General features: G+C 34.4%; 5 protein-coding genes and 2 long non-coding RNA genes across 8 annotated transcripts; 2 read left to right on the top strand and 5 right to left on the bottom strand.

The window, feature by feature from the left end:
• Positions 1–3909: 3909 nt before the first annotated feature.
• Positions 3910–8905, bottom strand: LOC128891714 (protein obstructor-E). Its single transcript, XM_054151445.1, has 5 exons — positions 8733–8905; positions 6771–6965; positions 5718–5902; positions 4382–4614; positions 3910–4073 (listed from the first exon to the last, which is right to left on the bottom strand). Exons 1-5 carry the CDS (start codon positions 8779–8781, stop codon positions 4037–4039), a joined length of 699 nt encoding a protein of 232 aa, XP_054007420.1. The 5' UTR covers positions 8782–8905; the 3' UTR covers positions 3910–4036.
• A 1680-nt stretch (positions 8906–10585) lies between these two features.
• Positions 10586–17064, bottom strand: LOC128891706 (protein obstructor-E). The gene is made up of 4 exons (XM_054151432.1): positions 16861–17064; positions 12785–13105; positions 11690–12086; positions 10586–10957 (listed from the first exon to the last, which is right to left on the bottom strand). Exons 1-4 carry the CDS (start codon positions 16895–16897, stop codon positions 10840–10842), a joined length of 873 nt encoding a protein of 290 aa, XP_054007407.1. The 5' UTR covers positions 16898–17064; the 3' UTR covers positions 10586–10839.
• Positions 17065–18203: 1139 nt separating this feature from the next.
• On the bottom strand, positions 18204–34849 carry LOC128892479 (sodium/potassium-transporting ATPase subunit alpha-like). The gene is made up of 11 exons (XM_054152922.1): positions 34789–34849; positions 34654–34681; positions 26644–26869; positions 25675–25987; positions 24397–24525; positions 23868–24274; positions 22755–23024; positions 21881–22195; positions 20261–20675; positions 19245–19533; positions 18204–18774 (listed from the first exon to the last, which is right to left on the bottom strand). The coding sequence occupies exons 1-11, from the start codon at positions 34847–34849 to the stop codon at positions 18204–18206; spliced, it is 3024 nt and encodes a 1007-aa protein (XP_054008897.1).
• On the top strand, positions 27737–34682 carry LOC128891676 (uncharacterized). Of its 2 annotated transcripts, XM_054151360.1 has the most exons (3): positions 27737–28174; positions 29145–31947; positions 32011–34682. In XM_054151360.1, the coding sequence occupies exons 1-3, from the start codon at positions 28022–28024 to the stop codon at positions 32652–32654; spliced, it is 3600 nt and encodes a 1199-aa protein (XP_054007335.1). In that variant the 5' UTR covers positions 27737–28021; the 3' UTR covers positions 32655–34682. The 2 variants fall into 2 exon arrangements, with proteins under 2 accessions (XP_054007335.1, XP_054007334.1); XM_054151359.1 differs by having other exon boundaries at positions 29145–34682.
• Positions 34850–36395: 1546 nt separating the features above from the next.
• LOC128892481 (aquaporin AQPAn.G-like) lies at positions 36396–39107 on the bottom strand. The gene is made up of 4 exons (XM_054152923.1): positions 38850–39107; positions 37423–37707; positions 36601–36801; positions 36396–36503 (listed from the first exon to the last, which is right to left on the bottom strand). Exons 1-4 carry the CDS (start codon positions 39105–39107, stop codon positions 36396–36398), a joined length of 852 nt encoding a protein of 283 aa, XP_054008898.1.
• A 14007-nt stretch (positions 39108–53114) lies between these two features.
• Positions 53115–57957, bottom strand: LOC128891729 (uncharacterized). The gene is made up of 5 exons (XR_008460903.1): positions 57233–57957; positions 55246–56860; positions 54291–54560; positions 54164–54198; positions 53115–53854 (listed from the first exon to the last, which is right to left on the bottom strand). It is a non-coding gene; the product is annotated as an uncharacterized LOC128891729 (long non-coding RNA).
• Positions 57958–60637: 2680 nt separating this feature from the next.
• On the top strand, positions 60638–71437 carry LOC128891732 (uncharacterized). Its single transcript, XR_008460908.1, has 3 exons — positions 60638–61594; positions 63836–63956; positions 70067–71437. It is a non-coding gene; the product is annotated as an uncharacterized LOC128891732 (long non-coding RNA).
• Positions 71438–72089: the final 652 nt, after the last annotated feature.

Here is a 72089-nt window from a genome sequence, read left to right on the forward strand (position 1 = left end):
AGGATTCAACCGATCCTCGTTAGAAGCAAGAAATTTCAGCTTAGTTTGAATTGCGTATAAATGAATGCTGCAATTACACGACCACACCGTAATCAGGAAACTGTTTCGAAAGTTTAGATTGATCACACTCATCTCTCTGTTCTACTTGCAATTATTACAAGTACTACATGTCTTCCCAGTTCGCCAACCATAGAAAAACTGGATAATCGCTAACGTATACCGATGCCATAATGGCGAAACTGGTTAATATTTAGACGCACATAGTCGACCAAAAAAATGTGGTACAGTAAATCCTCCCTTAACGCCGTACTCTCAGAACACGGTTCCAATACGTGGAATAGAGATTGCGAGAATCCTTCTGTAACACAGTACCCTTGAAATGCGGTTAGTATATTTATAATACAGTTGGTTAATAATGCTACTTCTTCTGCTAGTCAGAAAGAAAGATACAAACGATTTTGATGTTAGGTAAAGGCATTGAATTTGACTCATCAAGAGGACAGGGTCAAGTAAACAACCGCTTTTTCGCGAATTATTTTTGAAGAGTGCGTAATATATATTTATTTACAACTAATTACTTGTTATTTTGTAGCATCTAGATAATCTATATAATTTTTTTTAAGTAAAAATATTCATAAATGAATGAACAGCAGCTGTTTGAAGTTGGCTTCTCGAAAATGTGCCGTCAACGCACAGATCACTCTAATTATTTGAAATCAAAAATCCACCAATTTTTCGTTAAAATATAGTAACACGCTTTGCATCAACCAAGATTAAAAAAGACATTTTAAATTTAAAATTTCACGCCATGTTAAAAAAATTTTGTTATAAAAAAAATGATTAAAAACATTGTTTATTTCAATTTTTATAAAAACCTTTAGGTTGATGCGAAGGAGAATAGTTTAAGGATAATTTTGTGCCAAGTTTCATAGCAATCGGCTGAGAAATCTCTAAGCTACGTTGCACAGCACGCAAAATTTTCTGTTTTGAGAAAAATGCGTTTAAAGTTTCCGGATCTAAAAATAGTCCTTCGTGTACCGTTCGGAGCGCATCACTTTGATGACACTGTAGGTACACTTAGACTTCGAAGTTTTAGCTGAAATGGTCGGAGCACATTCTCCAGATGGTAAACTAATTTTCTAAACAAAAAAAAGGAGGTCAAAATTTTGAATTTTACTTTACCCTCCCCTTTTAAGAGGAAAACAATTACATAAAAAAGAAACTAGGTAAAATTCGGCAACCAAAGAACAAAACACATTTCTAAATTATTCTCCAACGAATCAAATGAGACTACATAAAGATCTCTACGATAAATAGGGCAGGAGGTATAACGTTGCAAAGTTTAACTAAAAGTCGGGTGAAAGTACACCGATCTTATCCTTCGCAGAGTCGAGACGCAAATGCATCTAATTCAAAAAATGAATTAGATGTTTCTTATTTCAGTATGTAAAAAGATTGTTGAAACCTCCAGGAACATAGTCAGATTAATAGACTACAGAATATATACAAGGAAATGTAGAAATGAAATAATCAACTTTTACATCTAAATTCGCTATCAATTAAACGCGCCAACGGGGTAACGATTTGGGTTGCCATCTAGCGTTAAAAGTCCGAAACTATTTTTTCGACATTTGGTCAGTCTCTTTCGGGAAAACGCCCAAGTTTGTCGTAAAATAGTTTCAATAGGTAGAATACAATTTATCATGAACTTCTGGAATTTTGTTTTTTAATTAAAACATCTGCAAATCTGATTTTTTTTTATAATAATGAAAGCAGTTTTCTACATTTTACGTGGCCCCATCTACGAAGAAAGGTCTCAAGTTTGTCGTAAAATAGTTCTAAACTGTCAACGCTAGATGGCGCCACTTCTTTGGTACAACCTGCAATTATTCAAATACCCATTCTTTGTTATATTTTATATCATAACACGTACAATAAGATCTAACGTGAACATCAAAAATTTCATTTACCAATTAAAACAGTTGCAAAACCGATTTATTTCATAATAAAGTATACACATGATTATGTCGCGTCATCTAGCGGTGAGACTTCAGGTGAGAGTTCACTATTTTACGACAAACTTGAGCCTTTTCTTCATAGATGGAGCCACATAATATGTAGAACACTGTTTTCATTTTTATGGAAAAATGAGGTTTACAGCTGTTTTAATAAATAAACTAAATTCTAAAAGTTCATGTTAGATCGTATTCTACTTGTTAAGATATTGAATATAAAGAAAAATGAGTATTTGAGTAATTGCAAGTTGCACCAAGGTAGTTGTACCATCTAGCGGTGAGAGTTCAAAACTATTTTACAATAAACTTGGGGCCTTCTCTCGTAGATGGCGCCACATAATACTTGCAAAACTGTATTTTTTATTACCCTCAAAATGAGTTTTAAAACAGTTTTAATTGGTAAATGAAATTCTAGAAGTTCATGTTAGATCGTATTGTAGTTGATATGATATAAAATGTAGAGAAAAATAGATAATTAATTAATTCCTGTTGGCGTATGTTCGCGACACGATTTACCTGTAAGAATGGGAACAACTTTACGACAAACTTGACCGTTTTCCCGATAGAGGCGCTGAGGCGGCGGGATTTTTAAATGTTAAATATTCTTTTTAAATAAACTACTAATTTAAGATTATTCTGTATACTATAGCAATGTTACTGTGTAAGTGTATCTCTGTTAAGTAGTATAATAGAATAAATATAAGTAAATGGTCCAGAATAGAGTTCCTAATATAGTAAAAAGAGTACAACAGAGACTCGTACAATGAGCGTACATTTAATATATAACTGGCTACAGAAGTACTCAGTAGGAACCAGGAAGAATCTTTCACTTTCGTTTCGACCTGAATAGCTCCCTGAAGAATCATAATCTCTAAATTCCCGAAGCTGACACTGAAACGACCACTCAAGCCTTGGTCCCATCTGGAGGAAGACTGCTTGCTGGGCCTTCAATCTTTTCATATCCCCTAATCCGAATCCTCCCGTTTCTCAAACACTATATCGAGGATCTTCTGACTTCTTCGAGAGTGTACGTTTCGAAATACAATAATATTTTGTATAACATTCGAGACAGAATAATTGTGCTGATCGATCAGTACTTCAACAGTTAAGTCAAGGCTAGAAATCTTTCATACGTAAATATAACTTCAACATCACGGAAGTAAACGTGGTCTACGATAACAATCTGGTCACGATAATCTTGAGTCACCTGGATAGGTGTAAGTTATTACTTTCGTCTCCTTTGAACCCCTCATGCTACGTGATTTCAATTTAAAAAATAACTATCTTCAAATGTTTCAAGTGTCTCTCACCTTTCGTTTGTTTTAAATTATTTCTTTTATTTTCTTTAAATGCCCGATACTACGTGACTCGAATTTAATGAATAAAACTGTCTTCAAATGTTTCAAATGTCTCCTAAGTCAAAGTTTAACCAACTGTTGGCTTCGATAATTTCGACAATATTCCCGTGAGTTGATTAAAATGAGACACCCGATATGAACTAAAACCGACTATTACGAGTAGAAAATCACCTGTCATCGGACGTGGATGCAAAAAGAAGCACATTAACATGAAAGTTCTCTGCTGGATGAATTGCAGAACGAAATAATAAAAGTAATAGAACATAGAAGTGAAAGTGTTTAACGATTTGCTTGGTTGATTACAAAAAAACGCTCCAAGAATTTCTACGTGTTCCTGATTACGTCTTTACTTGGAAATACAATTATCAAAGTAGATGGGAATAGCGATTCTCGAATGAAAATTTTAATAACAATACGAAGATTTGAACTTATATAGTTTGTTCTCTAGTGTTTTGATGAGGAGAGGATTAGGATTTTAATTAGGGATAGGACGGAAGTCGAAACAAGGATTCGGTAAACACCACGATTAAGGTAAAATAGAATTTATTATTTACGAACATTCAAATATCTAAACACACACATGGTTACATACTAAACGAGGATGATGTGATTTCGAGATGATGTCAGGATCCCGATGCGGGACATATAAGTTTCAAGGACCTTTCATGGCTTTTTGTCATCATCCTTGTACCAATCCTCACTAAACAAACAGAAATCATGATGAATCACACTTACACATATATACGCTTAACAAAGTTACAAAAATTATGTACCATTTTAATTAAAGAAAGTATTATATAAATTTTATTTCCATCCACAATTATTATCAGCTTTGGTTGACTCGAATGGAGAAAGTTTCTTCGTTTAAAACAAGCTGATTAGACTCTAATCGTACATTTCTTAAACAAAGGAACTTTCTTTTCTCGAGTTAAGTATGACTCGACAATAATAGTTAAAGATTAACGTTTTACCAGTTTATTTACAACCGTTTCATCGACATGTACATACCATCCGGGAACATTTTCGGGCGCATCACATCGTTGTTGCTCCTCGTTATAAACAGTGCCATCGCTGCAGCCTTGTTCACGCGGGGTTACGCCATTGAGGCAGACATAGAATTTCTGACAGTCGTCTGGATGAGAGAATTTAGGATGATCGACAACCATTCCTCTAGTATCGACCTGGCTCTCCTTTGGACACTCGAAACCGTCTTTCAACTTCTTGTCTACTGCGCCGCAACCCTGATTGAAACAAAAATGTGCCATTAAACTATTCGAAGCATTATCGAATCTCACGGTTGTGATGCACTTCCAAGGCGAAGAAAATTTAAAATGAAACAGACAAAATATGAACAACAAATTTCCTAAAAATTAATTTTTTTTTTTTTTTTTTTAATAAATAGTGTCGTTCCTTTTGGTATTGTGTAATATCGCATACCATGAATGAAATTGATTTCAGAAAGCTGACCTCCATTCCCTTTTAAACTGGATACACATATGACAGTTTCTCAGTCACATTCCTAATTAGAAAGATTTCTCAATAGGCAATTGATGTGAAAACTCGTTAACTGTCGCAGGCAATAGGAATCGAGAAGCGACAGTTAACGAAGAAGTATTTCTTGTGAACTGATAGTTGTTGCATTCGATTGAATACGACGAATATATTAACTTCTCGATAAGAATCACAAATTCGAGTTCAATTAGAAACTTAACTTCGAAGTGATGATTTACGTGTAGCTCTTAACTACTAATGCAAAATACGAGTTTTATATGTTTCGTTATATCTTTTAGATAAGTTCTAGGAAGCGGCGGGGATAGCTACGCGACACTTAAAGGCGTATTACAATCAATATATCGTACTATGACACTTCAACTTTCCACAGCTGTCCCCAGATACCGTTAATTACTCGATAGACATACTAATAGTCACCTGTCCGATCCATTAATTATTGGAGAGAACAAAATTGTTGGAATTACAAACTATTAATGCAGGAAACACCTAAATTGAGTGACACTGATCAGAAATTAGCATTAAATTGCGATTGTATCACTAAACCAACTACTAATGCAGGAGACATCTAAATCGTGTAACACTGATCAATAGACTGTGCATGTTTATGCATGGGGATATGAAGAGATCTATAACAATGTGCACACGTGTAAAAATATATAAAATATCAACAACGATATACGTGTCATAGTTTAGAAGATAAGATATACTTTAATTGAAATTTCAATTCTTTTCCCGTATCTGTGAAAACATAAACACCCGCAGTCTACTGATCAGAAATTAGCATAAAATCGCGTAACTGGCGAAAGAAAAAGAATGCGGAATAATTATTTACTTCGCGTCCAGCGCTGTCAGGCCAAACGCATGTTCCACTGTACTCGTCGAAATGCAATCCAGTGGTGCACGTTATCTCGATGGCGTCACCATCGATGCAATTGTAGAAGATGTTACAGACGGATGAATCCGGATGAGCGAAGAACCCATTTCGTCGTGGACACCTCTTCGTCGGTTGTGGTGGTTCTGCGAAGGTCGGGGAGATATAACAGGAATTAAAAGCACTTTCGCTACCTGTCGTCATTAGATCCTATATGTCAAGGACATTAACCGCAAAATACGAATGACACGTGTAAAGTGTCTGTCTGGCAGATCTCGATTATTATTATTATATTTCCAACATTCGATACAAGGGTTTCTCGCAAAAATAGGAAGAGTATTCGTACCTCTCGCCGAGTACGCTTAATACTTTTGCGGGAACACCTGCAGGATACGCGATTGATAACAGCGATGGTAACGATTGGAGCATGCTTTGATGATTTTGTTAAACATTTCGATGCCAATTTAGAAGTCATTTTCGTAACGACAGGCTATTATGTAATTTATTTTTAAGCTCCTTTAGAGGTATTTTCAAAACATAATTTATTGAATTTGTTGTATTTATTGAAGTAACTTATTTAAAAAAAAAAAACTGATTACTATTAATAGCTATATTAATATTTGGAGTTCAATGTTAGTTCGAACATTAGAAAGTGATAATTGTGTGAAACATGTTTTCATATACTAATTTTAATAATATTTCTTTTGTATGTTGAAAAGGTCAAAACGTAAGGAAATAATATTTCGTTTGAGACTACAAAACTATATAATTAAGTAAACAAAAAGAATTGTTCTACGTAATCGTGCAAGTTCATTGAATCACTTATATATCGAGGAAAATAAAGCGAAATAGGTCAGAACATTTAACAAAAAAATATTAAACCTTGCTTGTATCGCTATGATCTATATGACCTAGGATTAATCTTCTATTACAACGGGTATTATAGGTATACTGGTTACAATAGCTTGACACGATTCTTAATGTCCTGAAAAGTGAAAACTATAATAAACTCACGTAGTTCGAGACGATCTCCACAGTCCACGTTGAATACATGATCGCATTTGTTGATTTTCCGATTCAGAGGATCGAAAACGAGTCCATCTGGACAAAGTTTCTCCGTTGCAACGCCGTCCGAACACTCATAGAATTTGTCACATTGTTTCGGATCCTCGTATTGGCCATCTTTGCTTGGACAATTGAATGCAGCATCTATAATATCACACAATTCTTATGAACATAACAATTCACCATTCTTACGTGACAACAAAATTTGTTGTATAAAATATTGATCGCATATTTTCCACTTTACATTAAAATATTCACAATTTGTTTGAAACAATAGGATTCATTGTACCGAAATTGCTTTTAGATCTAATTTATACAGAATTTAATGATAGAAAATAAATCCATTTTGCATTACAATGTTTGCCAAATTTTTGTAGTATCAAAACTCGTTCTGCGAGAACACGCATGTGAACTTTTTATTATAAAATGTTGCAATAGATAAAAATTATGTAAAATATATTAGGAACTGATGTACATACTATTTTACCATTTAAAATATATATTTTTGTATGAACGTTTTTATCAGTAAATTTCATATTGTATTTTTATATGTAAATGTGTATATAAATACTACACATAAAACTTGATACTGAAATACTTACGTGTAACATCGAAATTCCTTATATTAAAACACGTATTTAAGTAATTTATATAAAATATCGGATTATGCATAATTTTACATTACATTTGTCCAAAAATCTCTGTATAAAATCAATCCTATCACACTTCAGAAGTTTCTTTCTAAAAATAATCTGTGTCGCTTAATATGTGTATAATCAACCAATTTTCTATAAAAATTTAAAATAAAAGGAAAGAAGATGAAGCCAATACCAAATATAAATAAAAAATTTCGTCGAAACAAAGTTGGCAACGTTTGCTTTTCCAAATAAAAATCCGAAAGTATAAATAATGAAACAGCCTGGAAGAAATTTCAGAAATTTCTCCACGACTGTTTGCTCCACGGGCGTTTGCTTTGTAAGATATACCGGAAATCAATGCCACGCTTTAAAGAGCATATAAAGTAGCGTCGAAGTGCGATAGCAAACGCGAGGTGGTCGAACCCACGCTCGACTTCACGTCCTGTGTATCGAATCCTTGGTAGATCGATCATTGTTTTGTTTCTTTATGCAACTTATCAGTTCCTACATACGTGTGGAGACGATTACCACCGCAGATATACTTATGTAACCATCCGAGCAGTGTATCTGACATTTACGCTTTAGAAAGTTTACGTTCGGCTGTCTCTTACGCACTCCCCGTGCAAAATTAATGCCTACGGGTCCCGATAGCGATAGAATGAACAATTTTTTACCGTGGGATGGACGACGTGTTTCAGATATTTAAATCGTTATGAAATTTTACCGGTTTTACGCGATGATTACGATACCGGAAATTCTCTTGCGTTTTAGAAGCTGCGGCAGACCGTGCCAACAACTCGAGAGAAAGTTCAACGTCTGTTTCAGTGAAATCGTTCTTTTTCTTTTTTCTTCTCACCAATTACCATGCACTATTTTTCTTTTCGAACGAAAACGTTGAATAAAAACGATAGAAACCTCGCACTCGCGGATACCTTTGTCTTGTGTATCGTCGAAGGAAATTGCAAACATACACGAGGAGTGAAAATTACCGAAGACGGTTTGGAACTTTCCTAATTTACGTGCAACCCAAACATATTCTTAAATCTATTTCGCTAGACTTCGTACTACTAAAATTCTTACAAATGAAATGGCCCTTAATTATCGTTCAGCGATCGTGATGAACTTTCACTCAAATTTATATCGTTCAAAATGTAATCTTATGTGAATTCATAGAATATTGAAGAATCGCAACTGGAGTGTGTCGCAGTTTCTGATATTCCTTTTCTGGCAAGTTTCTCCCCATTTTATAAGTAAAATTATACGAAGTACTTACGCGTTGCTGTCGCTGCAACCAGAAGAATTAGAATAGATGTTCTGATCATTTTTATCTTTTGTTCTCTGGTCTGATAGAAGTAGATCACGCAATCCAGCGAGGATTAGTTCGATCACTAGTCACTAAGAGACGATTGGGCAGGAGTTCGTATTTGTGGCGTCCCTTTGAAATGGTGTCTCCGTCGCGGAACACTGCAGCTCTTCAGCAACTCAGCACAGGGTATACCCCATTGGTCCCCACTACGTCGAACGATTCTTTCCCACTTTCGCCGCGTTTTCATCGATGGATAACTGTCTAGAATCGAGATTAATCAGGAGGACCACGCGCTTTTACCCGTCTTTCTCTCTTCCAAATACACCAATCGTTGTTTATCTTCCTCTTCTTCGCGGAGTACTCTCACTTCGGCGTCCTTCGCTATTCTTCGCGGAAAAATTGAAATTACCATGATCTTTACGAACGATCTCTGCGGTTTTCCAATCTTTCGTAATGAAGTTTAAATGGTAAGAATTGTAGAAATTTGTTTCTTTCATTTTGTTTTTTTAATTGTTGGTAGTCGGGTCAACCATTCCAATGGATTATTGATGATTCGAGTAGGAGTTCTCGTTGTATGTAGGAGTTTTTGGAATTGATTTGTTTGACAGATTTTTTAAATTTTGATACTTCAGAATTGTATACTTGTGTTCGGTTTTGCGTTATCGATGATATTGTGTTACAAACGAATTTATAATACATAAGGAATATATGTAATATAATATATATATATATACATATATTCATATAATACTGTGTAATATTGTTTTGTGTTGAGCATAGAAATTGTGTAACCAACATTTTGGTTACCAAGTGGCTTAATGAACGTCTATTATATGACATACTATTATTAATTAGACAACTATTAATTATAAGAACAAAATTAATAATTTTAATTATTAGAACAAAATATTAAAAACAAATTATACTAGAATTTCCTTTTAATTCTTTAAATTAATTCGTATATAATATATGTGTGAAGATTAAGTTCCTTTATTCGAAAAACTGTGTATAAACAAATATTGACATCACAGAAGTATTAATATATGTAGTATGTACTCATTCAGACAAAATAATGTCAATATTATTAATGAAATTATTCCTCTTACATATTCCTCTTATGCAAACAATAATGATTTTAATTCAGCTTCATCGATGTAATTAAGAAGGAATTGAAGGAGCAATATCCACATTTTTTAATACGGAAGTATTAGTTTTATCTAATATTAGTTTTGCATTAGACGATCTTTGAGGTAATAACGAAATACGTGATTCGTGATCAAACTTTCGTTGCATTACACAAAATTGCTTCGAGTCAATAATTATGAAAGCGAAGCTAAAGTGAATTTATTATCTAGAAGGCATCGCGTTGCTAACTCCCACTGTGTTTAAGTAGATTTCGGAAGCGTTTCCCGTGAAATGTGAAGAACTTTCAGGCTACCAGTACTTTCACTGCTCACGGGAAAATTCCCGTGACAACACGCGATTTGAATTCGTTATTGGAGCGAAAAAAAGTAGAATACTTACAACAATGTCACAAATAATATGTCGGTTAATCTAATAAAAAAAAAAATGATGCGTCCTGTAATTTTGCTTTATGGTATAATAAAATGAAAAAGAAATTTGATAGGATTATGGTAAAAGTCTTAGATAATAGATTGTAAGTCTAGAATAGGAAACATGTGGAAATTCAAAGAACAATTTTGTTTAGTGTAAACCTTGAATATCATTTAGAAAATAAAGTAGACAATTGCAAGAAACATTTCGTTCGCGTAATAACTCACAAATATAATCTAAAAGAACTAGGAGACATTAAATAGTGCTTTGTTTACATTTAGTTTAATCATATTTGTGTCATAGACGAATACCAATATATACACTTGAAAACTTTTAACCGTGTTTATGTGTTTAATTAGATTTTGAAGTCTACTATTAAAAATAAATTGCTTCATGCACGAAGCAATTTCATCGTTCCATTATAAGAAAAAGGCGGTTGTATTAAGAAGTGTTTTATTCTCCAGGTGGTATTTAATAAGTCAAAGAATATTAAAATCTACAGGTGAATTTAGCCTTAAATCTACACCGGTTTGGGGCTTTTTCTTCTACTGTGTCCACCAGTGGGTTTTGGTTTCGGCGGTGGGTTTTCTAACGCGTCCAACTCCTCGTCGGTTAGCTGACCTTTATACCAATCTTTGCTGAAATTTTATAGCATTTATTTCATAGAGTGTATAATAATTTTCCTATTAAAGTAAAAAAAAAGCAATACAATAAACCACTTGATCATAATTTGTCAATGAACTATGCAACAGTATAACCTCCACAATTATAATATAAAATTCTATAATGTAATCTAGAATATCATATTTATTAAACACAATGGGCATAACTAGACATAATTAGACTTGCTAGACAATTCGTTGCATCTGCATAGTAATTGTTGCATAGGCCCTGTTACAGGTTGGATCAGCCAAATTATTTGGCCAGGGCCTCAAACGATCAAGATAATTAGGAAATCTGTATTATATCCTTGTAGTCAATTCATAATTTGCTAACAATACGAAATACTTTTAGTATAAAGAGTCACATCACTGCGTTTTATCTCAGTCAGATATGTTAGCTCAACCACTACGATTTATCCAAGAAATCCTACCTTAAATCAGCCCTCATTAACCACTTGAACAGTCTCCAACTAACCTGAAGTTTATTATTAAATAATTGCCAAAATTATTCTTGAATAGTATCACATGAAATTTACTACACAGTCCTACTGCCACATGAGACACATAACAAAGCTACTTTTTGTACTGAAAGTACTTGATGCTCCATAAGCTTTACTCCAAAGCTAATAATAAAGGATTGTTTTAAAATACCAAGGACCTCTCGACCTTTAATACGATTTTCTAGGCACTATCGATACCTGAACTTACCATTCGGGTATTTTTCGAGCCCAGTCGCACTTTCCTGTGCGTTCGTCGAAAGCTTGTCCCAGCTTGCAACCGCTCCTCCTCGGGATTTCGCCGTTCACGCAGACGTAAAAATATTGGCAATCCTCGGTGTCAGGATAGCGAGGATGCGTAGCGGCGACGGACTCGTCAACCTTTGGACAAGTAAAATTGAAAAGTTCTCTGGAGCCGCATCCCTTCTTCTGGGCCTCGTCGGGCCAATTGCAGATACCAGTCTTCTCGGAGAAGACCAGACCGTCGGGGCAAGTGATCATGTTGAACTTCCCTTCGACGCAGTAATAAAACGTGTTGCATATCCGAGGATCCTCGTGGGCGAAGTAGCCGTGCATTCTTGGACAGTGCGGGGTCGGCTGTGGTTTCTCTGCAATCGAGTTTATTTACAACAAATTGTCGCAATTGAACATCACCCAGACAAGTACGATTTTTTTTTATTAACAGAACTATCGACATCCTACGTCTGTTATACATACTGCTGTATTTTTTTTTTAAATAGAACAAAAAGAAACGAATCAATTTAACAGAATAATTGGGCTTAATACTGTTTAAATAATACTCATTATAAATTGGAGTACAAGTATTACGTAATAAGTGAGTAATGCTAAGAAGTTAAAAGCGATTGGCCTGGATAGTTCTAGTGTTAATATATACATTTAATAGTTAATGTCTAAAAATATAGAACGTTTCGATAAACACGTGGAACCTTTTCCAATTCTTTTTCCAATTCTACAATGAATGAAAAAGTCCCTTAGCACTTTGCAATTTGGAGTTTCTTTATCGAGATATAAGCAGTTAAAGAGGGACATTTGATTCTCATGTGTGAAGAATGGAATATAAAATGGCGCTCGCTTGGTGAAGCACCAGTAAACTTTAAGTACTAGTGACCGAGTAACGAAACTTAATTTTGTTGAATGGCAAAGAACTTTCCGATTCCTTTTCACGCAAGGAATTAATTTTGAGAGAATTTATACCATTAAACTACAAAAGTGTATAACTACGAATTTATTTATGATCAATAAGAAGAATAAAATTTTAAATGGACGTGGATGTTGCATTACTCACGCAGTTTTGGTCTTTTGGAGCAGTCTATTCCGAACGGTAGATCGCACTTCTCGTGCTGTGGGCTGAAATCGTTAAACACCAAACCGTCGGGACACAATTTTTCAGTGAATTTCCCGTCCCGACAGTCGTAATATTTGTCACACTGTTCAGCTGCAGCGAAATAACCGTTGGGTTCGGGACACTGGTCCGAAGATTCCTCCTCGTCCTCGTACTCTTCTTGCTCAGTAGCAGGCTGCTGTTTCTTCTGCAACGATGGCAATGACACCTTTCGACGACTCTGCTCGGCTGCCTCTTGCTTCCTCGTCAAAGCAACGGCAGTGCCTTAAGAAAAAAAAAAAAAACAAAAGAAAAAGAAATTCACGACATTGGTACTTTCAGTTAGGCCCCACCACAAATTTACACAGAAAAATGATTGAGAAATTCGTGTGTCATCGTGAGAAATTCATTACTTCGTGATACAGTAGAGTACAGTACAGTAGAATCTCGAGAAAGAGCAACCTATCTACATACCTAAATCTTATTTTTTAATTGTTTTAACAGGTCACGTCTACTTCTAATTTAACGTTCTCTATTTTAATTAATTTTTAGTTACCGATTGCTTCTTTCAAATTTAACTATTTCTTTTTTGTTCCTACTTGTTTACTTATTTCTTTGTTTATCGTATTATAAATTGCGCTCTGCTGTAGAAACTCATAGTCGAAACCGTCGTTTATAATAAATGCTCCGTGGGCAGCAAACATAAATTACGCTTTTAACTTTGAAACGAGTATCCCTTGGCCTTCTATGTAGTTTGAACAGTCTGTACGAACTAATTATCTCCTAATAAACTATGGAGTAATTGGAGCCTGTCCAAACAATTAATGGCGTCACGTCTAAGGCATGGCATGCTAGGTAAACTTTACTGATGAGTTCAACTAGTCGATCCCAGAGGAATCGTAACAATGTTATTCAAAAGTATCAATTGTTGCACAAAAAGAAAAGGACTTTTTTTAATGTACCTCTAAACTGGCGTGGAAGCCTCTAAAAGGCGATTTGAATCTTTCTGGATCTCTGAAAGACTTTAAACATTCTAATAGCAGAATCGTTGAAGTAACACCATGTCCGAGGCAAGGTGTACCAGGTCAGCATTACTGACGACTCCTACATAACCCGAATAAAATACGTTTTTCTAACCTTCACCGATCCAGAAGAACTAATTTCGCTGCTCGTTTCATGACGGGACCTTGCACGTTCGTATAAAATTCAGAAAAGGATTTTCTAGATTAGTATGTATTGATATAAGAAGACATTAATTTCTACGTGTCATTGGTAAGTGTATCAAAAGCTTCGTCTATTTTCTTAAATTGAACATTATAAGTTTATAGGTTCTCCTGGATTGATGCTTTGAATTAAAAATCTCAATGGATAAAGTTCTTTTAATTCTAATTTCTATCTACACTTTATTTCTGTCTGGTTTTTCACATTTTCATAATCAAAACGCTTCGTACACGTTCGATCTCTGTAGGAACTTGATGCTTTGAATTAAAACTCTTAGTAAATAAATTTCTTTTCATTCTAATTTCTATCTACACTTTATTTCTGCCTTGTTTCTCACATTTTCCTAACCAAAACAATTCATACACGTTCGACCTCCGTAGGTACTTGATGCTTTGAATTTAAAAATCTTAGTAAATAAATTTCTTCTAATCCTAACTTCTGCCTTGTTTCTCACATTTTCTTAACCAAAACAATTCATACACGTTGGTACTCCATAGGAACTTGGTGCTTTGAATTAAAAATCTTAGTAGATAAATTTCTTCAAATCCTAATTTCTATCTAAACTTAATTTCTGCCTTGTTCTTCACATTTTCGCAAGCGAAACGATTCATGTACGACCCTACGTTGAACGTAAATTGTTTTCATATTCCTTTCATGGGAGAAGGTGTGGTAGTACAATGCGGATGTGTACGCGTCGGCGAACAAGAATGACAAACGAACAGGGGGAAAAAAAATTAGCAAGATCGGAAAATAAAAACGGTGAAGGGCAGGAGAGGGTCAACTGGTCGGAGTATGCTCAAGGCGGCGCGACGTTTTGCGTCCCTGAATAAACGCCGGTCGCACGTAAACGCCGGTCGACCTCGCGAACGGAAGAAAGCGAGAAAGTGGCCGGGTCTCCCGTGTATCCGATCGGCCAGAATTTAAATGTCGTTTAATCGCTCGGACCTGTTAACTTTCCAACAGTCCATATAGATTTCGACTGATTTTTGAGGATCTTAGACTGGTTTTAGCCACGGTATAAATAACCGCGACGCTGATTTAACCTCTTCATGTCTCCTACACGGTATACATGGGCTTCGAACTATCCTTTGGAATAATTAATATCTTCAAACGATTAACATCACAGACCAACAAATGATTGTGTCAACAGTGGATGTATGTAGATACGCATGGACTGTGTTATTAACCGACTTCGAGGAGGAGGTTACTCAATTCGACATGTATATAATATATATATATATATATATATATATATATATATATATATATATATATATTTTTAAGAGTATTCTCTAGTAGAAAATAATTTTGTTTCTTTGAGGCACAAGTGTCACATATACAGAATGGGTCTATGTCAGCGATGGGTTACTCCGCAATTCTGTTAACATATTCGCGATCGGTAGATATTTTACGTTTTTAATACCGAGTACTGACGAATGTACTAAAATTCTGATGCTGGACATCGCAAACGTGTATCGTTAAGGGGAAGATAAAAGTTACAAAATATATTTTGAAGTACGAATGATGTAAATATGTAGTGTATAAAATAAAAAGATTTTCATAATTTCTTCATAGCCAGGAATAGAATTTGAAGTGACGCGAATTCACGGTCAGCGGTCGCGAATGTGTTATCATCGTCGGACCTACCCTAAATAACGATGCGCATGGACTGTATTATTTATAAAATTATTACTGAATACAAAATAATACATTTCTTTAGTCAACAAACGTTACGTATTCACGATTAATCTATGTCAATAATGGACTACTGTGATCCCCACGTTTTCATTTGCTGGAAAGCGAGCCTCGTTAAACGAGCAATCGTAACAGACTCTTTCTTTTTAAATCTGTTTATTTTTAAGTTGAGAGTTCACACGTGGCTTGGAGAAATGAAACTTTCTATAGGAGCGTAAGGCGAACTGATTTCTCAATAATAAACGATGGCGCAAGTCCTGTCGCGGTTAGATAGCGATCGCGTGTCTATGTAGAATGCATCAATCAAATTATGTATGAGTCATGCGAGCTGTATGAGATAGTTCGAATGATATGCACGTAAACTGTCTCTGAATAATTTCCATATTGCGTGCACCCATCCGTTTTGATTATAAGTTAAGAAGTCCATAAACCCAAACCCAAAGTCAAGCGCAAGACGATGTCAACATATCAAAGACGTTATAAACGCACGCAGCTGAGTATGTGTCGTTATTAAACGAAGTAAAACAATACCTTAGCTAAAGGTCATTATGTTTACTCATCGCCGTTCGTCTATCCGAAATTCCTTCTTCCAAAACACTTTATATAATCATCTGTATCATTCTACAGTTTTCTTTTCCCTTAATAACACTCCGCTTCGTTTCTTCTCTTTGTTTTAATCCATCGATAAGAAGATTCAGATTCGAAATTATAGAACACCGAATGTGGTGTTAACGAACAAAGAGGGACAGGAAAGAGATGAAAGAAAAAAAGTGGGAGCTATCGAACGATAAACATAAGCAAGGGATTATTCTTCTGAACGATAAGAAGTTTCAGAATCGACATTCACCGAATGTGGTGTTAACGGACATGGAGGGACAGAAAAGAGACAAAAGACGAAAGAGAGAGTTATCGAATGATAAACAACATGTAAGCAAGGACTTATTCATTTCGGAGCTCGCGTATCAACCCGATATCGCATGTAATCACGTTACTTTCACTAATTTTCACGTGTGGAATGTCATTATAAAGAGAAGAAAAGTTTGAACGAGTACCAGCGATCACAAAATCGTACCAGTTTACGAGTTCGGTAAACGGCCAAGTGTTTATAACTGGGAATTACTCACCGAGACAGATCAGAAGACAGAACACCTCCGTCTTCATCCTGACGGAGGAGAGGAGTAACTAGGAGAAAATAAGGTCTTTTCGTCGTATCAGAATCGAGTCACGGTTCTCCGAACGTGAAGGAATTGATGACTAGAGACTACTGGGCCCCATAGAGAGGGTCCCAGAGCCTTATATGCGGCCCCCACTTTTCCATTCGGCGAGGTTACAACACTCGACAACCGCGTCGAACTAAAAGAGAACCATTGCTCTTCGTGCATACTCGCATCGAACGTGTGCTCCGTTAAAAGATGCATCGAGTTAACTGTACACCAAGCGAGAACCTCGATGTTCCCAGCATTTTTCAGCGCGAGCTGACAGAGCGCAGTGAACATTTTGTCAGCGGGCTGAGTGGATGCTCCGATCGACCGCCATTTGCATTCCTGGCCTGTTTTTCGTATTCTGACCTGAGGATTCGTAAAAGTTGAAAATGACTTTTGGGAGGGAGAGTGCTCAGGTTGTTTGATATTAAAGAGCAGTCCCACCGATTAAACTGCAGCAGTATTTTGTTTCTACTGATATACAATCAGTTTCATAAATATTCGTACCCTCTTTGTCTATCGAAGAAATTTGTTTAAATTAAATGGTAGGTTTCATGTTTCCAAGCGTATGTTTGTATAAGTATGTTGATGTATATAAAAATATAATTTATACATGTACAAGCTTGTTTATATACATAATTGTAATGAAAAATTCATTTGGTAATATCAAAACTATTATTTAATTTAGTCAAATTTCTTCGATAGACATAGAGGATACGAATATTTATGAAATTGACTGTACTCGGTATTTGTGAATTTTGATGGTAATATTATAATTAATTGTAACGTATTAATAATTTTAATCTTTTCAGGAACGATTTTTTTTTGTTATTATTGTAATTATAATTGTAAGAGACTATACGTCCACATATATAGCCAAGGGCGTGAAGAGGTCAATAAATGATTTTAACAAATCTTAGAGAAATGAGTTGTATAGAGAAGAGTGAAGTCAAAATTTTCTGTATCTTCTTTAGTTACAAAGAAATTCAATGAAATCTTACTTTTTCATCTTCTGTTATTTCGAACTCATCATCGAGCCTTTTCTCCTATTTACTTTTTTTATATTTTGCTTATCATATGTTCACTCAAATATTTAACGTTTCTCGGTCCTACGATTCTCCAGGATGCTTCGAAATCCAAAGCTTTCTGAGTTCGTTGTACATCAGAATGATCACAGCGCATGGTACGTCCGATATCCACCGTTCGTGCTTCAGTGGATAAGTTCTGAGAATTTCGTCAACGTACGGGTGTGTCGTTCTGTGAATTTAATAACATGTTTCTCGGTCCCACCATCCTCCAGGGTTCCTTCTGATCCAAAGCTTTCTGAGCTCGTCGTAGATCAGAATGATCACAGCGTACGGTACGCCTGGCAACCACCAAACGAACTTCAATGGATACGTTCTGAGAATTTCGTCCATGTAAGGCGCGTAGCAAACAACGCAGGCCACCGCTATCTCGATTAGTATGCCAAAATTTAGAACCCAATTATTCATGCCCTGATGAAAAAGTGAGTTCCTGCGAGTTTTGCAAATCATGACGTCGGCCGCTTGGACGATCACTATACTGACGAAGAAAGCGGTGTGGCAAGTGTATTCGAGAATCTTGCGTTGTTCGTACGTCCATTCTTGGCCAAAACTGTCTTGCAAGTCGTTCACTATGCTGCTGTCCCACAACGAGCGCAGGTCTAGCAGTTTCCCAGGTAGAAAACCGTGCTCCGCCATTACCACAAAATATGTGAAGAAGCCAGCGCAGACTTCGATCACACCGATCTGACCGTAAGCCATGAAGATTAATCGACGGCTGACCAGATGATCCACGGCAGGTATTCTAGGTTTCCTGAAATGTTATTTTCACGTAAGAAACTCCGTGAAATTTTTATCGAAACGAAGTTTAATTTAAATTCAATTTATGTCCCCTATGAGGGGACATCGTAAATCTAGCAAATTTTGGTAAGTCTGACAATCACGGTGTTAAAAATAGCAGATCTTAAAATTCATCAATTTAAAAATAATATGCTATAACTGCAAATAACTGCTACGTTGATCAAATTACTGAAGACACTGAGAAGGAAACAAGTTTTTTGAGACTTGTTAAACGGTATAAAACATCTGAGTAACATATATTATTGAATAACTCTTCGGTATATACCGCTTTTAATATTAAAATGTTAGTCAGCGATGTTAATATTATTATTTTTAAATAAGAACATTTTCTTCCTTTTTCAGGGTGTCGATGTATACATTCAACAACTGTTTACTAAACAGTGTTTAGTGGTTTAGAAACTTGCCAGCCACGTTCGTCGGTACCTGAACATAATATCCGATTCAGACTTCTCGTAAGCTAGCGAAACAGCAGGCCACATGTCGGTGCCTAGGTCTATGCACAATATGCAAATCACGCCTACGGGTAAAGGAATCCCGAGAACAATGAACGCCAAGAAAGGTGTTATCTCGGGTACATTGCTCGCCAAAATGTACGCAATACTCGACTTCAAGTTATCGAAGAGTCTTCGACCTTCTTCGATTCCCGTAATTATCGAGGCGAAATCGTCGTTCAATAAGATCAAGTCTGCAACTTCTCTAGTCACGTCCGATCCTGTTCACAATGGAATAAACGTGAAAATATTCGCGACAATTATTTAACAAAGACAATTTTCATCGAATCCATTTTGTAATAATATTTGATATTTCATTATTTTGTTTCTAAACATAGATTTAATTGTTCTTGAATATTATAATTGTAGCAACGAAGGCTACACAAAAAGTATAATCGTTGGAAGCAGATACTTCATTCATTGTCAGATGTGAATTTAAATCTTAAATTAAATTTCGTTAAATCAATTTTTAAAAAATATCAGTTTATACGGGATGATAAAACGAAACTTTTTCATGTATACAGTTTATTCATAGAATGCTTAGTTTCGAAAATAAAATTTGAAAAATTAAAAGTTCATTGCAAAAATTGAATTTCAGGAAAAAGGTCTTCAAAGGTCTGAATTTTTATCTCTTAAATTAAACGTCGTATGAATAAACTGTAAATATAAAAAAAGTTTCATTTTATTATTCTCTATAAGCTGATATTTTTTTTACAATTCGATTGCTCGACTGTTGTTTTATTTTCTTTAAGACAACTGCAACAGGATTGCAATTTTTAATTTTTAATTTTTGAAACTAAACATCTTATGAATAAACTGTAAATAAAAAAAAGTTCCGTTTTACCGTTCCGTATAAGGTGATATTTTTTTAAAATTCACACCTCTACGCCTCTTAGAATTTCCAGGAAAAATCGTTCCGCGTTCAAAGGGGTAAGAAAGAGTATACACCTGCAATGCCCATGGCGATACCGATATCGGCCTTCTTCAATGCCGGCGAATCGTTAACTCCGTCACCAGTGACCGCGGTAATCAGATGCAATCGCTGACAACTCTCCACGATCTGAAGCTTCTGCACAGGCGATGTTCTTGCGAAAACAACTTCTGGATAGGTTCTTATGATGCCGTCGAGCTCTGCCGACTGAAGATCTCGCAACTCCATCCCTGTCACCACAATCGAACGTTTCGTTTCGTTGTTATTGTGCGATAGATCCTCGGTGATGATGCCAACGTATTTTGCGATCGCTCTCGCTGTGTCAGGGTGATCACCCGTCACCATGATCACCTTGATTCCGGCGCAACGACACTTGTAAACTGCATCTGGCACTGTTGGCCTCGGGGGATCCATCATCGAGATCAATCCGATCTAATAATGCAGAATATCGAGTCGTTTGTGCATATTGGTAGCATACAGACGTGGCCAAATTATTGGGATCGCGGAAGACACTTTGAAAGAATAGTTTACAGACGTTTATGTCTCGTACAACGTGTTTTGGAATAATTTATCAAATTCAAGTGAAAATGTCTGATTATGTATTAGGTCATCCCATAAGTTCGTGCTGCAGACTGTGTCAATATTTAATAAAGAAACTACAGAAATTTAATAATGACTATGTCAGAAAGGTGGGAAAATATTGCAAAACGAAAGATATTACCTCATTTTATAACGCTTAAGGGTATGTTTCACATACTAATTTGAGCAGGAGAAGAATAAGTGGCATGAACTTGTGGGACGACCTAATTTATTATTATAATATTATTCTATGTTATTATATTAGTCGTTCTATGTTATTACATTATTCGTATAACAAACTAAACATCGTTACTATTACTTCTGTTTTTACTGTTGCGAGGTTCAACTACATTCGTCATATACTGAGTTGCGTTTTAATTCTAGTAAACGCTCTTTTTTATTAGTGAAAATTGAGTGAAAAATGGGTGCCATTTAACTTCGTTCAATTTTTATTTATATACCATAATTATATTAATTCCTTTTCATATTAATTCACCTCTTCTTTAATGACAAGAACTAGAGCCAAGTGTCTAATTTTAAATTTCACACTATCCTCGTATACTTATTTTCATTGTGACAGATTTCTCATAACAGCACACAATATCCATTTCCAGAAAAGATTTGAATCGCCTTCGTGACACAATAAATAATAAAAATGATCGAGTTACGCAGTTCGCCCTGCACGTCTTTTAACGCGTTGATCGCCACGTTGTCCATATATGGGTGACGGGATTTTTCACTAAGGAATTAAATAAATTACTTCTGAATGTGAGCCGTTAAAGAAAATAAATCTGCACAGGATTCATGAATTTGGCGAAATTGCAAAAGTAAGTACTAGTTTAAATTCAACAAAAATAATTTTCAGTTATATAAAAACAAAGTTTTAGGGTCGTATAAATTAACACGAGTTGTGTTGGGAGTGAACGTGTTAAATTTCAGTAATGAATATTTCACGCTTAATGAACTTCTGTCGCGTGAAATGCTGTTAAACGTTTCGAGAGTTTCGTGCGAGTACAAGATAACATCATAGCGCTCGTACACGGTGCAAATAAACTTACTAGTCTCAAATTCTGGAGCGGAAAGTTCAGAGGATCCTCCTTAAAGGCGAAACCTGGCGGGAAAGTAGAAGTAGGTAGATCGAAATCAGCAAATCCGAGGACCCGTTCGCCATTGTTCGCAAGAATATAACAGGATTCTGTGTAAGCGTTCTTGATTTCGTCACTGAGCTCCCTTGTCTCGTTACCGAACGCCACGGTTGAACATCGCTCCAGAACACTTTCCGGTGCACCCTTGAAGGAAACGAAATGCTTCTTGCCACATAAGTGAACGTTGGCCTGGAACTTCTCCGTCGAATTGAATGGTACTTCGAACACCTAGATTTAATATCAAACATCACTTTCACGATTTTCATTGGAGTATCATCTTCTGGGCTTCGCGGAGATCGAGAGATGGTCCGTCTACTTAGCTTCTAAAGGCATTCTTACCTTTCTGGAGGCACTAATTGTATTTAGGGAACCAGAAAGTAATCTCGTTTCTTTTACGTTAAATTCAAAAAAGTGAATTTATAACATGTCTTTATTTTTAATCAATTATGTGATCGTCCTCGTTATCAACAACCTTTGTTGAAGTAAACGTTCAGTAGGTTGAATTTACCGCGCTTATTGTCACCATACTGTACTATACTACATGTTACTTCTTGTATAAAAAGAGAAGAGTGTATACGGCGTGTTAAATATTAAATGGTTAATCTGTGTCAATTAGTTATAAAAGCCAAGCATCTGTCCTATCCCGAATTCCATTTCAACAACCTTTGACAATAATACTATTATCATGATACTATTATCTCTTTTGCATCCTGGGTAGTTAAACCCTAGCTTACTTGATAACGAGGCTTGATAATGTCTGATCGAATCTGTAAACAATTGTAGGTACCTTTTTACAACTTTTCCTATAGGTGGCTACGCCTCCTTTCACCAGGACTTCCATGCACTTCAACAAAGCTGCGTCTGAAGCAACCCCTAAGATTTGCCTTTTATGCAAAGGCGGCACAGGCATGTTCTCAGGTAGAGGTGCCCATTCGGCTCGATTACAAAGACTAGCCACCCTGGCTAAATTATGGAATCCAGGATTTTTAACGTATTTTTTCCACGTGTCGGAGGCCATTACCTCTTGCAATTTACCGTCGTACCACATGTGCCGAACCTGAAGTAATGAATTTAATTTTAAGTAAGAACTCTTCTTATTCTTATTTATGATCGATTAACCCATTCACTGCTAAGCGTTTTGTCTTGGGCGCCAAGATTTAATACAGATGTATGATCTAGGTTATTATTTTGATAATAAAAAGCGATATTATATTTGTTATTTTAAAAAGAAAATTCACGATCTTCTTTTGCAATAATTCGTGACTGAAAAGGGTATAAATTTATCCCTTGAGCAATTGCAATGAATTTGAACTACGACACATCTCGTAGTTGGCAGTGAATTGTTTGGTAAAAATGATAATAATTGTTTACGCGTGGTGGTCGCGATAATCACTATCCATATTACTATTGATTTCAATCGTAATGTAGCTTATGAATTTTTTAAATACAAGAATTAAAATTTTATTGAGTTATTAGAATGGGAAACATTTTACAAAGCTAGAGTAAGAATAACGTATACGTAGGAAGCACTTACTTAACAATAAAGTTAAACGAATAATATATTTTCATATTAACGCTATTGGTTTTAAAAGAATATTAAAGTATTTTATACATTCCATGACATTGATCCTTTAAATGAAAATTAATGAATTTCATATATTTTGCAAAGAACATATACACACATATGTATATTTTCTTTAATGTTCAAAGCTAAGACGATATCAACTTTTCACACTTTTAATGTGTAAATAATTTAAACGTGCTTAAACTGTGCTGAAATGAGTAAAAAATGATGCTAGAAATGTTTCCAAACAAGAGCAGCGAAGTAATTTGTCAATAAACAATTTCTTTGTATTCATGCCTGAAGGAGAATGTCACCCAACGACAAACCAGATCATACCGTCATTTTGTTCTGCGTGAGCGTTCCTGTTTTGTCGCTGCAAATAACAGCGGAGCATCCTAACGTCTCGATAGCTTCGAGATTTTTCACCAGGCAATTCTTGTTCGCCATTCTCTTGGCCGTCAGAGTCAGACTGACAGTCATGGTAGCTATCAGTCCCTCTGGCACGTTCGCCACTATGATTCCTATCAGAAACACTATCGAGTCGATCCAATTGTAGCCTATTCCAATCGACAAAGTAAAAAACAGAAGGCCAAGGAAGATAGCCCAGGACGATATCAACTTCATGAAGCGATTAATTTCACGAGAAAGCGGCGTCGGTCTTGGCTTCAATTTAGTCGTTAGTTTAGCAATTCGGCCCATCACAGTGTAGTCACCGCAGGCAACGACGACTCCTTTCCCGGTGCCTTGTGCATTAACAAAAGTTTGAGAAACATCACAGGAAAAGCTTGGGAAACCGTAGGAAATAGTTGAGAAACGATCGAGTACAGGAACGTAAATTCGTTTCGTCATACGTATAGTACGTTACCTTCAACGATATCTGTGGAAAAGAGAACCATGTTCTTGGCTTCGATGACGCTACCAGTTGGATGAACGTTGGCAGATCTCAACAATGGTATGGATTCACCCGTAATAGACGCGTTGTCTATCTTGAGACCTTTAAGTCAAGTTACGAGAATGAAACGCGACATTCAATTTCAAACTACAATTAATACTTGTTGAAAGTGGACGTAATCATTGGCTATTCCGGAGCAAAATGAAACGATATGTGTCGCATTAGATAATTTATTACGTTAGAAATTATATTACTATTACGTTATAGAAGCTAACAACTTTCAAATTACCGCAGAGTGGTAAGACATGAGTATAGCGATAGTAACTTCTAGTAATATCGCCAATCGTGTCCAATATTTTATTGCGTTTCATCTAAAGTCTGTTAATTGAACTTGCGAGGCTTATCTAACAAATAATATCTACGTGTCGTTATTAGTAGTTTGTTAGAAAGTTTCCAGTCGCTTAATAGCTCATTAGTGTACGATTAGTTTAATAGATTATTGAGAAATAATAAGCATTACTTTCCTTACTCTGTTGTCTACCGTAAATTAAACGTTAAAGGAAGATATATTCGAGCATTTCAAAGTATACAATAATGTTAAATGTGTACTTAGCACGTGTTACGATAATCTAAAATAAGTAAGTTCTCGTCTCGTCTCGTGCGCATCACTACTGAAAAGGTACGTAAAACAAAGACAAATATTTTGTTATGGGACCAAATGGCAAACGCTCTTCCAGATGCAAGAAGTTTCAATCCGAATGGTTCATCCGTCTCGGAGTAAGAAGCAAGACAAAAATTTTCTGTTTTTTTGCCAAAAAAAAAAAAAAAAAACAGATAAACAATTACAAATCTCAAAATGTTCTGTTTATGAGACCTACTGGAAGAAATATTCTACAAGTTGCAAGAGAGTTTCACTTCGATTGATCAAGCCATCTCGACGTAATCGGTGAACATACCTTAAAAAAAAAAATATACATGTCGAATTGAGTAACCTCCTCCTTTTCGAAGTCGGTTAAAAATAGAACCGACTTCTACCATGTTCTACCATTTGAATACAATAAACAGAATCCGCCATGCGCAACAACTGATTTAAATAACCTACCACGAGAACAATTCCACGATTCCGTGAAATTGTATTTATAAGGCGCACAATCAATGCGATATCTCGAGCGTCAACGAAGAGAAAGGCGAGGACTTTTTTTCTCGAGAAATAAGAAAGTTACGCCTGCAACTACGGCGATACGAATTTACCTTGACATTCCAGGATCCTAATGTCAGCAGGAACGCGGTTGCCAGTTTCCAAAAGGACAATGTCCCCGACGACTAATTCGGCTACGGACAGTTCCTTCTTTTCGCCGTCTCTCAAGACCGTCGTCTTTTGCGGCAGCATTTGCTGAAACGACTCCATGATACGCGAACTTTTCGATTCCTGATAATGGCTGAACATCCCTGTGACCAAAGTCAAGGCCACCAGCACGATACCCAGTCCCAGGTGCTCGTTGGAAGCTTCCCCGTAGGCTCCGTACTCCAAAAAGTAGTTAAAGAAACATAGTAAAGCGCCAATCTAGAAAAATGACAATGGATCGTTTTCACGTCGATCGTTACTTTTATTTTTATTGAATAACGCAGATCTAAATTATATTTCGCTTCTTTAAAACATTTTGAATTGTTCATGTGGACAGGAATTTCGTATATACTAAGACGCACGTATGTGTATGTTTAATTTCTAAGTTGTTTTAAGTGACTTTGATATTATGATATGGAGGTAACTGCTACAATAATTGTATTCAGAATAAATATCCGTAAACAAATATTCTGATAATATTACGAGACAATATCGTTACAAGAAGAGATTAAACTAGAAATATTAATCAATGTATCAATGGAAAGAGCTTTTTTAAATTATCTATATTTTTCTACTTTAAACATCGACTCCCATCTTTATAAGATTCACATGCCTAATAGGAAAAAAACCAATGGTGTAGATTACCTTGCTGTATGTATTAATGATAAAGCAGAAAATCATATATGATTCGTTATTATTATAAACAATTTCTACTATTATCAAAGTTTTCAGAGATGTCTGATATATCATAACTTCCAAAAGTATACATCTATATCTTTAAACAATATTTAGAGTTCAAGTGACTAAACCTGTATTATATTCCATATTACAGTTCGTACGATATTTTACTGTATTTCTACATTTATATTATATACCCAAATTAACAAAGAGAATCCTCCAAAACATCGGCGAAGGAATTTTAATACGTTAGAAGTCTTTCTCGGAGGTGTAAGCGTATTCGATCCACTTTTCCTTAAAAGCTCGCATGCAACAGCCGTGGATAAACCACGCTTCGCATCAGTTCGCAGACTTTGCAATAAATCTTCCGCTGCTCGTAGGTGAACGTCTGTTTCGATATCCCGACGCAGAGATTCCAGATTACTGGTAGTATGCCTTCGCCTTTGTCTGTTAAAATATCGCAGTATTTTCCAGTTTAAATCGCAACTCATTGTAAACACTACCAAATGAAGATTAAAAGAAAAATATATTTTTTCTATAAAAGTGTTTCATAACCATATTGTTTTTTCAATGATAAAATTTCATCGAGATATCGTTGCATGTATTTTCGAGCGATTAGGTGTCTCACTTCAATTTTATTGTATTTTCATTAAATAGTTTCATAGAATACACGGATATTACGAATTAAGGTAACTTACTTCTTTAATCGTCGGTACAAAATTATTATTATGTATGGTACAAATTACTATTCGGTTAATGTATTTCAATTTTATTAAACAGTAATGGCAATAACGGTGTATTTTTATTGACGATGAACGTTTCGATCGCATTGGTTTTTGATTTTCTTACGAAGATAAATTATTCTAAAATATAGTGATAAAAAAATTTGACGAAGAATGTTAGATAATATTACAATATTCGTAAGCAATTATTAGTGATTAATTAAGAATGAGTCGAAATTTTAATTACGTATGTACGTAAATACAAATATTGGATAAAATAGGAATAATCTTATATTTACTAATATACAAGGGATACATTACTTTTCACTATATTTTAGAAATAATTTTTTCCTACTAATAAGTATAATTATTATATAACAGCACTTTGATATTTTCATCGCGTAAATGTAATTCATAAATGAAAAAGCCTGAAATACCGACAGGGCTAATAGGACGCCTAACAGAATACTCTACGTTACCAACACAGTATTGATGGGAAAGAATGAAGAGACCGTTGGGCGCTGGTGTGCAAAGGCCGCAGCCAGACGAGCTTCGGAAGTCGAAAGACGCCACGCAGAGGAAAACGAGTTTCGGACCGCCATAATAGCGCCATAGCGGTGTGTACTTCGTCCCGCTCGTTCGTTGTTCGCGACGCGACGCTTACCGACGCTCGGCGTCGTTTATTAAAATTCCGATTAATGAGCGAATAGATTCATATCGCGATTATATTCGCGGTGTATTAAAAGCGTGAATAGACAAAACTACGAGGAGGACTCGAGGTAAGAACGACGTGAGAGACGCGTGAGTTGCGTGTCTTCGTGGGTGCTTGAACGAGCACGATTGGCAGGAAAACATGGAGAACAGACCGGCGCCGCTCCGTTCCAGGAGAGTCTGTCGGTTTTGTCTGACAGAATCTGAACCACTGAACTTCATTTACGAAAGGGATCACAGCAAGCCGTTCCAAGTGCCGCTTACCCTGCAGATCATGTCGTGCGTCGCCATCGAGGTAATTATTTTCTTTGAAGACGGCATCGACCGCCACCGACCTATTCTCTGTCTATCTTTCGTACCATATTCTTGGCTTAGGTTAACCATTATTTGTATTGGTGATTACTTTGCACACCTGTTCGTTCAGCGCGTTTATGGCATTGGCTTTTGTTGAATTGTTTGTTATCATACATGTTCGTCGAATAAAATTCACGGTACTCCAATAAAGGTTTCGATAATGCAGATGTCACGTTTACCGATAGAGTTCGTGTGCAGTCAACGACTTCTCTTGAGAATCGATCGCGAGATTCTCGTTCGCTGATTTGATAAATAAATGACTTAGAATAGAATTGGCTAATATCGATTGATGATTACACGTGAAAGAATATTAATACGTACTTTCACTTAAATGGTATTTACAAAATTAATTTGTGATCTCGATAACTTTTAAATATTCTGATGGTAAAATATCTTATTTTGTGTTCATTAGATTTTTTACCATCGACATTTACATGCGTGAAGTATGTAAAATGTTTATCGACTTACTTATTAAAAGATCTTTAGACGATGACTTGAAATAATACATTTTGGCGGGAAAATGATCGATGTATATATTCTATTCGATTTTTACATCGAATTTTGTTGTACAACAAATATATAAACATTAAAATTAATTTTATTATGAAATATCAGACTTGTAAATAGAATTTGCCTGTTTTCACAAACATTTATAGAAACATTTATATAATAAATTTTATGAGAGATGAACAAAATTCTAATTTAGATAGAAATTTTAAATTGAAATTAGTGTTTATATGACAATAAAATAGTATACTATTCGTTTAACGAACTTGTCTATTATCCAAGTCAGATTTTACCTATGAATTGCTCTCATGCTTCTCAAAATGTTTTACGTACTTCCTGTTAAGTATTTTTATATAAATATCTTTTGAATTGAAACTAAAAAGTCTATGCACATTGTTTTTAAGGTGTACGCAGCTGATGGGATGCCACAAATGATATGTAGTATGTGTCGCTGGAACCTGGATCGTTCTTACAAATTCAAACTTCGGTGCAAGAAAGCAGATGAAGCGCTAAGAGCTTATCCACTGACTGGCTTTTTACCAAGACCATTTCCACCGCTTCCTAATGATCCACCTGAAACAAATAATAAACGACCTTTGGAGCAGAGATCACAAAATGAAGGAATAAAGAAGCCTCGTGTTGACAATGGTGATAGAGAAAGACGAGAAACACGTGAACGAGACAGAGACAAGGATAGGGATAGGGAAAGGGACAGGGATCAAGAACGAGAAAGAGATAAAGATCGTGATAGAGAAAGAGAAAGAGAGAGGCAAGCAGAAAATGAAAGAGAAAAGGATGAGCAACATGACTTCTATGAAGAAGAACAGGATGTTGGCAGTGAAGGAGATCAAGACTCGAAAATGATTAAAGAAGAACGGAAATTGGAACCAGGTGAAATAAGAGTACATGCATGCGATCAGTGCGATCGCACGTTTCCCTTACGCCAAGCTCTTCTTCTTCATGTTCAAAGAGCTCATCGAGATCGTAACTATAAATGCACGGAATGTGACCGTATGTTCTTCTCTAAATATGATCTTGCAAAACACATGACTACGCATTCGGAGCAGAAACCCTTCGCCTGTCCAATTTGCAACAAACAATTTTCGAGAGCAAATTTATTACAACGTCATGAAAAAGTTCATAGAGATGAATTACGATACGGTTGTCAACACTGTGACCGTGAATTCTTTACAACCGAAGAATTAGAGAAACATGAAGATACCGTGCACAAAAAAGAAAAACCTTTTCAGTGCAACATCTGCAACAAACGTTTCACATACAAACAAGGATTAGAACGTCACGAGGTGCTACACAATGAAGATAAAACTTTCGTTTGCGAGTACTGCAAGGAAGCATTCCGTACGAGTACGAAGTTAGCTCGTCACCTAACGACTCATGCTGGGCATAGACCATACTTATGCAAATTATGTCCTCGTACATTCCTGCTATCTCACCACCTAACTCGACATATGCGTACACATTCTGTAGAAAAACGTCATGTTTGCGAAGATTGCGGCAAAGCATTCAAACGTAAAGAGAGCTTGGAAGTACATCAACTAACGCACACAAAACGCACAGGTATGGGATTGACTTGTGATGTATGCCAGGAGTCTTGTCGAAATAGAGCCGATTATGTCACTCATATAAAACAACACATTGAAGCAGGTGAAAAAATGGGACCAGATGGATTACAGCCAGACAGTAAAACCAAACTTGAACTAGATTCTGATGAAGATGAAGAAGAGGAACAATATTCAGATGGAGACGATGATTACGAACCACCAGCATATATTGTGAAAAAACTTCCAAAACCAAGTAAAAGTAATGAAAGCGATGATGAAACAGAAAGGGGAGATAAAGAAGAAAGTCAAAAGGAGCAGGTAGTATTTGTAAGACGTAAAGATGGAAATATGATTAAAAAGACAATTAAAACACTGATGCCTATCCAGCGCAGAGAAGTGCAAGATACAAAAGTGAAACCAAGTCTAAATAGCAGTCAGGCTCAATTGGGTGTAAAATCTGTACAGTCTAAGACATCTGAGGAATGTGCAAAGTCTTCCCGCATGGATGAAACAGAAGCACAAGTTCAAAAAATTGTTGCATCTGTATTTAGAGAGCACAAGATTCCTTTGAAACATGCAAGTCCTACTCAAGAGCAAGGTAAAGAATTATCTACAAAGGGTACTGTACAGAATCAATCATCTATAAAAGAGGAAAAATTAGAAATACCTTCTACGATCAGTAGTACACCAAAAGCTGTTAGTACTGTTAAGGTAATAAAGAGAATTGTTACGAGGAAACCTGGTGGAAGCACAGAAACTACAACAAGTGTACCTTCACTAAAAGAAGGAGATGCAACAGGTACCACTTCTCAAACGTCTAGTACAGGTCACAAAGTTACAAAAAGGGTAATTGTTCGACGAATTATTCGACAAGGAGATACTACAAGGGAGATTATTATGAATCCAGATGGAACAATAATAGATCCAGCGGAGTTGGCAAAATTACCAACTGGTAACGTAGTAAAAAGAGTTGTTGTGAAGAAACCTCTTGATAAGCATTCAAATTTGATTCAGGCCGTGTTGCAACCATCCACGAGTCAACGACAACCAACAAACACAATCAAAAGTAATGAGACTGTATCGAACGAATCTCAAAAGTTCGAAGTAAAAACGTCACAACCTGCAAGTGTATCGCCGCCAATGGCAAAAGTAACAGCAACACCCGCTGAGAAACTAGCCTCCACGGGAGGTGATCAGGAGACTAAAGAAAAATTGGAGCAACTAGAGAAGAGAGTGGAACAACAACGCTTGAAAATTGAAGAATTGGAAGCACGTAAACAACAGGAATATGAACCTATAGAAGAATTATCACCAGAACGTCATGATGAGTCCGACGATGAACAACAATTACCACTGAAAAGGGTATTTGTGAAGAAAAAGCAAAGTATGTACGATGAAGAACAAGAATATAATGACAATGACGTAACAACAACTACTCCTATAACGACAACACTCGCAACAACAATATCTACAGGAACAACAGCTACGGTAACAACTCCGGCGACAGTAACAATGGAAAGTACTCAAGGTGAGCCAGAAAAAGAATTGCCCGATATCGAAATGAAAGAAGTGGAAAATACACAGAAAGAACCTGTGATACCGCCAAAAGCAACATCTACGCCTGTAGCAACGCCCAGAAGAGAAGGTAAGCCATTGATAACCAGTTCGAAAGTTTATGGAAATAAAAAAATTATTGTTGTAAAATCAGACGAAGTATCAGAAGTAGAAGAGATGAGTCGTGAATTATGTAATATATTGGATTCGGCGGACTCTGTGGTGAAGATGCAAGAATCGGTTTTAAGTAATCTCTCTCAAATGTCTACAATTGGGGAGTCTTCTCAGAAAACGTATACTGATAAACCAAAAGCTGGTCCTTCGAAAGCGGATGATAATACTGAGGGCGATCATCCTCGTGATGATCATGATGATCGCGATGGTCGCGATGTTCGCGATGATCACGGCGATAATGCTAATCATGATGATCATAATGATGATGTAGAAAAAAGGGAAACCGTAGTTGAGATCCAAAATGAAGCTGAGGCCCCGAAATTAGAGGATCCTGAAATATTAACTGTAGATACTTCGCTAGAATCTGACTTTAAGAAAGAACCTAAATCCGAAGACCAAGTTGTTGTACAACCCGAACAAAATTCTACTCTCTCCTTAGACGAACAAGACCTTTCGGAGTCCACAGACATTTTTGAACCTTCAGAGAATGTTTTGGACGTTCAAAAAAGTCAATTAAACGATTCTGTGATTGAACTTGAACACGAAAATCATACGATAAGCTTGAATGATACTAACGACAGTCAAGACAGTCTTGAAGATAAACTTCAACAAATGGAGGGTTAAATTGCTTTCCACAAAAGTGTAAAATGAGAGATGCGACAAAGTTTTGAATATTACACTTTTGATTACAATTTTATAAATTTGAAACTCGACTTCGATGCATTTGGATAGATAAAATGAACACATCGATCGTTTTATCGCTAAATTCCTTAAGTAATCCCATGAATTTAAGATAATCAGAATCTTACTATATTGTATCTAAACTTCCTTATGTATTTTTTATTTTTCCCGTGTGATAATTGTAGGATTGGATTACGTCTGCAATGTTAATTATTAACGATATCAGTAAGGTACGAAAATAAAACCTGCTATCTATTAATAAACTTTGCTGCATGAAAGAGAAAAATTTTATTTGAATTATTATAATAAATTTTTGTTATCCATATTATTTTACCAATTGTGCCAGTTGCGTTAATCCAATTGGAAGAATTTTTAGACTTAGCTAATCTGTTTAGGTATCTAATTCAACGTCTGGAATTTATGCACATAAATACCGAACGTAAAACATGTATATACATCGGAAGTTACGTTTTATTTCGAATGTATCTGCTTTGTTCTTAATAGGAGATTCGTCGACGAATCTTTTTATTTTGTGCAGTTATCGAATTACATTTTTCCATATTGTTATTCAAAACTGAATCCATTATTGGGAACACAAGGTACTTTAAAGAATTAAACTTACTGTAACACTTAATGGTAACTGTGCGAGACTAGGATGGAAACGGTACATAGACTACTCGATATTCTATAAACATTTGAAGTTGTGTATCAAATACAAACCATGGTGTGTAAATGTAAATATAAGTGTTGCTTATTTCACCAGAAAATCCTCTTCTATCCTTTTAGAATAGATAATCTTCTCTGCTGGAATTTCGTATAAAATATGTATATTTTATTTCATACAATAGAACATAGGTCATGTAGATATACATTTTATTTTATATAATATTATTATAATATTATATAAATATGATTACATACGTGATAATACTATCTCCGTCGTACTTTAGTGTACAATCATTAAAAATCATATGTAACTTATGACTATAAATATAATAGATATAAAATAGCAATGAATAGTTATCGGTAAACCATCAATAAGGATGTACAAAAAATTGGTTAAATACTGAAAGCATATTATCGTTAGGACTTACAAATTATATTTCTGATCACGTACTATGTAGGAGAATAATTGTATAATTATAACCTGCGGTATAATACGTTAAAACAGATGAATAAAAACATCAAAAAATAATATAAAATAACTTCTGACGTTTCTTAAATGCGCTTATTCTTACCGAATTTAATTTTTGTATCAATGAAATTTCTCAGAATTTATCAACAGACAGAATTACATTTAAGCAATGCTAGATGTCGCCACTATGAAATTTGGTCGTACAGAATCGATCTTTGGTTTTTGATTATCGTTCGATTATCGATACAATGAATTCTCCTACACTTTGAATTTGTGACAAAAATAAGTTTATAAATAACGCGGATGAAACGAACGTATGTAAATGAATTATTTGTAAAATGCTCGTTATAAATCAGATCGTAAATTGTAAACTCAATTCTCTTAAAATCACCTGATATCAAGAGTTTGTAGTCATTAGAACGTTATAATCTACTTTAATCATCTTGTCAGGTTGCATAAGTTTAACTGTATGTATTTTGTACTAGGCAAGCGGCAATTTTTTTTTTTTTTTCTTAAAGACGCGTTCATATATTTTTCATATTAAACAATCTTCTCGATGCATCGGAGTCATTTGATTTTCGATTTCTCAAATGTGACAGTATATAAAATTTGACGATTAGCAGCAACAGGAAGATCAAGCGGGGTTGACGTTCTTCTGACCGGTAAGGCGCTCTAACTGCAAAAATAATACCTCGCATGTTTTCGACTGTTCAATCACTTATAATAACGAATAGTGTAAAAAAAAAAAAAACAATTAGTATTCCCGTCTTCGAATCTTTCTTTGTATCTTCATTTCTTAAAGTCCACCCCTTCCGCTGTCTATGTACTCGAACTGCTGTGGGATAAATACGATTGAAAATTTAACAAAAGAAAAAGTCGATTGCTACGCATTCGTTTTCCTCAAATTATAAATAATTACGATAAAACATAGAAAGATTCTACAACGAGAATTAGTAGACACTAGACATGCTTGGTTCAAGTTATTATGTTTCTCTAATATCATAGTACTTAATCACATGTATAACAATAAAATGCAAATGTATTATATATTCTTCTTATTTTCTTGACATTCGAAAGTTAGAGTATCAAAACAATAAAATACTATAATTCATAATTTCAGTAAACATAATAACTGAAAAATGAAGGGATGAAACATCATGGAATTTAAAATTCAACTTTTGAGAGATGGCTCTTTAATATTAATTATTGAAATAAGAATGTAACGAGAAATAAATTTCATACAACCAATATGTATGTTCTTTTTTATTTGAAAACATTGAAACCTAACAAAATCTTTTTATTACATCCCAGATAGCACCGGATGTCCCATGGACGTCCATTTTATGTCCAGTTTACGTCCAACGTCCGTTATCGGACGTCCATGGGACCTAAATTCTGTACGTCCCAGGGATGTCCGGTCTGAACTTTCTAGATTTAGGGAAAAATACTTTTTTTTTTAAACAAAATAAATATTATTTATTAATATTCTTTATAATATAATATTTATTCAATATGTAGAACAGAATATTTTTTTCCGAAAATAAAATACACTATTTACAATTGTAAATTGATATTAATGAAATAATTAATATTATTATCCCAGATAGCACCGGACGATCCATGGACGTACAGAGAACGTTCTGGGAATGTCCAGTACCGGACGTTCCATGGACGTACATAAGACGTTCCTGTTCCTGTGCTATCTGGGTATACAGTCATTATTTAATATTCGCAACAGAATATTTTTTTCCGTAGATAAAACACATATTTATCTAATATTCGCAACAGAATATTTTTTTCCGTGGATAAAACACATATTTATCTAATATTCGCAACAGAATATATGTTTGAACATGTAAAACAAAATGTTTATTCAATATTAGGAATAAAATATTTTTTGTACATATGAGATGCGATATGTATGTAATATCTGGAACTATTCAGAATTACCTAGTAAATTAATTCTTCTAACTTTTCGAAAAAAAGTTCAAGTCATTTAGACCAATTTCAAAAGAAGAAATTGTGTTTTAAAAAGTGTCCGAATATTAATGCGAGTCACTATAAGCCTAAAATATGAGTCGTGTTAGCAAAGACGTTTATGAGTAAGTGAGGAAACAGGTTGCGTTTTATAGTTCGAAAATCGTGAGTGTTCGAATCCCGCCGGGGGTGTAAATAAAAATTGAAAAAGATTTGTTCGTTGTTTTCATGGAATCCAGTTACAAGAAATAAATACAGTTAATTAAAATCTACCAACAAATGAAAGAAAATATATAAAATTAAAATTTAATTTTTTTTAAATCTCAATTTTCGAAATTTATTCAACATTGTCCAAATATTCAATACACGCATCTTCTAAACATAAATTTCATTTTAACGTTCATTTCGATCGTTCGGAAAACGTTTTGGGAATGTCCACACTGAACGTCCCAGGGACGTACAGAGAACGTTCTGGGAATGTCCACATCGGACGTCCCAGGGACGTACATAGAATGTCCACGCCGGACGTCACAGAAACCTCCTACGATGTAACTGGGACTTTCCAGGGACGTTCACAGGACGTTCAGGGGACGTTTAGACGTTATCTGTACGCCCATAGGACGTCCCGAACGTCCGGCACCGGACGTCTTATAGACGTACATAAGATGTCCCTGTGCTATCTGAGATTATATACAATTGATGTCATTAGTTAATGGTTGAAATTGGGAACTGGGCGTAATGAATTCCTCTTGACGGATTTTTCACCGTTCACCTTACCTCCTTCTCTCCTCTTGCAACAGTTGAGTACTGGCCTTCCGGTTCCTTCGCAGGACCAACTGCATGCGCGTAAATTAATCCACCCGCCATTCCACCAAGAATCGGACCAGTCCAATAAACCCAATGGTCATCGAATGCACCCATCACGACAGCGCTACCTAATGATCGTGCGGGATTCATTCCAGCTCCAGTTCTTGGTACCTGTTGAAACGATACAGGTAAAGATAAACTAGTTACCTTAGTATAATTGTTTACATTTATATATTTATTAGAAACACAATAAAAGCAATTACTGTGAAATTAACTGAGACATGTTTATAGGAAAGTGCATGATATTTCCATATAAGAACATCTCTTAGCTCTACAGTTTCAGTCACATATTACTTTACTCGAGTATTAATTAATACACGCGTATATAAAAATAGTCAAGATATAATTTCTTTTCCTAAGGATAAAACAAAATTCATGGACTAAAGAGTCAATGGTATTACTAATAATTAGACTGCGGATCTTTATGCATTTACAGGAAATTTGAATTTGCAAGAACCTACAAAATGCAAACAATATGCAAGAATATAAAAAAGATTGAAAGTGAAGTTCATGTTGTAATATTTGCAGAATAAAATAAATTCCTATTTAGGTTCAATTTTTGTAGGCACGTTCGCGAAGATTTTATTTTGCATAAAGATCTGCAGTCTACTAATAATCGTTGTCAAACTGGAAGGAAAATTTGTCTCCATTTGGATCAATGGTGGAAGGTCTTCCAAGTCGATTCTTTTTTCGATTCGATTATAGAAAAGTAAATAATTAAAATGAACTTACCCCAACAAGGTGGCCAACCGTAACAGCAAGTCCAATTATGAGAGGCGCTATTCCCTGACTTTGTGGCTTAGCTGAGTCGCATGCGCCACAGACTACGAGGACCAATATGAAGGCAAGGAAAAATTCTATACCAAAACCTTGGACAGGTGTTACACCCGCGGAAAGGGACACTACACCTAACGCAGCCTCCATTCTTTCAGGTGACAGTGCCCTCAACACACCGGATCCTGCTATCGCACCTATGCTCTGAGCTAAGACGTACAATAATCCTCTAATTATTGGTACCTGAGCAATGAAAATTAATTTAATATTAACTTTAACGTTGCTGGTTCGAGAAGAATATTTTATAAATTCATGAATTTGGGAAAAATATATACATTTCTAACTGATTTCTAAAATTCTAATTTTGCGTGTACATATACTGCCTACGCTAGAGTCAGAGAGATCGTAATATTTATTACGTGCTCTAAGTAGTTATTACAAAAGCAATATTATTATAAATTGCAAAATCACAATTTTTCACTCGATATGCAAGTCTAACAAATGCATATCTAGTAAATATATTAAAATATCGAGAATCTCTCACTTTAAACAGTACGTATGATAACATTTTGTGAGAATATAAAATCTATCAGACTAGTAGTTTTTCAGCAAGATGTACACGCAGTATATATATCGCAAAGAAATGATAAAAATAGAGGTTTGATCAAATCCCTAAGGTAGATGATCGATTCACGGGAGATGTTAAAATAACAACTCCGTAAGGTCATTTCCCTAAAGAAAGTAAGTGACTTGATCAAATCCCTTAACTATTTTAGTGTAAAGATGAAATAATATTGTTTAGATATTGAAAGTATTTATTTAGTAAATCATGCGTTATTAAAAGTAGAATAGGTAATACAACAATACTCATAGAAACATAAATTATTTATTCGAGACTAATTAGCAGAAGAAATAGGTACATAAGCTGATATTTTAAAAAACAAAAAGAATATTTTTTAGGGAATGTAATTAATAAATAATTTATGTTTCTACGACTACTGTTGTATTACCTACTCTACACTTAATAACGCATGATTTACTAAATTAATACTTTTAATATCTAAACAATATTATTTCATCTTTTCACTAAAACATTCAAGGGATTTGATCAAATCACTTACTTTCTTTAGGGAAATGACCTCGCAGAGTTCTTATTTTAACACCTCCCGTGAATTGATCATCTACCTTAGGGATTTGATCAAATCTCTATTTTTATCATTTCCCTGCGACATACATATATACACGTATGTTCAAGTTTAAATTTTCTGCATTTGGTCATTTTCGTATTAAAAATTCCCAAAGATTCTCCTCTCAGAGACCAAGCTAATTAAGCGTTGGGGTTTAAATGACGATGTAACAGTAATTATCACATTGTAATATCTGACCTTGCCTACAACCATTAAACCGAACGTGACGGCAGGATTGATGTGACCGCCAGAAACGTGCCCGATACCTTGGATCGCGGCAGCCACCGTTAGGCCAAAGGAAAGGCTTATGGCAACAACGTTTGCAGTGATGACGGCTCCGCAACCAAAGAAATTCAACAGCATTGTGCCTAGAAATTCCGCTACCAGTGCTCGGTAAAGGCCAGCCTTCATATCGGTAAGTTCACTCGTACCCAAAGCTGCCTTTAAATTCGCCATCTGCGGAGTAAGACGGTCGATTAATCATCGTACAGCCGCTTAAAAACCTCAAGTACATTGTAGCGTATTGATGTAATAAAAGGAACAACTAACATTCGCGGTAGCCTATGTTTCACCCATAAAAAGCAATGTCTACTTTTTCGCATAGTTTCGCGGCGCCTGTGACTTCCGTTTGCTCGATAACAGTTCTTGAGTCACTTTTGGCGAAGGAATGAATTTCAAAGGGCATACGAAGCTTTTCACTTAACGTCGATAAAGAAAATTGAACCACGGTGCAGAATGCGTTAAAGTTATGCCAAAGAAAATCGCGAATAAGTAGAACACCATGAATAACTAAAACTGTGGAAGTGAAAATGGACTAGTCCATAAATTGTTCGATTTTCAATGGATTTTATTATTTTTCTTATTACCTTTCCATAAAAGTTATTCTTTTTATAACAAAGTAAAGAAAACATATTTTCTCAAATATGAAGTCAATGTAAGAAGTATTCGTACAGCAACCCATTTAATATAAATGGTTCCTGTACAAATACTTATTACACTGATTGTATATATTGTTTTCCGTTCTAGTTTCAAAAAACCTCTATCCATGCCTCATGTGTGACGCACAAAATGCTTTACGCTTTGTCAATATTTGAATATTGCAAATACTACCAAGTATATTACGCATTTAAAACGTGTAGTATCTCCTGTTTCGTTGGAGATAGAAAAAGACGATAGAGAAAAATGGTGAACGCTATAACAAGGTCTATCCTCTTGTGACCTCATTATTTTCATACGTGCAACGATGCACCTGCCCGGTACAATTCCACTAGATTTTTTTAAAGGAATCCCTGCGTTTCCTTCTTTTTTTTTTGTTTACTGAAATCAATTCTTCTCATCATTCTACCTAAAAAGAAGTCTTAACAAATTTTTGTCGAAAAATTAATATCGTAAAAAATATTTCGTATCTAGTTTTAAATTATTCACGGAAAGAAATGGACACGAGCAATTTTCCGAAGTGAAATATAGAATATCTAACCAAGTATGAATTTTTTAATTCAAGGAATGGATTTATGTAAAGCACAAAGCATTCATAATTCTATTAAAGAAAAAAGTGCAATGTAACAAAGGAAACGCTGTCGCGAGGAGATACAGCTTGTTATAGCATTCAACATTTTTCTCTACCATTTATTTCTATCTTCAAAGGAATAGGGAATATATATTCCAATTGCATAACGCACCCTATATATTTATTTTATTTGAAGTCTTTATTACATAAAGTGGATAGTCTTGAACGTGTAAATGAAACATTCGTTTACCAATAGAAATTAAATATACAAATATGTATGAAGATGAAGTGCCCAAATGAGGTGAGTATCGCTGAATCACTGAAAAGTCTCAAACACGATTTATTATTCCCGATTTTCTTCTTTTTAAGCCTGTGGAAATCTAAAAGGATACCCCTCAATAGGTAACCGAAAATCACGCGCATAATAGCTTTGAAGATCATACGAAGAGCAGAGGGAATGATAAGATCGGGCAAGGTTTAGAAAATTTCGTGAAAGACATTGAAGCTAGGATGACGCAGAGTTCTTTGGGCATTGATGGTACAATATTTACACACATGATTGACGGAATGTTTGTGACTGGGTTTGTCACCTATAGATTAAGCTGGATTATACATGAAAACAATCCTCGATAACTTGTTATCTTAAAACCTTGTTGACAGTTTAATACCACATGTCGTTCATTCTCTCGATAGAAGAACTTGCGACTTGGTTACACTATTTGTTGTGTACTAGAAGTGATAATGAATGGAATGGTATTCAAACCAAGAAGCGGCAGATATTCATTTAACCAATTCAATAAATGAACTCGCCAAATGTGTGGCTTTTGAAAGACTCGTTATCGGCTTCGCAGTTCAGATTTTCCGAATTCGGTACATTTCCATCGATCCTCGTTCGACATATGACCGCGAATGCTTGAGGGAGGGAATACACGCGAATTATCAGTAGGTATTGAGATAAAAGTTTGGAAAATGTTCGTTGTCGGATACTTTTCGACGCTGAGTGCCTCCCTTATCAGCGTAGAGGGGTTAACCGTTTCGAAAACGAAGCTGTTCGATCGTTTAACAGTTCCCTCGACTCGGGTCATAGATTTAGATCGAGGACACGCTCAACGTGTGTAGGTACAGCACCGTTACGAATTACGTACGTCGAGTGAAACGGAACGTTACGTTAACGAGCGACGCATCCAGGTTGCATTACGCATGCAGATGGTCATATCCTCGACGAGTGCGACAGCCGGTCCCTATCGCCACGAATTATTTAATCGTTCCCGCCACAATCTACACGAAGTTAATCGTCACCCACGCCGTTGCGTTTAACGTCTTTCGTACGCGACGCGAACATCTTTGCGGAAATCTGGGTCGTTCGTCTTTCGCTCGTTCTTCATTTTCGTCTTATCTACGAGACACTTTATAGCCGACCTTCTTCAAGAAATTAGAACCACCTCCGTACCGATGGAATTGAGAGTAACGGTGACGGTAGGTGCCAATCGAACGAGGAGTAATTCACCGAACGAATAGATATAGTTCTATATGTTTCTATATCTGAGAGGCAGTCTATATTAAGACCAGATTTTGGAAATTTATTATTTTTCATGGGAACGAAGGTTATAACGTTGTAGTAGTCAGTGTTCGTATAAGAGAGAACACTACTTTTCATCTAAGGATACAAAGGGTCCTGCTAGATTAGGTCTTACACAAAGAGCACAGCTCAAATGTTTATATTTAGACATCTTTTTTCTGACAATATGGAGTATCTAGTATACATGTCTTACATGGATGTTGGCAGTACGTCGAACAATATTTCTGTCAATTTTCACGGTTAATTTATATAGGAAATATAGACGTTCTCGTACCATACTATCCGAATTTCTTAGCATCACATTTGAAAGAAATACAAATTTTTAGGTACTGCATGAATATAGTTATCGGTGCATCTAGAAATTTTTTTAAATATTGATTTTGTAAGAATGATAAGCGTCCACAAGAAAAAAATATAAATTTTCTAGAAGAAGAACCGACAGGTTTTGAAGTTTTCTCAGAAAATAATAAAGAAAACGAAAAACCACATGTGCCGTTGCAGAGAATGTTATTGTAAATATAGTTTAAATTTCCTGAGAAATATTATCCACATTAAATCTGAATATTTTTTTCTTCGTCTGCTATTCGTCTTAATTTAATTCAACGTATCTCAGATTATTAATCGAAAATTTCGTCTAAGAATTAAATATAATTTTCAAGTGAAATAAGGCACGTTGCATAATAAAAATATCAATGTAAATACTTGCTCTTGATCCTACTATGATGATTAATGATAAACTATTTGCAATGTTTTTTGACAGATGGCGAAATATTCTCGAACGAAAATCAATAATTACTATAGGACACTTATTTGCAGAAATTATTTTGTAGTAAAAAATAATCTTAAAGTCCACGTACAGTAAATTCTACATCAGGCTTGAAGAAGTTGCGGACAGCTTGCTAAAACCCTGATTGTTCGGCAGACTACATGGCAAATGTATCTCCCTTGATACCTTGACTTTCACCTTGGTATTTTGAGAAAATATCTTTTCACGTATTAATCAAATCTGATCCTGCTCCTTTAATGATTTTTAATATGACTTTCGTTTTTTCAAAGCAACTTCAAGCGTCCAAATTTATCTATTTGAATTTCCAGGTCTATATTCAGTCATGAATACGATAAATATATGCTAAACATAATCAAAAAGTACATGCATGTATTCGAAACGAAATACTAAAGTTATTATGTTAACCCTCTATGGGTCGAATTTTTATTTTCTGTAAACAACTTGCAAGGCATTTATTTTAATATTTCAATTTGATGGTGCTGTCAACCGTCATTAATATTGTTATTGGTTACCAGAGACGTATGCGTAATTTTGCAAAAAGAAACTAAAATTATTTGGTAAAATCTCGATATATTAGCGTGTGATCTGAAAGTTACCCAGATCCATAGAGGTTAATTAATCAAACATATTCTGTATACATTATGTATAATTTTTGTATGTTTTCCATATTATTCGTTATCATCAATGCATAAAGTTAACATGATACATTACATATACACTACACGTGACAGGCCGTATGAAATTTCTACTTCGAATATAAATTACGAAGATTAGATACGTTAGATTGACGTATGCACTTCCAGGAGAGCCTGTTGATGTTACGTGGCTAATAATGCACATATGTCGTATACAAACTGCTTATGGTACGATATTTAAAAAAAAATCAACCTTATCTGGGTTAATATGAAACGTGCGCGTTGTATTTGTTTCGCGGGAAGGACCGTATTAGCTGATCCAATGATGGATTTAATTCGGGTGAGATCATCCGTGCGCTAAGCGAAAGACGACGTTCTCATATCACGTCTACACCGCGACGCACGCTTCATGCACGATATTATTTACAGCTGGCTTTTCCTCAATCGATACATTCCTTTTTTGTTACCGATACTCAATATGACCCTGCATAAAGATTGTTGCTTTCAATTATAATCATTTTTTCATCATCACGATTTCCAACGATCGAAGCAATGTGTTCCGATGTAATTATTCTTGTATAGTATTCAGTATCTATGATTTTATTGAAAACAGAAAAAACAATTGTTTATTGAATGACTCTTAATGAACTTATTCATTTGCGAAAGGAAAACATTGAAAAATACATAAAGAACCGTCACATTTTCTATTGGCCTGAAATTATCGTGATTTTTTTTACACTAATTCATTCAAAAGTCGATGTATTAGTGATTGAACTATTCTTGTCATTAACTATAAAAATTTGTCACTATTATAAAAAAAATAATAGCTTTGAAAACAACAATTTTGAGGAAGAGAGTGTTAATCATCTTCTTCCTGACACACCTTTGATTACTGCTGAAATAAAATCTATCTTTGATCATTAAAAATGATTAATAACCCCGTGCTATATATTTCTATTAATCATTTGCATCCGATTTTACTATGTCATAACATATCAATTACTTAAATCACTCCCTGTAAATATGAAAATCAATAAATAACATTTTTTCTATGGTATCTAATAATTGAGAAGAATAACAATTTTAAATAAAAGACGTTTGCTATATCAAAGATTTTTAGAAGATTTACCACTGAACCTACCAACGTTTCATTTGTACCTATTTCTACTGTAATCAAACAAATGACTAGTTTTAAAGATCCTTTTTTCAATTGAATTCAAACATATTTCTCGTGGTGCTAAATTGGATAATGCATGAAAAAATTGTATATAATTTACACATTGTATACAAGAACTGTATACAAATGTTTGAAAACAGTCATTTGACCAGTCGTGGTAGGTTTAGCGGGTTTAGCGTTAACTATAAGCGCGACTGCTTTATCTATGCGCATGCTTGAAGCATACCCACTAGTCACGCGGATTATTTCAACTACGTGATGCTGTCATATGAAAATTAAAATGCCGCTAGTCAACCGCCAATGAATCGTTTTTCATCAGTTTTCCGCGTCCGGAGTAAATTCATCATCGAGCAAACGACATCCTTTCATCGAAGCGATAAATTACATCGGTCGTCGCCGACCGGTTTCGTTTGATTTTTGCGCAGATCGTACGCTCATAAAATCTAAATTGGTTAACTAGAGGCTGCGTCAATAAATTACTGAATATGAAACTGTTAGATTAACGCCTTTTCGTCGTGACATCTGGTAGGTGGATTACGCAAATGGGAATCGTTAAAGATGTCGTTTAAACTCGCGTTAACTCGACGCGGGGGTGTTCGATTTTTCCGATGATATCATGCCCCAAGATTATTTTTTCACCGTGCGCAACGCAATCTATTTTCACGATTGTTATTCACGACATTCCCGAAATTCATGGCTTTTACGACGGACCCGTTGTTTTTGAACATTCATTGTCAACCGAGCTACTCTTTTTCGAATTTAACGTCCTCAAGCCTCGCATACATTGAGATGTGCACTTTAAAATTATTTTTTAATACAAAGTAACATATTTATATAAATAGTAAGTGACTCAAAAATAAAATTGACCTCTGCTTAATCGTATTTTCTAAGAATTAAGTGAGAGTAACATCTATCCGTAACATGGCGAATTAGAATAATTAGAGAGGCGTCACGAATAACAACATAGGAATAATCTTTCTCTTTTGTGCAATCTGGCATGTTTCATACAAAAAGTCGTGCATTTATTCTATGCACAAAATTTTACTATATAATCTGAAATGTGTTTGTTTACACATAGGCGAACCTTTACACTAGAAATAAGTAAATCATAAATATTGCCATGAATGTATACTTAAGGTTACAGATCATTTTAAAATACTTTCAATACCGGTACATTAGAAGGGAATGCAGTGACGTGAATTAATCGACGCTATGTATTCGATATAAAAAAATATAAGAATGCTATTTAAAATTATTCTGTGATAATTTATTATAGGACGAAAAATACGTTTGTACTCTTAATATTTCCAAACTGAGGTGCAATGAATTTTCGTGTTGTAAACATGAAACATGCTTGGAATGTCAAAGGGAAATCGTTGAACGTAGCACCGATGTTTTGGTACTTACTGCAAGTAAGAAAACCGGAATATTATTGTCTACACTGTCGACACTGCAAGTTTTCAAATGCGACTGACTGAAGACTTCAACGGTACACGTTATTCTTTTCTTCGAACTATCGCATAGTTATCTTCGGCACTTCCTGAAATGCTTGCACGGAACGAACCTCTTCTAGCTCTCATTGTTTCTTAGTCTCGGCTGGGTCATTTCGTGCCCAGTGGAAAATTTTTTGGAGTAACATTCTAGGTTTCAGCGAAAAGATACGTCTTTGACTAGGTTTGAACGTGTTTCGAGAGATTTGAAGATATTTAAAAGGATTGTTGATTTCGTAGCTGTTGGAAGAACGGTGCTAACTTTTGTGGAGTAAATTATGATTTTTAAACTTGCAACTTGTTTAGAATGAGCTTCCGAATCCTCACATTGAAGACAAAGGGTAGAAATATGTAAATGAAAAATTCTTTGGCTGCTGCAGAGATACATTAATTTTAACTGTTGCAAGAAAAGTAATATTCTCTACATATGTGCAAGCTGTATATGAAATAAAATACATATAACTGTTTAAAGAAAAACATTCCACGAATAATTATCACATATAAATTCGAAATATATTTATTTGGTTAAACAAAGCAATTTCCCTGCTTCGATTACAGAATTGTTACAAATGGGGTATTTCTCATGAAGTGCATTAGTACATCTTTACCTCTTTTGGATATTGTTTTCCTTATTTCTGTTCTTGCTTCTCTCATTCTATGTCTTCGCATAAATATCCATTTCTCTCGTAATATCGTTTCCTCTTTCCTTCCCATTCACTTTTATTTTCCTCTAATTTGTCTTTTATTTCCTTCCAACATTCTTTAACCAATAGCTTTCCTGACTCTTCTATGCGTCCTTCAAAGCTCATTGCTCTTTTTCCCCGCCTCTATTTTGATTAAGTCCCTCTTTATTCGAATAATAATATTCAATGTTACATTTAAAATTTATTCATAATATACAAATCCCTATAAAAAAATTCTACGGCCGAGACAATTCAAATTATTCATTAAATTTAATTATAACATCTGTAAGCTGTAAAGATAATTCCTTCGATATCACTGTTATCCCTGCTTCGAATTTCGTGATTTCGAACAGTTTCAATCCACGCTAAAGCAGAGACGGAAAGAGATCTATAAGACTCATCAGCGGCTCTCACCTAGGTACAGTAATTACGCTAAAAGCATTCGTCCATAGTTCTGACCGTGTCTTTATTTTTCTGTACCCTTCGGTCATTCCGCAAAAGCAGCGAAAACCGGTCGATTTCACATAAATCACCCGTTACGTCTTCTGCGATTTATCGTCGCACCGTCTCGGATACGATGGTCGTTATCCCTATATGGTTCACAGTACAGGTGCGCGATATCTCTCCTTATCTCTCATCATCTCTTTCTCTCTTACCCTCGTTTCTTTGGCCGTGGATAAAGCGTTATTTAAATTTTTTTTCCGATGATATTTGATGATGTTGCTTATTGCTCTAATACTCTGCGATAAGACAGGACGCTTTTCTCAAGTTCACGATTAAAACAATTAGACCGTTAGTCTGGTCGAGTCGGGGAAAACGAAACAGTCATCGAGCACTAAGGAAATATCGTATTCCATATAGAAGAATATTTTCATTATAATGTATAAATATTCTAGTAAATATGAAGAGCACATAAAATATTATATTACAAGTAGTATAATAATATATAAATGTCATGGAGTTCGTATGTTTAATAACATATACCTTCATGTACGTCAATTTATTAAATTCAATCGTAACGTTTATAGACTCAGAAGTTTACAGTGGGTGTAGAAAGTATTTGTACACCGGTCAATTTCCAAAAAAACTGTGTAAAATTGTAATTTATTAACTTATTTTTTATAAACAATGACATTCTACATATTCTCGGAAATCTCTAGAATAGATAGATTACAAAAAAAAAAACAATTAATCGATAAAAATGTTGAAGCGATAAATATTCGCACAACTGTTTAAAAGTACTTTCCTGGAAATCTGGAAAGAATTTGGAAAGAACTTCTTTCCTGGAAAGAACTTTTCCTGGAAAACACTAATGTGTTTACGTTACAAACTCTCCTGTAAATGGTTCGTCATAAGAATCGTACAAATACTTATTGCTTCTATACTTGTACCTACTTTTCGCATTTTATTTTGTTCACTTCACAAATTATATTAACTAGTAAATGTTGTTTGGACTATACCTATCTGAGAGACTTTCGAGAATATGTAAAATATCATTGATTATAAAAAAAGAAGTTAATGAACTACAATTTCACAGAAAAATTTTTTGGGAAATTGATCGGTGTACGAATACATTCTGCACCCACTGTAACTAACTGTATAACAGAAAGAGTCGAAATGTAAAATACTAGTTCGAAACTGCAAAGGTAATCATCCTTGAATTTGTATACACACGAATGCTTATCTTGTTAAACCGATCTTCAAACTGTTTATTTATTATTCCCAGTGGTCTCTTCTGTATTTACGTTTCAATTCTCCCTGTTTGTACTTCAATAACCACAATTATGTCGCTAGCAGCCGTTCAAGTTGCTCGAGCTTTCTGCTCGCGAAGCTTTAAATTCTCTGTCGCACTCCGTGGATTCATTTTCTCCGCGGTTACGGACGTTTTCTTTCCCCCGGAACGTTCTGTAACTCAGAACTACACTACTTATCTGATACGGACGCTACTCCCGGTCCGACCGGTAATCCACTCGTTCTACTTTTCATTAGAGGTAATAGAGGCTCGTTCCACTGTCACTCCACGAACTTGTCACCAGACCACGTTTCGAAATTTTCGGTAGACGGAATGCAAAATAACTGTTGTTGTTTGGTTAACCCAATTTTTACGTTCATGAAACTATTCTAAGAACACGCGACACCTGCCAACGACTTCTAATTATCACCGTCCATCGCCCGAGCGACTATCGAAGCCATGAATTCCTAAACAGCCGGAGTCCATCTTTGACACAATACGAGTAAACTGGGCCGTCTATGTTCGTTAATTCGAAATCCTCTATTTTCCTGTTTATTTTTTACGTTACTGGTATTTTAAGAGGACATTGAGACAATAGTTTTTATTGCAAAGTAACTACAATGTTCGTGATTGTTGATATTGTTTCTGTTTTTTTTTTTAACTTTCTTTGCTTACAAACGAATAAAAATGTATATAATAATATGTAAATATTTGATATTTGATAATTAAAGAAACTACAGAAATTTTATAGTGACTATGTCAGAAAGATGGGAGAATATTGTAAAATGAGAGAGATTACCTTTCTTTTTTTTAACACTTAAGGATATGTTTTACATATTAATTTGAGTAGCAGAAATATAAGTGACATAAGCTTTTAGGACGACCTGATATATTAACTTTTTGGTCAATTTCATTGCAAATCATCGTCAAAAATAAATTAGAAACCCTGTTACTTTTATGGTTCTATTTATTATAATATGTTTAGTTTATTTGTGGCATTAACTTCGTTTTAAACGACTAATATGAGATTACTTTTATTCTTATAGAATTTTGAAAAGGACATAATACCTGTAATCCAATCGTGGTTAAAACTGCCTTCGTTCGATCATCGCCATAATAAGACTTGAAACAATAAAGGAATCTCATTCTTAAGATGCTATAAATACAAATAACGACATCAAATGATTCGCGCTATGAATAAATTTTGTTAAATTTAATTTTTAAAATAAGTCGAAAAGAAATATCCTAATAAAATAAATATTTTTATAGTAGAAGTTTTAAAAATCACTGCTAAACCGACAATGTTAGAAGTATAAGCATAACGAAGGTGTACACGTAAGCAATACCCATAGGAAGAATAACAAATATTAATGAAGAATTGAAAGTAAATAAAAATCAAACTCTTTTTCTAGAAACGCTATTTTAAAATGCATGGCTTCAATTGCAAATTCTTCACGCGACATCGGCATACTTTTGATCATCCACGAATATTTTTTCAAGTCACGACGTAGGTACGCGTGCAACTCGTGTGAAAAATCCGTACAGAGTTGTATAATCGCAAACCTTTCTAATTATCTCGAGCGAGAAAATTTGCTGCTCAAACACAACGCGAATCGCTTGCGTTACTTTATCAAAACGAAAGTAACAAAATCTATTCGCATAAATTGCAGCAATTAGCAGGTTGGCTACTGCGTGTCGCATACAGAAATGGATTAAAGTTTTTCGAATGATAGGTGACGAATAGAAACTCTGAGTAACTATTTATTCCAACATTTATTTCATTGGAAAATTATTCACTTTATCTTTAATTTGTCAATCGTGAAACGTAAACTGATCGTATAATTTAAACTGTACTTTTTGTATGATTTCGACCACTTATTTGTTATTTGAAATTTTTTGTCTAGGTGAAAATTTTGCCAATTTTAGTTAATTTATTCTCAAAATGTGCAAAGTCCGTCTAATAAGAGACTGAAAGAAATAGAATCTTCAAATCATTAGTTAAAATGCATATTTTTAATACGAAGTATATTATTATTATTAAGAAACAAACCTAGTGGATTATCATACTTAATTATGAAAATATAGAATGCATACCAACCATGTAATGAAATAAGCAATTATGGAAATGTGACGTTACGCTAATTAGGGTGGAGATAACGCACATTGCAAATGAATAATTTAAATATGATTTGCCATATTAATTTCTCACAAATGAAAATTAATAAAACTATGAAGAAAAATTCTTTTAATAATTTTAATGATCTAAACCACGATCTGCAAACAAGTTGACTCATTAATTCCCAATTTTTCACAAAATACCTTATATTTGATAAATATGTCGTAAAATTACTCTAGATTAAAGACACATTGCGAATAATCGCATGTTTATGAACCTTCTTTATGTAACGCGGTTTGTGACAGACAGTTTTTCAATTAGTGGTAGCATACCTGCTACACTCATTAATGAAATAATTAGAAACACTGAAGAAAAACAAAGATTTTGCTGTTTATAAAAATCAATGCTAGGTAAAATGCGTATTTTCAACTAACGCTTTAATGTTGACAGCCGAATAGTCATTCGCTGACTTATGTCACTCGTATACTTTCCGTTTTTAGTAAATTTCGAAGAAACCTGTCTTTTCCTCGATGTCACTAATGATTCCATCAACGACAAGTAACACTCGTAAATTTGCTCGTGTTGTCGGTCACACTTAATCCTAAATAGGAACTTTCGTACAGCCTTTCGTCGGTGTTAAACGGAAGCAAGTAGCGTCGATCTACGGCGATGAAAGCGCGCCGAATCAAAATAGGAAAATAAATTTGATATCTGGTGAAAAATGTCGCAACTCACTGCGATGTTGACTGTAGTCCGTCCAGATGAACGTTCCGAAGATTTCTCTGTGATTTCTTTCAGGTGCCGGTTCTGTCACAACCTTTACAGTACAGCAGCTCTCAGAGAAACGAACTCTTCGTAAGAGTCACTCAGAGACAACTGTCGGGGCTGCCGAGCATAGAAAACAGCTGGTCTCACGTAGGTATCTAACTGCTCTGGTACTCGGGTAGCTGGTACCAGAGTAGGGATATCACGATTAAAACCGACGACGATCTCCAGGTAACACCACGGTTTTGATTCTGCAGCCATTCGAGACGCTGCTTCCCGTTTTCCCCGTTGCGATAGAAATGCTAAAAATGGAAAACACTTCATTCGAATAACAGATTGGCGAACAAAAGCGACACAACTGCGATTTATCTGCGGCTCCATTGAACGCATAAATTTTTGTTTCTTTGCTGTGAACCATTTGTTTGCGCGACTTTATTCAAAGATTAATGTATAAATAGCTGTTCATCTTGTAAACGTAAGTCCAATTTACACAGGTTTGGAAATAACGAACTTCTGAAGACACAAATTGTTGAGAAAAAAAAATTTATGCTGCGTAGGTGCTTTTTAAGTTATGTTTTAATAACGTGTCTACATTTTTATTTTTATTCATAAAATAATGCAAGAGCAACTGTTTATCTTATTAATAATAAATACTGCCGGTAAATATTGAAACAATAATATGGATGATTGTAATCTGATCATAGTTAGCTTTCACATGAACGTTTCGAATGTTGGTTTACGGTTTGTTTCGATATGACAAGTAAAGAGTATGTCAAATTCGACTACTTCGCAACCGATATTGCTCAAAGATGTGTGGTTTTAAACTGATGGATAAATAAGCTGTGCTTATGCAGCGTTTACTTTATTATATGAAATTTATATGATTCTCCAGAAGAACAGTAATTACAAAAACGATACCGAGAACATTTGGTCCATTATCTCAAATTAGTAACGTTACATTTCCGAGATATATAAGAGATAATTCACGGTGGAATTAAAGACGTTTACACGTGAATGCATCAAGCATGACTAATCGGTACGTTCGATTCTCGATAAAGAAAACCAGGGAATTCAAAATCAACTGTAATAATTTTTTGAATTTTTTTTTTTTTATATTATTGACAATGAAGACGTATCCTTCCGTTAAAAACTTAATAATGCTTCATGCATCGTGAACATTTGTTAAGATATTTGTAATTTTATATACGATTTCTTCTGTCTACATATCAGTTGATTATTAGTACTTTTTAAATTTTTTTATATCCAATTTTCATTGTAAAATATTGCTATGGCTAATTAAAAATACACGTTATATTATTTCCTCGAGCGCAGATGTTTCGTATTTACGGTATTGTGTCTGTAATGCAGCGTTACTGTTTCTACTCAAACTGTTCCCGCTATAATTATGTAAGCATTACAAGCACAAAACCGTCGTCCTTCGTGGATTAACGAAAAAAATTGAAAGCAACTTTTTACAGTGCCAAGAATTGCGAAAGAATTGATACATAAGTGCTCTAGATATACTTCTGCTATAATGTGTTTTACTAGAAGTATTCGGATTTATGAGTGATAAAAATTTCATTCTCAATTTAAAAATATAAATCGAACAGAATTTGATGCAGAATGTTACAAATTATGGATTCACGATTTTATTTGGAAAAAGAAGAATGAAAAAAACGCTTTGAAAAGAATTAGGAAATTTTTAAGTATTTTCTTTTAATAAAGTAAGGCAGTTGAATGAAGAGATAACTCGAAGGAAAAATTTGACGATCGATAAAAGCTATTTTAGATCATATGAGGTAGAAAATAGAGAAGGCTTATCTCATTCGTTAATTAATCTCGTGAAATGCATTATTAGTACAGTTGATTGACGTTCGTGACATGTTTCATTGAACTGTGACCCAACCTTGTCTACGATTTGAGTCTTTACAATTATATTGATGAGAAGTGATTTGTAAATCAATTCACAAATCAGCGTGTCGATTATGTAAATATACTTAGGAACGAAAGATTTATTTATAATATAACTTTAATTCACAACTCAACTATTTGAAGCAACAAACAATATTTATAATACTTTATTTTATTTCTTAGTGTAAACAAAAATCAATTACTTTGTTAGCTTGTTTGTAAAAATGTGTTTTACGTAATTATTGCTATGCCAAGCTTTATTATATGAATAATGTATAAGCTAATATTTCGAGAAGAGTATATATTGAAAAACAGAACTAAATTGATATAGAAAAATATGTACGACAGATTTGTTGTATTGATAAGTTAGACTATATAATATATAATATAGCTTGTCAAAGGTGTAATTATATCAAATAATTACGTAATTTTTATTTAATTATATCGCAGTTTGTGTCTTTTGAAGAGAACCACATAAAGGTGATTGAGATCTTAAATAAATTAACTTGATTGACGCGACTAAATCAAACGCGAGTCGATTGCATTTCATTTAACAATTCTCCGCGTACGATTCGTACGCATCAATCTTTTCCTGCCTTCTCACTGCGTTCCTATTACATTGACAAGTTGCTGTCTTTACCCCCATATTTGTGCAGCATTCTCTCTTGGCGTTCAATCGAACGTGCAGAATCATTGGCTGCAAATTTAACGGTTTACAAGGAAGCGTGCATAGACCGTATATTCTGCTATGCAGACAATGCCGAGCTAGAACGTATTCTTGCATAACGTCCATAGGAAGTAAAGAAACCGTTAAGAGCCACCTGAAATTAATAGTCAAACATTCTACACGGTGGAATTTCATCATTAAGAACAAATATTTCTCGCATTACGAATAATAACTTTGCGGTCTCGAATAAGCTATCACTTACTCATTTATGTTTCAACTCTTTGTTTTATTATACAATCATCTATGATATATGTAAATATGCATTGGAATTGAGGTTATTACATTAACACATAAAAAGAACTGGCTAAAATTAATATGTGACAAACATAAATATATAAATATCCCTTTTATAACAAGGTTTCTAATGCTTAAGATTTATGAAATTTATATTCTACCAACTTACAAATCGATTTTTCGTGGTCCATATTTCAAGAGGTCCTGCAAATAAACTGTAATCATATTTTCAACATTAAAAAATCTCGATGTGTGATAAATACGCTTTACAACATTATATAAAAATCAATAATTACTGGGTCTTGTACTTTTCTTGTAAAAATTCTTAGAGAACACCTATTTCTCTCTCGTGAGTCAGTCTGCTGTTTAATCACAAGCAGATATAAAAATGATCATACAGGATGAATCGTTTTGTGTTACGGATTGATCGAATTGCCAATTTGCATTTCAAAACGTTACAGTGTACGCCTCCGTCGATTCTCTGTACGAGAGTAATTTAATTCGTTTATCAACATCCTCAATGAGATCAACTTGCTGCGTTATGTTATGAAAGCTTGAGTGATTTGCTATAAGAAAATGATTATGTTAATTGAGTGTTTCACATCCTTCAGTAATATCGTCTCATTTATGGTAAAGCTATAATTAGTATAAGAGTTAACACCTGACTGTCAATAATAAAATTTAGTCATTATTTATTGAATCCTTTGTGGCTAGGTTTCATAATACGATTATGCTCCTTGTTAATATACATTTATGTATACATAATTACATATACTTATTTATAGGTAATTAAGACGTTTAAGAATGATATTAATAATAGAAATGAATTATAATCTTTATCGCATTAAAGGCGATATTTGTGTCACTATAATAACCAAGTTACTAGTAATAATCAAGGAATGAAGCAGATACGAATTCCTTTTAATAATTCAAATTTAATGAGGTTATAAATTTGCATAAAATCCTGTTTAATAGAAATTCTAAGTAACTGCTTTCGTGCAGGGTTTATTATACTATCTTATTCTAAAATAACTTCTGCACAAAAAGAAATCTTAAACAGTTCCTGATGCTTTTCTTTTCTTTCCCTGAAATGGATACTCTATCGAATAGAAAATATAAATACTAAACTAAACGATCGTTTGTTGGCCAGAACTTTAGTTTTCTTCGACAAATAGCAAAGTTCGATGACATCCAGACGTTAGATACAAAACATAGCGATACACTGACAGAGAATTCTCATATTTTACCCACTATGCGTGCGCGTGCGTGTGAACCAAAGCCCACGTATGGACATTCTCGGAAATAGTATAACAGGATCATCATCATCATTACCACTCCTTTCGCGAGCACTCCACTGTCAACTCTGTTTTTCTGCGAGACAAGAATGCTTTTGATAAGAATGTATTTCTTTGCGTGTGTGATATTGCGTTCTACATTTCACCCAGCCAGTCGTCTTCATCGTGTACACGCAGGTCATTACCAGCAATTATCTTCGTCCCAGTAGGGACGTCTTTTTCGCGGAAATCTAATTGTTCTTCAATGTCGATGAACCACATTGCCCTGAAACGCGCGGACGAGACGGCGGTGGACGTTTTTCTGTAAAAATTTCAAGTTTGATCAAACGTACGTTCTATCAGACGTTACAAAAATTCGTATTTAAGTGGAAATTTTAAATAATTAATAAAGAAAACTTTAAAGAAATACGTTGCTTCGTCCAGTACGTTCGGTAAAATTTTGAATTTGAACAATAAAATAAAATATTTCACAATGCATAACTAGATATTTAATAAATGTAGTTACTTGAGCATTAAAGCAATTACTGTAATTGGAAATTTACTTTTGTAGATTCATTTTCTTATGGACATAATAATTATTAAAAAAGTTTTGAATTTTGAATTACAACATAAGGACACGTATATGGAATGGTACAAGAATAATTGGCATTCAAGGTGCTTCGCAATATAACTTGAAATTAGAATTCGACAAGTGCAGATAGCGATGAAATACTTATTGAGATTTATAGCACGAAGTTACTTCAAGAAATTGTTCGAGTGAATACATGAACAAATTGCTATGCATTGGCGTTACTTGTTATTTATTATTCGTATAAAATTATACCCATCTCCGAGGTCTGGTAATTGTACGAAGATGGATCATAATGATTGCATTGATTCCTGAGAGCATCGGAACTGCTCGTGTCAAGCATTAAGGAGTCGATTTAATGAAAACCAGCCGCCTCGCCTTAAACACACCCTAATCCTCTTCGGTTCTCAATTTAGAGCATATATGCGTTAGCTCGTATAACTTTCGACCCAACCTTGGCAAGCCTCTGTCCAAAAATATAAATTCGTAAATCTTTGAACAAAAGGAAACAACACTCCTATGGAAAAAGAAGATAAAATAACTGGAATAAAAATCTAGAATTAAAGACTTAATAAATAATAAATCAAGTAATCAGAATGAATTAATATCATTAAAAAGAATGAATAAGATTTAGAAACGTGTAATTAATGAAAATATAATTGGTGGAACAATATAAACGAGTCAGATTTTTCTGTAATATATTTATAGATATCGACGGGAGAATGCAATACGCTGCACATGCAATAAATCACACTTATGAATTTTGTATAACGTAGCGCTATCGTTTGCCTTATCTTGCAGATGTATCGAGTAGTACCTTGGAGAGTTTATGACGGATAAACAAAACGCATGCCGATACCTCCTACAGTATTATTATTATTATTTGTCTTTGCTCGTTTTACTCGAATCAATTTTATGACAAGAATGTTCTTGAATATTACAATCTTTACGATGTGCTTTACATGATCCTTCGCATAGTAAATGTCTGGTTTCATCTTGAATTCTGAAAAATAAATTATATGTATATTCTGCAACAGTTAAATATTTTCTCTTATTGTCAATGAGATAATAATAGAATAATTATAAGCTTGTATACTACAAAGAATTTCAACTGAAAAAGAAAGAATTTGCATTCAATTGCTAGGATTAATTCTTAATTTTTGAAACTTTTACCCAAATTAGGATAATAATTCAATCCCAACGTATTCCACCAATCTACATAGATTTAATTTGTACATTTCGGAAGATAATTTCAAATAGAGAAATTGAACGTTTAGGAAATGATCGGTCAAAGCTCTCGAAACATTTTTCTTTAACGTTTTAATTGCCCGCGATAATTTCTTGAAGAAGCATCGCTATTAAAAGAGATAAGTACCTTTAAAGATCCAGTTCTATGTCCCAGGGATGGAGTTAGTCAACAAGATAGTTCACGTGGACGGTTGACGGTTCGTTGGCAAATAGATTGCCAGGCTTTCGAACATTTTTGGTGCAGTTCGTCACAACGAGTGCAAGACATTGCAGGTGTGACGTTCCGTCGTACCTCTTTCTCATTGAATCTATCGACTGACCTCACGTATGCTAATTGTCGCGATTTTATCTGCACGCGAGCTCGCCATCGTTATAATGTCAGTTAACGGCGCCGATATAGGCCGCTGGAAGGTCTGAGAGGATCGAGTATTGATTTACGACGGATGAACAATAGTTTTCGCGATGCCTTTTTCCAGGACGGTTAATTTACACTAACGCGTTAGGATGCTAGATAAACTTTAACCGCATCGCGCGCTACTCACCTGGGAGGATACCTTATTCGATCCAATGACGACCCACTTGCGAATCGTATCACTACCGAGATCTCGGCCAGCAAGAAGCCGTAAACGTCAGACTTCGCAGGCGATGACCGGAAGTCGTGGTCGAAGACTTGTTCGACCTTACAGAGAAACTCTTATCGTCGTCCTTGATATCGTGAGGGTCTGCATACACTTGGAACTAGCGAAAGTGCTGAACTTTGTGCATTTTTTGTGGCTCGAAAATTTCTTTTCGTCAAAGAATTCTTTATTTACTGGGAATTTCTTTGTAGGCTTTTTAATTTTGGGGTGTATCTACTGGAACCTGTTTTTGTGTGGCAGATAGAGATAAAAACAACCGACATAAAAAGGCATAAATGCAACGTACACAAAAAAATATTTAGAAACTTCATAAATAAGTATTCATTGTTTCGAGAAGAAATATATTACAAATATAAAACGTCTCACTGAAGTGTATTCATTTTAAGCGAGCACTTACGTTTAAAAATAAAATAAAAAGCATAAAAAAACTATATCTAAATAGAAAAAATAATTAATTTAAATTTAATCTCATTTAAAAATTAATCCCATCTTAATGGTTAAATAATGTGTATGCACTTCGAAGGTTGGTAAATATGTAACTAATATCAAGCCATACACTGTTTGCAATGCAATAAACGACGCGTTTCTAATAATCGATCGCATATTATTTAAAAAAAAAAAAGAAAGAAATGGTTCAAAACAAATCACACACAAAAAAATCGTATAAAACAAGAACTCAAAAAAACAGATTTGACTGTACTATGTTCTTGGTTGTTTACTTACGATGCTCATTTTTGAGGGAACAGAGAAAATTTCGTGATATACCATTTATAACAAAGTTACGAGGTCTTCTGTCATCGCCCTTGAAGCAATTGTGTGTCTGCAACACCATCTACGTTTGGTGTCATCATTATTTAATCATCTCCTACTTAAAGAAGATGAGTCCGAGGGGGATGATGTCTAGACTCTACACTTAGAGAGTTCTAGTTTAAATTACAGAATTACAGTCTTATAATCCGAAGCTTGGGGATATCTCCTAACACAATGATTCATATTTGAACCGTTCACTGCACAAATCCATTACCTTCACAAAAAACAAAAAGTTGAGAAATACGATGAAATAACGTACATTGTTTTTTTTTTTTTAAATTCCCTTTATAATATAAATTCAAATAAAATATTTTATTGTAGATTACATAAATACATTTGTAGCTTTCATCTGATGGTATATAAAATTAATAAGAAAGAATAGGCAAAAAATAATCGTCGGTAATGTTACAATTTTTATGTGATTGATAGAGTTAATCAACTTGTGCAGTGAACGGCTTATTTGATCATCCGAATGGGAATAATATAATGTTTCATTGATTACAATAATTATAATGGAATGGTAGATTTGTATCTATAGATACGAAATTTGGAATTCAAAGAATTTTCAAAAACTCATAAAGAAGTCGCAAGATATTCTCTAGAGGTTTAACTATTTGTAAAAATTATAATTCTTAAGAACTGTAACAGATCTTGTTTTTATGAACTATGTCACGATGGGTAGAAATTAGACAACTTTTTCCAAACTGTGCCACTAATTGCAAAAAGATGTGAACCACTGCATCAACACTTTGTTTAGTGTGCTTACAGTGGATAACGACTGTTTAGAAACATTAAAAAGACCAGAGTGCGATGCGGATAGAAACATCAATATTGCGGACAGACATTATAAACTCATTCCACGGAGCGAAAAGTTAGATAGGAGATAATCGCGGATCAGTCTTCGAGTGAATATGTTTTTACACAGTTGTCATTCGAGTTGCGGTAAAAACGTAATACTGCTAAAGAGAATGCTCGTTGATTATTAATAAGCAACGACTAGTTGTCAGTGTTGAACATGCTATTATCTCCGTGCACCAAATTACATTGCAAGCATATTGTTATTATTTTTTTATACGTCACATTATTTTTTACACTTCATGCTTTCTCGCCATAAATGGATAGTATATTCTAATTACTTCTTATTTATTATTAACTTTATTCTTGTTTCCAAAACTGGAAATGTAGTCAGCCACAAGAGTCTTAATACATCTGTTTAACGTGGTATGAAATTCTAAAGTAAACTGAGAATTTATGTGTTTAAACTGACCTAACCCAACCCATTAAAGTGTTAACACAGTGGTGGAAATAATTTATGTAAACTTTAGTCTCTTCAGACATACTGGAACGTATACACATACTCGTTTAGTTTATAAATCACTGTAAATGTTATAGTAAATGAATAACAACAAGAATTGGGGAAACGAATATTTATTATTAAAATACTCCACGATATTATACGTCAAAGTAAGTTTTTATTTATTTCGAGAAAGATACTCTGTCTCTGAAGAGATTAATATATCTGTGGTACTTGCAGGATACAAATATATTTTCGTTCCACTGTATCTCGTGCTCATTACCATTTTCATATAAACGTGTTTAAAATGTAATATTATTATTTTCAAAGTATTTCTTATGTATGTAGTAATTTATGTAGAGTACATAGGCATGTCGTTGATTAATAATTAAGTCAAAAGAAATACTGAAGAGAATTGTGAAAAATAACATTGAATGTTTGTTTCCTGGAATTTGAATCGTCAGGAAAAGTGGAAAAGATCACGTGGAAAGTATTTCGATGAAATGTAACAAGTTTGATAAAAAGTCACGTGGCGTTAATTGCTATGCATCGATTTGATACTGTACAGGTCAGTTTTACGATAACACTGTTTAAATGAGTACTGCAATCGGACTTTTCGAGAGGAAAAAACACCATTCCATCGTTTGTTTTCGAAAGCATACAGTCGAGGTGCTGAGAACAAAATATTTGCTGATACATGGAGTGCTGAAAGGCACAAGTGATCGTCGAAAGCATCGAATCGGCCATCGTCAAAAACGTAATATATCTATATAAACTAATATTTCGAAAATACTTTACAAGAAATCGATTTATGTAAAAAAATAAGGTAGACATATTATTAATATTATTATTCTCTTTTATAATAATAATTAGTATTAATAGCATTATATAATAATAATATGACTACTTCATCCGTGAACATAAATCGATTCCTTCGGTCATTTTACCTATAAATTGTATTCCTCTATTAGTCATCGAAAATGCGCTACATCATTTTAAAAATCCGTCTTATGCCAATCTTGTCGAATCAAATCAAATCGTATCACTTTATAGAAGAGATGAGAGATACTGAATACTTTAATAACAGACAGAGAATAATGATAATATGAAATTTCAAGACTCGTCTTCCTTAAATGATTCCACAGAGATACGATGATCGTTTAAAAAATGTTATTAATACTCATATTGCAAGAGTTACAGAAATTTAAGTTAAACCCTGTTATTACGCATAACTCATGAAGCGTCTGCAGTTAGCAAAGTGTTAACGTACTGGCCAAACGAATCAATCGTGGAAATCATTTTAATTTAATTTTAGTGACCATTTATAGATAGGTACAAGTGCATGTATATTTTATACTTCGTGACCATCTTTGCATCACGCAATTGCGGCAGGGTTGTTGTCAAGGGCATCGTGTCCAAAGGATCTGCGTCGGTCACGCTAGATTCACGATTAGTGATGATCTTGTAGTCGGAAGGAAACAACACTCCGCAGCTCATTCACTGTTGTCTCCTATAATTTCGCGTGTTTACGTGGTTCTTGCCGTAAACTTTGGCACGTGGACAGGACGAAGTGCGCAGTGGCGAAGGTTCATGACTGGACGAAGCCTCGACCAGGGTGAAGAGAATCGCCTGTGGCGTAAGTGGCCAGGGGATGCGACGTTCAGTAAGCAAGAAGCCTTCACATCTGAATCTCTGGCGGGAATTTTTGACTATTGAGCCTACGGCCAAGCACCTAGCGCAAAATCCTGTGAGTGCGATCCACCATTTCATTTTGACGTTAACATTATGTGATTCTAAATGTGTACATATGAGAAATAATATTCTGCGACATCCAAAGTTGGGATACTTTGACGAAATTATAATTTTAAGTGATATTACTTGAGAAAAATTAAGTGTATACACGCAGGTAGCCATTAATCTTTTCTGTTTCTATTATTGTTCGTATGGTGGCCATGCGTGAAGTGAACGAGCATAGTTATTACCAAGTGAAGCTCAATTTTTAGTTCTGAATGTAATATATAAATAATGAAACGTGATGCAAAGTGATGAACGTTGAGAATTGATGAAGAAAATAGGCTATTAAGCTTGAGAAATAGAACGAAGGAAGTATATTAATTTTGTGCTGGATAGTTTATTGTTAAAAAAGAAACTCTCGAAAGTGCATCATGTATGAGATGATAATGTGGTACAGTGATAAGAATACCGGCGATCTTATCACACGGTAACTTTAGAATGTAAGACGGGAAAGCGTAATCGAGAGTGCATTTAGGTCATAATGAAAATGCATGCGGTGCTCGAGAAAATTCTGAGCTGTCCCAGAAACATCGCAGACTCGACAATAGAAACTGTTCCCTTCGCTAGTACTACGAACACTATTAAAACCTGACGATCGTAAGTAACACTTTTGAAGGAATGAATAATATTTCTCGATTGGACAAATAAATCTGGACGGAGTCTGTTTTTCTTACGGAATTAATTGATGGTCAGAACTATCAGCTGGAAAAGAATACGAAGAAAGCGTCATAGAATTAAACAGATGCATGTACCAGAATATGTTTTTAAATAAACAGATGCTCGCATAAAAATTCCTTAATTAAGGCGATAAAGAAAAAGAAGTGAATTAAATCGTCCTCTGTTAATGATCACAGTACTTAAATTCTCATTAAATGGAACCTATGTTCCTCTAATACGAAAAAGGGGATGATTTTGTTTGCAATGCGTTCATTACACGGAAGAGGTGCAGCGCCAACGATCGATTCCCTATCACTGTTGACCAGTGCAAAATGGTGATGGTTCGAGTCGATTTTATTCATTCTTTTTTTAACCTTCCTCCGAATCGCGACCTCATTGTGCACTAAATATTACGTTACGATTGATAAATCCATTTATAGTATCGGAAATCATCACTTGCACTTGCAAATGGCTGTTAGAGAAGCTTCTAATAGATTGAATTAGCAGTACCCCTAATCACGACCCGGAAAGAGGATCCAGACAAGGAGAATCAGATAGTGATACGCGACATTTCTTACCACTCGATGTCAAAAAATTTTATTTGTTGTGTACGTTGGACAATTAATACAACGATAAATAATGAGTGTGAGTTACCCATGTTTCAATATTTCACGTTACATTCTTAATCTTCTACAACCTCACGTAACTTTCACGTACATTTTGTCTAGATTTTGTATCCACGATTTAATTTTATTAACCCTTTGAGTACCGAAGGAAATTTTCGTACATATCCGAGGAACGTCAGACAGTTTTAAGCAAAGCTGCATCATTGTAAACAAAAATGTATATTTCGGTCAATTTTATTTTAAGGTTCATGAAATTTTTACAGAATACTAAAAACATGTTAGACTTCCTTTATTACTAAAGAAATAAAAATAAAACGTTACAAGTTCAACAAAAAATAAATTTGTATAAAAAAAATATTTTCACAAAAACTTGACATAAAATTGAAGTGCACAAATAAATCTGTGTATTAGATACTGACGTTACTTTCGTGAAGCAAAATTGATTTTTTAATGAGTTCTAGCACTTATAGCTTCGAGCAACGATATATCGCTCCTTGGTACTCAAAGGCTCGATATGTATCAATTATAGCTTTCAATGGTATGATCTATCCATAATCTGTTTGCAGAAACTATTTTGCAACCTTACACACCAAGGTGGATATAAATGAAAGTTTGTGTTTATTAAAATTTATCATTCAATTATATGTCAACATTGCCTGAATATATAACTATAGACGATGCTCCATACTTTAAAAACACTTACTTCTTAACAATTTATAACTATAGACGATCACTAATCCTCTTATCGGTAGAATTCACTATTAATAACCACATTGTTATCATTGCACTCACATATCAAGAAAGGAGAAAATTTACTTCTCTAGAGTACTCGATTATTCGTTAATAGTCTTAATCGCTTACATTTAATGTAATTTTCAAACTTTACAATAGGGAACTCGCTTTATTTCTAGTTTCACAAATCGACTGGTATTATGAACGTTTCTACCGTGTTTCCGGAGGGACTTACTGAAGCACCACGTCACACATCAGCGAGCGTGAAGGATGACGACGAGGCACAGGATAGATACAATCGTAAGTACTTACAGATAGTAGCCTTTTTGTACTGCCATCGTTCAATGCGATTTAACATTGTGATTTTTATCGAGTGATTTCCTCTTTTATTGCATATCGAGTGCTTATAACATTGTACCGTGTTTTATATGTAAATATTCTTTTATTTATTCCTTCTATTCTCTTTGGTCTTTTCTCTTACCTCTAGGATCATTTTCATCCACTTAACTCTCGCACCTTTCTCGTCTAAAATTATCATTAGCAAAAAATATCAATAATCAAAATTGTTTCCAAGGGATGTTTTCATCCTTAAAACCGTTTTTGTGCGAAAACTGCGAATCCGGTATGTTGTTTCAGCCGAATATACCGAATTGAACAGTAAAAGCTATGTAAATTATGAGCATAATTATACACAAGACCTTGTTAAATCTTAAATCTAAGAGTAAATGATGTGCATTTTTCTGCTATTACTATACACATGCGAGGCGTTTACACAATAAATCCATGGAAATGTACCGTGGATGAGACTTCATATAAGGTATTGTAAAACAAGTTGCGTACCGACAGATACATTTCCGGTGAGAAACCGTGATTCACTATCTGTTAGCCTGATATGCAATTATTCCGTGGCAAAGCATTCTTAAAGGAGTCGTGTTATCCACACACGTTTACGTGAACTCGTAGTTCCTTCGAGCGAGACTATTATGCTATTACCGTGAAATTGACTGACACACGGTATCCTTTTAAGAGCATAGTTTTATGCGAGTCTTGAGAAAAGAGTTGGAAAAACTTTTCCACTTCATTTAATGTATTCATGGCCCAAAGCGTTCCTAGAAACAATTTAATTCGCGTTATTAGGAGTAGCTGTATCTGAATGTACGTAATTAATACGTTAGCATATTGTCGGCGTCTGTGAAACCCATTTTTAACAGGAAAATTAAATTATCGGAAGTAAATTAAGTCATTTCCGGATGACTAAAACTGAATTGAGTCCTCAACGTTTCAGTTACCCATGGAGGCTCGAGTTCCTCGTTGTCAAAGGGAAACTACGTATAATAAATCTTAATTCCTGTATTGGAATCGATACAACATTTATTGCATTCGTATAATTTTTTGTATATACCTAAACATATTTATCGTCATAGATTTTTTTTTAATATGGTTTTATTTTTCGTCGCATCTACTGCTTGGTAATTAGCGAGGAATTTAATTGGATTTCTGTTTGATTAGTAGTACTATGTATACAATAGTACATACTATTGTAGAGTTTAGTGTCCTTGGAATAGTTGATGGTGTTTCGCACATCAGAAATTTTATATGACATTTTAAATATCTATAGGAATGTCCATTTAAATAGGATCAAAGTTTTTAGCAAAATCGTCTTTCTTGAAATTTCAACACTATATCTGGCCTCTTATACGAACTAACAATTTGATATCCTTTAAGAGTTCTCCAACGATATTTCTTTTTTGTAACTATACTTGCACAGAAAGTAAACGTACTATAAGCATTAAAGCAAACTAAAATAAAATCACTTCTCATTCAAGTGGCATTTTAATTCAGTAGTAGAATAGTACGGATGTTGATGAATACACATGTGCAACGTCATCGTGGAATTATTCGGCAGTTTTATAGCGACCTGCTTTAGAAACATCGTAAAGAATTGAATCTCTTGAGCTGTTACTTTACGAAACTTTTTTTTCTTGGAGCTGATGCAAGAACTGAACTTCTTTGTTTGCACAGTGGCTGTTCCCAAGATATTTAAACTTTTAACGACTGTCCAATTCGAATATACTTCAAGCTTTGATAACTTGACATTGAAGTTTTTGCGCCCAAGCGCGTCCATTGAAATTTTTACATTTTTCGACAGGCAGCTACACTTTTATGTCAAAGTATACAGGCCGATACGGGTTCTTTATATTACACAACTCAAATGGTCATCATGCTTTACTCTTGGAAACTGTTTAACTTTGATTCAGTAAGTTAGTGGTCATCCAAAAATATTTATTTTAAATATCTATGTAACAAGGGCATTCGAAAACAGTATAAAGTAAATACTTCGTGTTCTCTACGATTACTTATTAAAATCAAGTTAAAATAATTTTATATTTGTGGTCCGATTATAATACAACACTGTCAATGTTTAATGACGATAATATATTTGATAGTGAAAAATGTAATTATATATTTAAATTTATATTATCTTATATTATATATAAATCTTAATTTGAGTATGTAATTACATTTTTCACTATCAAATATATTATCGTCATTAAACATTAACAGTGTTGTATTATCATTGGACCACACTATTTCTTTCAAAGTTAACTTTCTTTCAAAAGAACTTTACATAAATAACATTATGTAATGGATTAATTGAAATCTATCCTTGTTTATGTGGTTGCAATATTACACGGTACTTTCATCGATCTTTATTTATACACCACGATAAACATTCCTATCTGCCGACTATAACTAATCGATTACTATAATATTCTTCCATGTAATACCTAGCGAAGGCTAATTCAAATTTCACACGCGAGGAACCTGGTATAGGGAATTCAAATATACTTTATTTTTAAAGTCGTGAAAAAATATAAGTGACTGGCTGCTATCTCAGTAATTAAACCTTGTTTCTAATTACTGTGATTTTAAACACAATTTTAGATAATTACATTCTCTTTGGCATAGGTTTTGGGTGATAATTTTCTTTTTTCAAAAGTGTTTCCGAATGCTGATTTATCGACGGAGAAACGACGGCACACGTGACTTAATTTTAAATTGATTGAAAGAATTGTCGGTAGATTGCGACTGCCTATCGGTTACGTTCGAATGATAATGAACGCAAACAATAACGACATGCACTGCTAATAGCATTATTAGATACTTGTTAAGTAGCTGTTGAGAATTACTGCCTTCAATTTTATGTCCTTTTATTACCATTTATAAACAAATTGTGGCAAACAATATTAATAAACACTTTAAACCTCTAATTGTATTTATATTTAATTTGTGAACAGTTTTTTGTTTTGAAAAAATACATTTTTATTTCCTCTTATTTTTATTTTTATTATTCTCTTCTGTTCCCTCTGTTAATTAATAAATTCAATCAAATTAATGTTCGTCGAGATTAACAGAGCATAACATATATTTATGTAATATTAGACATTAACGCTTCAACTCATACTTTTTGGTCTCTTTAGGCTTTATAAAAAGTTAAAAGTATTTTAGTAACATAACTCAAAAAATACATATTACATATTGTGAAATTAGGAATCTAATTATTTACTGAATAATTTCATTTCTTCCGAACCTCACTTATACACATTAATGCATCGTATCGTTTTTCATCCGTCGAGATTAATTTTCTATGATGCATTTGCGCATAGAATTTCGATAAATCTCGGCTGTTCAATTAAACGTTAATCAACAGCATTAAATCAAATGCATCAAATTAGATCTCTTATCTCATAGCAAAGATTAACAGCTAGTTGCGTACTCATCCATCATTCTTCGTTCCGTGATCGTAGCTCATTTGATTTAGAAGACAGTCTTTGCATGCACGGCATACCAAATATAAAAATATTCGCTGTTTTAGATTGAGATTAAACTATTTCAAGTAACATTTTTGGGTCACATGTAAATTTCTCATCCCTTATATAAATACATGCTGTACAAATATGAATATATAATATATAGAGATATGGATAATTAAAATGTTTATTGTATGATAACAAACATTACGATTTAATGAACACCAGCATTTGAAAGAACTGTTTACCCCCACTCAATTAATAGAAATATATATGTTTTGAACCAATTGCGTTCTGTTCATTTTGCTTTATGTAAATTTAAACATTTTCTTTGTCATCTGCTCCATATTTTTGTAAATATTGAGATTCTTACTAGAAGCAGTTTTCGACTCAATCAAAGTAACATGTCACAAACCCCGGAAACGTGGAAAAAATTGAACGTGACGGATAGTATTATCTTCTGTACATATAGTAATCGATATCTGTACCGATTGCAGTGGATGATGGCGTTCGTTTTGTTAAAGTTTTTCCTCGCTTCAAGGGTTAAGGTCACGTTACGATACGTTATTGAATTCGTTTTCTTTTTTTGTATTGATTAGAACACATTTAAAAGATCACGTGGCAACAGGTAAAAAGTTGAATTCTGTAATTTAATCTCTGCTTTGTTCCTTTTCTCTCTCAATTTTTCTATTAATCGTAATTTTCTTTGTCCTGTGTACATAAATCAAAGCTGTCAGAAGATCACTTGCTGAAAATAGAAGAAGGATATTTTAACGATTTTTCGAGTTTCAAAATACATGGAAAGTTTTCATCGAAAACAAAATTCCTTCGTTCATTCAGCAAATAGTGACGTCTTCTAACAGATGAGACGTTCTCAAGTTATCGCTATTTGGATTAAAATTTCAATTTCATTTCAATTTTGAAATAAAATTCTGAATTTTTCATTATAAAGCAAATGCGTGTATCCCCTTAAACTGTGTCATAATCTTAAGGAATCACATTTTATACTTGATGCTTTAGTACAATATGTACCTTGAGTAGTCTGTGTTTCATCATAGAAAGATTGATAAAGCGACAAAGTAAATATCGCCAAATCTACCGAATGTTAAAGTTACTCTCGTGTTCGACGACTCGATTCAGCCTCTCATCGCCTGTTCGTAGTGACGAGAGATCTGGTACAGGAGAATGATTCAGCGACAGCATTTGGAAATTTCCAGATTTCACCTTGACTTTGATTGCACGTCGCACGCGAGCTCGATCGTGCGAATCTCTGGTATAAAACAGGCTGCTACGTGTTACGTGTACAAAGCGAATCTGCCCGACCAGTTCAGAATTCCGTTTACCAAGAAACATCGCTCATTCTTCATTCATCGACTATTACCAAGTGAGGAAAGCGCGTAAAGCCGTTTTTCATGTCGCCGCCGGCTTTTACAATGGAATGCTTGAATAAACAATGCACAACTCTTGAGCAGTGTTTCCATCGACCGATTCGAGCGATGCCAGCGGGAAAAACCGATTAAAAACAGATTAGACTCTGCTATTTTCCGTTTCCTTTGTCTGCGACGGATATTATTGCTCACGGAAAAAAAAAATATCGTGGACCACAAAACTAGTATTAGGTCTTAATGGATCGATCAATGAATTACGATTGACGGTTCGGTTATGGCGATGACTAGACTGCGAATCTTCGTGCAATTCAAATTTGTACAGATTCAGATAAAGAATTGAGATTTAAATAAAACTGTGCTTCGTATCTAGACAGTCTAATATGGATTTTATTGCTAATATTTTATATATTTTTGAATTCATACACATCCTCGTACGTTTACCCACATTTTCGTTTGCCAAAAATGCATACACATACGCAGTCTAGTGATAGACCACTTCGGAACTTTAATTTATTCGGTTTACTCTTAATGTTTACTACCGTAAGTAGAACAATCATCTCTGAATAATTTTCTTTTATACTGCATCTATTCTAGAGATTTTCAAGAATATATTAAGAATATATATTAATAAATTACAATTTCACATAGTTTTTTGGAAATTGCTCGGTGTACGAATACTTTCTACACCCAGTGTATATAATGATTGATGTTCAATTGATTACTACCCTCTTGCTTTAAAAAGTAACAGATTAGACATTTACCCTTGTCATTTCAACCCCAATAACACACAACAATTAAATTTCATTAGGTATGTTGCGTAGGGGAATACTCGATCCATAATAGAAAGCAATGCTAGTTTTACTTGTTAGATTAAATAATATTACAGTAGACTTAGTGGCGTGCAGTGCGTCACTGTATTATCCGGTAACATCAATCACTTGTAATCGGGATAATTACTCATGAAGTAATTACCCTGCTAAACGCAAATTTGCTGATTCATATATTCAATTAAATACATATTTACCGCCACTTTTTCCCCGGCGTCTAATTAATTTGACACACTGTGTAAATATAATGTAATTCCACGTGATATAATATAATTTAACGTAATCTTTCGTAACAATCGTCTAGCAAATATACATGATTCACGAATTTCATGGCAATTTCCGCGAAGTCGTTAACGTTCGCTAACCGAAAAACGTATTTGCAGGACGAATTAACAGCGTTGCGGTTGTCGAGCACTGCTTGCTCTGTCTACGAGGATTTCTCGAGGACCTTGAAAATATAATTCGAAAATACTGGAATGATATCGTCAACATTATTATGCGTGCAGTGAATTGGCCATAAAGGAACCAAAAATTCCATCGAGCACGCGTCTTTCTGCGCGGAAACAATGAATGCTTATGCTGCGGATGTTTATGCATTTATGGCAAGTGAGAATATGGGAAGACGTACGAGAATGTGCTCAAATGCAAAAGTATATAAAATATTATACCGTTTAAAAGGTGAGACACTTGATAATATCGTTCCAATTCTTTTTCTGTACCTTTGAAAACATGAATTTGCATAAACACCCGCAGTGTAGCGATGAGAGTACCTGCAAGGAAGTCGGTTCGTTCACCCATTTTTTCCTGAAGCGTTTAATTTAAACGAGCCCGTATAGTAGTTAAAAATATAAAGAATAAAATATTTTTCAAAGAATTAGGTGAGATAGCTGAGACTATTGGAATGAACCATTGTACTATTTTGAAACATCAACACGAAGCTTTGGAGCGGTAGTGAATATCCAAATAAATTTAAATAATATTTCCTACGAGTTAAATTTCACATTACGGGAGCTGTATTAATAGCCACACATTTATTAAACGACGTGTAACATAAATGAAAGTACGAAACGAACTCTAAACACAAACTGCCTTAGGGCAATCGTTAATGCTTTTTGCACAATAAAATATGCGAAAGGAAGTTGAGTATCGATGAATTAAAAAGTGAGTAGGAAATTAATAGACGAAGGTGCCAGCCATACGTTCTATAATGAACCGAAGGTATTCATTCATAATGGATAGAGTAAAAAAAAAAAAAAACAGACTGTACCGCAAACTTGTGTAACCTACAAGCATGATGAAGTTCATCTGCATGCGTCTAACTCGGAATGCATGCCAATTGAGACTTGAAATGCATAGGAATGTGGACACAGCATGGCCAATAATAATGAAGTAGATGAAAAGTAATATTATTATTTTGTAGCGAGGTTCTCGAGATATTTTAAAAATAAGTATGCAACGGCAAATAAATGAATATAATATATTTTGTCGATTATAAAAGTAAATTCTCGATATTCATTTTGAATAGATAAAGTATGGCCCTCTCTTCTGTATAACAGTATTTGAAAAAATTCCTTGAGAATAATAAAATTGTAGTAGTGTGAAAATTAAAGGAATAAAAACTAAGTAAAAGAATAAACATGTGTATCATAACGAAAATGTAAAAATAAAATTCATTGTGAACAAACCTCATTACCATCTAGCTTATCATATTTATGACAATATCAAAACGACATTTATTACAGAAGTGTAGAAAAATGTATAGTATCACGTTATTGAAACGGCCACTAAAAGACTTTCTCAGAGCGATAATTTTAACACGATGAAAAATTATTCGAAATATTAAAAAACCGGTTTAGATACGTATCTCGCTCTGGCTATCGCAAATCCTTCGACAAAACGTTACACGTGTCTCCAAACCAATTTACCTTAGTAATAATATGGTTTCGTACTTGTTTCCATTTTAAATAGTCGAGACGTTTATTGATCTCGAGATACAAACAATAAACGTTCACGTTCTTTTTTTCTATAATGCCAGGAAATATAAAACAATTCTTACAAGTTTGTAAGTTGACAAATTTAAGAAATTTATAAGTGAGTATAAAGACTTAGGATCTCAACATGTAGGGTAGGCCTTATATTTAATATGTTTATTCCATATCCTTTATCTCACGTAGCGAAAGAAAAAGAGGAATTGTTGAAAAATAGGTGTTAAATGAAACCAACCATTTTTCATAAATTAATATTTTCTAATTCGTCATAGATCAACCCTTTTCATTCGCAATGAATAAATACTCACGTAAACACAGGAGATTCAGTTCGTAGTATATTTACCTCATTGAAAAATTATTTTAGATAATCTCTGTGAATTTTGAAAGAAACCTAAACGTTTATCAACTATTTCTTAAA

Source organism: Hylaeus anthracinus, unplaced genomic scaffold, assembly GCF_026225885.1.
Source record: "Hylaeus anthracinus isolate JK02 unplaced genomic scaffold, UHH_iyHylAnth1.0_haploid 12002, whole genome shotgun sequence".
NCBI lineage: Eukaryota > Metazoa > Arthropoda > Insecta > Hymenoptera > Colletidae > Hylaeus > Hylaeus anthracinus.

Excerpts from the sequence above, each read along its gene's own strand:
- LOC128891714 (XM_054151445.1), bottom strand. The coding sequence starts at position 8,781 with ATGATCAGAACATCTATTCTAATTCTTCTGGTTGCAGCGACAGCAACG. Across the intron at positions 5,903-6,770 it reads TGGAGATCGTCTCGAACTAC|AACCACCACAACCGACGAAG; the intron begins GTGAGTTTATTA and ends CGACCTTCGCAG. Across the intron at positions 4,074-4,381 it reads CCCGAAAATGTTCCCGGATG|TGAGGATTGGTACAAGGATG; the intron begins GTATGTACATGT and ends CTGTTTGTTTAG.
- LOC128891706 (XM_054151432.1), bottom strand. The coding sequence starts at position 16,897 with ATGAAGACGGAGGTGTTCTGTCTTCTGATCTGTCTCG. Across the intron at positions 13,106-16,860 it reads CTGTCTTCTGATCTGTCTCG|GCACTGCCGTTGCTTTGACG; the intron begins GTGAGTAATTCC and ends TTTTTTCTTAAG. Across the intron at positions 12,087-12,784 it reads CTCCAAAAGACCAAAACTGC|AGAAACCACAGCCGACCCCG; the intron begins GTGAGTAATGCA and ends ACTCGATTGCAG.
- LOC128891676 (XM_054151359.1), top strand. The coding sequence starts at position 28,022 with ATGGAGAACAGACCGGCGCCGCTCCGTTCCAGGAGAGTCTGTCGGTTT. Across the intron at positions 28,175-29,144 it reads TGTCGTGCGTCGCCATCGAG|GTGTACGCAGCTGATGGGAT; the intron begins GTAATTATTTTC and ends ATTGTTTTTAAG.
- LOC128892479 (XM_054152922.1), bottom strand. The coding sequence starts at position 34,849 with ATGATATTAGAGAAACATAATAACTTGAACCAAGCATGTCTAGTGTCT. Across the intron at positions 34,682-34,788 it reads AGTGTCTACTAATTCTCGTT|CAGTTCGAGTACATAGACAG; the intron begins GTAGAATCTTTC and ends TTTATCCCACAG. Across the intron at positions 25,988-26,643 it reads GATTCTCTTTGTTAATTTGG|ATTGGCGCTTTACTATGTTT; the intron begins GTATATAATATA and ends TCATTTTTCTAG.
- LOC128892481 (XM_054152923.1), bottom strand. The coding sequence starts at position 39,107 with ATGGCGAATTTAAAGGCAGCTTTGGGTACGAGTGAACTTACCGATATG. Across the intron at positions 37,708-38,849 it reads GTTTAATGGTTGTAGGCAAG|GTACCAATAATTAGAGGATT; the intron begins GTCAGATATTAC and ends TTCATTGCTCAG. Across the intron at positions 36,802-37,422 it reads CGGTTGGCCACCTTGTTGGG|GTACCAAGAACTGGAGCTGG; the intron begins GTAAGTTCATTT and ends TCGTTTCAACAG.